This window comes from Triturus cristatus, chromosome 2_2 (genome assembly GCF_964204655.1).
Source record: "Triturus cristatus chromosome 2_2, aTriCri1.1, whole genome shotgun sequence".
NCBI lineage: Eukaryota > Metazoa > Chordata > Amphibia > Caudata > Salamandridae > Triturus > Triturus cristatus.
Genome location: NC_140582.1, coordinates 221,860,225 through 221,932,313, shown reverse-complemented (window position 1 = coordinate 221,932,313; position 72,089 = coordinate 221,860,225).

Here is a 72,089-nt window from a genome sequence, read left to right as displayed (position 1 = left end):
GTGTATTATATTTGTGGAAAGAAGGCTTTTTATAAATTACCTAGAGGATGATACGAAGGTTGTAATATAAGAATAGTTTTTCCAACAATTTATCATGTTAAAGATTTTGAAAGAGAGAATAAATTTGAGAATGGGAGAATGAGGAGAGGTGCGAGTGCAAGTGAAATAGAAGGTGATATTTTCGGAGTTTTGAATACCTTCTGTAGGAGTAGCATTAAACTCACATAAAATTAGACAACTTTCTACTATAGTTGATAAATTAGCCACCAGTACAGCTGGGGGATTTTCTGCCATAGATGTAGAAATTACTTCAATAAGATCAATGGTGATTCAAAATCGACTTACCCTAGATACCGTCTCGCAGAGGAGGGTGAAGTCTGTCGATTATTAAAGGTCTGACACTGTTGCCCCTACATACCAGATAAGAGCAGAGACTAAGAGAGTTACATTAAAAACATTACTGACTTAAATGAGGACTTAAGAGATTTAAAAGCAGATGGTGCATGGGAAACAATAGGTAAGGGATTGTCAACTGCTAGCAACTGGTTAGGTAACCTCGGATATGGATTGATAATTTTCATCTTGAGAGCTTTAGTGGTGATCTCTTTGTGAATAATGTTGATGAGATTATCTATCAAATTTTGCAAATATCGGAAAGACGAACAAGGAGTTAAATGGACGAGATCTGATCATGAAATAGAAGATGAACAATGTAAATACTATGATGTAATAAAAATCTTAGAAGAGAGCAGAAGAAAGAGGTTAAAGACAACGAACCCGTAATCTGTGATGAGATCTAATGAGTAGATATTGTGATAGCTTGATTCACCATTACAGGGGGGCCTTGATAGCACAAATATTCCAAAACCACATTACATGACACTTTATTGATTTAGACCCAAAACCCAGAATGTGCACATTGCACAAAATAGACAAAGTGATACAATAGAGACAAGTGAATTAACAGCACCATAAAAGCGTGCTTGAAAGAGTTAGTAATAGAGGAAATACATTGCTACATAGTTATTATGCTTATTAATAGATTTTCATATCAAGATTACTCATGAAATTATGTTTTATTATTCGAGTACTGAGGAAAATAAATGAATTTAATGATGAGGCCTCACAGTTCTATTGTCTTTTATTGCAAATGCATTATAATTAGATTGTAGTCCAATACCCCATAAAATTAGCTAGAAAGTTGAAACTTACCGGGGAGACCTTAATGATTTTAAAAATGTAGAAGCAATTTTGGTAAAATGTTTTTTAAGAACAGCTTATATGTATGGATGTTGAAAAAATGTGGCAGTAGACTGTAGCTAACGTTAGTCAATTTTGTGCTGTAGTATGCATTTTATGCTTTAAATGTGTTCTTTCTTGAGCTTCAATTTTCCCTTAGGAAGCATAATATTTAATTGACATTTTTCAAATGTTGCTTTATTTGTTCTGTGCAAGGTTTCAGTATACATACAAAGGACATTCTTTCGAAGTTCAATGTGGAATAGATCAGTGGGAAAATCAACTCTCACCCGATGCAATAGTCTGTTGCATTGTATATTTCATTGGCATACCTGTGAGGCCTGAAAAGCTAGGCTTTTCACATAAAGTGCTTGGGAAAGATTGTATGAGTAACTAAATGTACTTTGTGACTTAATACGTAAACTAATCTTATGATGGACTGACTAGTGAAGTGACACTTTGGACCTGATTCACAAAAGTAAACTAAGACCAAAAATCTAAGTTTAGACCTGAACTCTAACTTTACTACTAGTAAAGTTAGACTTTTGGTCTAAGTTTAGACCAAAAGTCTAACTTAGACCAAAAGTCTAACTTTACTACTACTAAAGTCTTTACTACTACTAAAGGTAGACTTTTAGTCTAAGTGTAGACCAAAAGTCTAACTTAGACCAAAAGTCTAACTTTACTACTAATAAAGTTACACTTTTGGCCTAAGTTACACTTTTGGTCCTAACTTAGACCAAAAGTCTAACTTTACTAGTAGTAATGTTAGACTTTAGGTCTAAAATTAGACTTCAGGTCTAAACTTAGATTTCGGTCTAAGTTTACCTTTGTGAATCAGGCCATTAAGGTGTCATAAGGATTATAAAAGAAGAAACCCCAAAGGAGGAGCAATGCCATACCTTTTCCCTTCTGATAGGGCATATCTATTTATTATTTTTTCCTTTGGGACAATGCATTGTTTTATTTTCTTTCCTTGGGAGAGAACGGAACTCTTCTCCTATGATTTTATAATCATCCTTTAAATCATATCTTGGACTGCCTTTTTGCTAATGCTGTTGCGTTCAAGAAGTCGACTTGGAACCTTTCTTTGGTGAACTAATTGATTTGTGCTTCATATTTTCTTTTTGCCAAATGCTCATGGACTCGCACTTAGAGGATTTTAAAATTGATTCTGTTACCATTTTGCTTTAAATCTTTATATGTTCTTAAAAAGGACTGAACTATTCTTCTGCCTTTAATGGTGGTAGAAGCCTGTAATCTCCAATATCGACTGAATGTATGGTCAGGTAATACATGCTTTAATATTCTTGACTGAGATGCTAAAGACATTGCTTACTTGTATACATTCTGGGACATTAATAAAATAACTAATTATCTAAATTGCCGGAGTCCATTATTGTGTCCTGACGTTCTTTATTTAAAACTGTATTGAATTACACTTGTAATCTAAAAAATCTTTTCAGAATATCATGGTTTGCTTCTTCGCTTCTGTGTCGCAGTAGCAGAGCTTCTAGTTTGTATCATTCTGGTTAGACTTAATTTCTTTAGGAGACTGGGCCACTCCAATGTGACACTTTATTTTTACAGCATGGTCCTGAGAGCCTTATTTCAAACTTGTCAGTTAGTCACCAATTAATGGTCCTCATTGGGTGGCTAACATTGTTTTTGGACATCCTAATTCCCACCCCTCCTATGGGCGGAGAGGACCATTCGCCTCCGTGGTGAAGGTAATGTGGTAATCTATTTAGCTGTAGGGGGCCCAGCACAATTAGAGGGATAGATAAGTAAGTAGTGAGTTGAAAGTTAAACTTGAAATATTTATACCGCTTAAGCTAGATCAACAGTGAACACTAATGTCACCACAAATCCATTTGTCCACAACTCTAGAGATAAGACAATGGCCTGTAGGAATGGGTCCTGCTGGTCAGTCACCCTGCAGAGGTTATGAATCAAACAGAAAGAGAGTGTAAGTCAGTGGCAAATTACTGAAGGCCCAGAATGCCTGGAGATTGATCCTTTTGCAACAGATTGTACCACTGAATATTAACACTAACAATATTGTGGCATACCAATATCTAGGACAGAATATTGAGGGACAAAATATAAAAAGGTAAGTGCATATAGGGAAGTATAGATTTGCTATTCCTAACTCCACATCTACGTACCTCGAAGATATATGTACCATGTAGTTACATGCATGTGGAGTTAGGTATAGAAAATCTAGACTGACTTACCTGTCAATATTATATTTTCAATATTCTGTCCTTGATATTCTGTCCCATCAATATTGTTTATTTGATATTCAAGAGGCACACTTTTGCAACATATCTTAACAACTTCACCCCTTAGGTTGGCAGGCGTTGAGGGTTCATTGCTGATGGGCTCATGCTGGACTTAGTGGAAAGATTTCCCTAAGCCCTCTGGCCCACCCCTCCTGAAAGTCTTACAAATGTCAAGACTGTCCCAAGGGCTCTTTCCTTCTGGTGGCCCCAGCCTAGCCTTTCCACACTTTCTGCAAAAGGAGGCAATTCATGCTCTGCTAAGGCGAGACTTGCAGACCATGAATGGGGTCAGTTTCTAACCCCTTAGAACAGTAACTGAGTTCCTGGTCCCCGAAAAACTCATCTACTTCTCTCGTCTGTTAACTTGGAAATCCTGACGCATACCAACAAGTCCAGCTCCCAATACAAGAGCAAAGGTTTGCAGTTTTCTTACTGGGCCTTGCTAAGGATATTACCCTACTGTTTGAGGGAGATTTTACATCCCTTACCAAGCATTTGCCATAACCAGGGGTTCAGGTAGATACCTGCAAGTACTTTTGGCAGCACTCAGTGTTTACAGAAATGGGCAGTGGAGCTCATTTTCACCACCATTAAGGTTACAGACATATGAGTGGCCTGTTAGACTTCTTGCTGCTCTTGTTTGAAAGCCTATATTGAGATGAGGCCTCAGCATTGTCCTGAACTATCTCATGCGTAAGTCTTAGCAGCTTGTGGTCTCTGGTGTGATAAAGTTGACTTCATGGAAAGTGACCTTTGTGAAGACTATTACATTTCCAATAGGCAATGGCCAGCTTCAAGCCCTGCTTGCTTCTCGTCTTTTTTTCCCGGCGATAACTTAATACTCTAAACACACTGATCCTTTGTACAAAACGTTTTGATTGAATTGCACCTGAAAAAGGATTTCTTTTCTAGTTTTCTTTCCATGCCCTCTCTCCTCCTTAGTATAGATGTTACACACAGTAACAAATGTTATCCAGAGAGAACAAGTGGGCTGTATTTTAGGAAGCTGGTATCTAACACATACAGAGACATCAATCAATCAATAAATCAATCAATCAATCAATCAATATGCAGAAAGGTCTCTAATAAAGTGTCTCTAAAATGCATCTAAAACAACTATTGATTGAGGAATTACCTCCTGCATTTTCATAATCTGGGTTGACAGCGCAGCTATTGCCAATTATGTGAGCTTTGGTTCCACCCACATGTTGGGATGTTTTAATTGGGCAGAAGCTGTGTGTATCCACACAAAAACTGCTTGCCCTCCACACAATTGTGATCATTTTGTTTCTCTATCCAGCTACCTGAGCTTGAACTTTCAGGGGCACATACAAGACAATGTAAATCTATTAAATTGCCTTCGATAACTATATCATTTAAGGTGTTTTCTCTGGCAGCACCACAAATGGAAGAAGGGCATTCATTAACCTGCATGGATGTTTAGGTCTGGCTTGACAGTGCAACAGTCACCTGATCTTTTAACCTACACCAGTATTATTTTAAATTTCTTTGCTGCCACACAAATGCATAGCCATTCACACGCTATTTACTCGTAGTGCTTCACATTACCATACAGCACTCCTTTAAAGCCAAACTTTTTGACACTGCCAATGCTTGTTTATTGCTGTAGCTTGCAAGGGAAAGCTCTTTCATCCAGTGCTCGCACACCCCACCACAGCCAATGATGCATTTTTGGCAATCGCCAGACATATTAATGTCATGTAGATTTTCAGGACAACTATGTGGCTACCTCACACACATCTTCAAATATTACATTCTTGATGTTTCTCCCAGGGGCAAATCACATTTTGATCAAGAGTGTATGTGAAAACTGTTCAGTTAGACTCCCTTGTGTCCCTCACTCTTACATCAGGCTGGATATGACAAAGAATGTAGAAATAGTATACATTCAGTTTTATGACGTTTTTGTTACTCAGCAGAGTTTCTACTTTTCTTGACGACCACCTCCTTTCCCTCCTCCCATTGTTTATGATTCACATACCATTAAATTGCTTTTTAGAAGAGGAAACAAGCTAGTATGTGCACCTGCATGTGAAATAGGGGCACGTCTTCGTACTAGCCATAAAAAAAATCTGCATAAAACTCATTTGTGAAGCAGCTAAGGGTATGTAAAGGCTAGAAAGAGAAGACTATGAGTAACAAGGTGACTTTAACGGTACCTTTATTCTATTGAAGCAGTTACACTTAAGACCATGAAGCCAGGAAAAGGAGCTGTATGCCTAGCATCACTGATGTAGTTATGCCCTAAACTGTAACTCAGTTTATAAACTTACTTTTTGGGTTATGTCCAGTAGAACTTTAAAAAAATGTGACAGTCAGTTATTTTTCCCAGGGACATAATTTCTCTGGAACAAAGGCTAATAATCCATTGGCCACACTTTGTGGTCTCTGAGCTGATTTAACTTGGTCTCTCCTTAACAGAATGTGACGATTCATAGGCCCTTGGACCTCTGCATGGAAATAAACAAGACTAGGATCATTGGGGGTTCATTTGAAACAGGGGGTTCTTAGGAGTCTGTATTACAGCTCACTGGTGGCTCCCCTAGGAATGGACTGTGTGTGCCTCCTCTCCTAGGTTTATCACTGGGCCATGAGTCTCAGATGCCTCTGAAGCCTACCGGGTCCATGATACTGTGCCACTGAAGACTATTTGTGGGGCTACCATTCCACAGTTTAGGCTTTTCTATTACTCCAGTTGCTCTTTGTTTGTAAGTGTTAGGTGGCTGTATTAACATTGTTTACATCGGCGATGGCAAAGGGGTCCTCTATGAAAACTAGAAGTCAAGGTACAGAAGAGGATGCTTTGGTTAGAATGTTGTCAATTTTTCTGTCGGAGGATCGTGTCAACAGCAGACATGTAGCAACCAAGCCCAACAAAAGTAATTCCATCATTTGAGCAACCAATAACAACAAAACGCCTTCAAATTTCAGTTATTGTTGCCAGAAAGGAAGCACTGGTGGGAGAGACCACAAGCCCAAAGAAGGGATCGTGGGCAGAGTTCTGGATTGTTAGGTAGTGCACCAATCAACATCTTTACATGTATTTAAGTATTGATTTAAGGCTAATGTATTCTGCTACTCACACCATGGTTGTCCGCAAGCTAAGAGATGCATTTTGTGATGTGAAACAGCGAGTTAGCACCTTGAATATCAAATACACATTGTTGTTCCCAGCGAGACTAAGGGTTGTACCCGGCACTGAGACATTGTTTTTAGCAACGCCCGAAGAGGTGTGGTCCTGGCTGGAGTCCAGGGAGGACCCCCAGCACACATTTCCTTTAGAAAGTGAAAGGATTGAATGGGATGCATTCAAGGTAACGATAAGAGGGGAATGTATGTCCACACAATTTGGCATCAAGAGGTGTGCACCATGGGAAATTCTTGAGTTAGAGGGGCAATTGGGGGAGGCAGGATTGGCATGGGAGTTAAATTTGGAGGGGTTCGATAACCTACAGGACATAAGACTCACGCATAGGGAAGTGGTGCAATCACCGATCTGCCTTCGACTACAGGGAATACAGTACAGTACAATAGTTTATTGGCCTGGTTACTTAACTATGAGCGACCCAAAACCATTATAGGAGCAATCCGCGCATCTTCGGGGACTGTTGTGACTTGCCGACTTGCCACCAATAGGGAATTTGAAACTTTCTATGCAGCTCTCTTCCAAGCACCATCGATGGTACACCCAGAATAAATTACAGCGTACTTACTCCACCTTCACATGCCTTTTCTTGACCTACTACTGAAACAGGAATTGGATGAATCCCTGACACTGGAGGAAGTTCAATTGGCCATTAAGCAGATAGCTAGGGCCAAGATGCCTGGCACTGATGGGATACCAATAGAGTTTTACTCCATGTTACGGGCTTTTCTTGCCCCTCGCCTCTTGAAGGTATATGGTAAAGCCAGAGCATAGGGTAGATAGCCAGATAGTATGAGGGAAGCCTTAATAAACCTGGTAGAGACCCTCTGGAGGTAATATCTTATTGTTCCCTTCTTTGCTCAATCTTGATTATAAAGTGCTGAGTAAGCTATTAGCCAATAGACTGACACCGATGATACATTCGTATCAGAAAGGGTTCATCCCGGGCAGGAATGTGTTTTTAAATCTTCATTAGCTATTTGGGCTTATGGACTGGGCAAGTTAGACCAACATGCAGGGATGGGTGTCCTCTCTTGATATAGAAAAGGCGTTTGACACCCTGGGTTGAAATTACTTGCAGGTGGTCCTGGTGAAGCTAGGACTGGGCCAGGAGTTTTGTTCCTGGATACAAGTTTTATATGAGTTCCTATCGCTGGAGTATGTACAGGGATAATTATTTCAGATAGTTTCAGGATTGAAAAGGGCACCAGGCAGGGTTGTCCCATGTCCCCCCTGTTGTTCGCTTTGGCCATGGACCCATTGGCTTGTATGCTTCACAAACAGGTATAGGACTGGGATAATTCAGTTGGAGATTATCCAAATTTAGGGGCGATTATGATGGCAGACAGACTGGAGTTCGTCCGCCATCGTGGTGGTGATTGGGACCATTCGCAATACATGCGGCAGTTCCGCACACCAAATTAGGATGCGACCGCCACCATGGCAGTCTCATCTTGCATTTTAACATTGCGGCGGGTGCTGCAGACAGCAGCGCCTGCCGTGATGTTAAAAGTGCATGTTATGTATTTCACTGCACTACGTGGCAGGCACCACATGGTGCCTGCCACTTGGTGCAGTGAAATGTAGGGGGATACCATGGGTATCCCCCAGTGCATACACTTCTCCCCATAACACAAGGAGGGCTCGCAACGGGCCCCCAAAACCAATCTCCGCCAGCCTTTCAATGGCGGTTTACCCACCACGGAAAGGCTGGCCCAAGCCCACATTATAATTGCCTGTGGCGGTTCCGTGGCAGACGGTCTTTGCGACTGCCATGGTCACGGTTGGATTCCCCCCGCCATTCTTATTTGGCAGATGGAAAATCGTGGTCCGATGGCAGAAGGACCGCCACCGCATGGCTGGTAGTGGAGGCCCTTCATCCATCGTAATCGGCCCCATAGTTTCCATGTATGCGGAAGATATGCTGACATATTTACGAGCTGACCCTGCCACTCTGCCATGGGTATGTCGGTTTTGGATACTTTTGGCCTTATCAACTGGGGGAAATCATGTTTATTTCCCTTGTTACGGACACTTGATTTTCCGTACCACCCCTCTGGGGATGCCCCGCCGATATGGAAGTATGACACCTTCAAGTATTTGGGAGCGCAAATATATCACTTTGAACAAGACCTGGTAGAAGGGAACCTTGGGAGGGTAATATGTCTAATGGAAAGGGTTTGGGATATGTCAGGAAGTTTGGCGCCCTGCTATGTTTGCGTAAAAGGTATTTGTTCTGCTGTACGGCACGGTGCAGCCAGGATAGGGGAACACCCTAAACCCCTAATTGCGTGTGGGTGAGGACCCACACAATTAACAGAAAACCAAAGTCCCGGTCTCCCGGAACAGAGGTGAGTGAACCAGTGCCTGTCACCGTCCTGAAGCGCACCCGCGGCAGGAATGCATACGGCAAACTCACCGTACTTCTTATGACAGGCGCTCTAATTGGGATCGCCGATACCCTGGCGATCTGGCCATAGAAGCGGATTTCTCAGGTATGCTGTGCTTCATAACTCCTTAGGTCTCCGGCATTCCGGATTGGCCTTTCCTGACAACTCGCCACCCTGAGTTTCTTTTTACATTTATCTTTCGCCACCAGCTCAGCCGGGTTGGAATTATCACCGGCAAAGCGACACCACCCGATAAAGACGCTCCTAAGACAGCCCTGAAGAAGTCACAGGATACTTCCCATTTGTGACGAAACACGTGTTGGCTGGTTGTGTTCGTAAGGATTAACTACCTGAAAGAACTATTGCGTGGATATTAATTATCAGACATTGTGAAAATACGTGTGACCTTTTGTGACAATAAGTAATTTACCTAGCTTATGTGTTCCCGGGACTTTGGTTTTGCGAACCTTGGGAGGGCCTTGTCCTCGATCCTACAATTACTGTCCTTCTGGGCACAGCTACCTTTATCGCCTCTGGGGCGAGTGTCAATTTCTAACATGTTGGTCCATCCACGACTTCTGGATTTCTGTGCAGCACTCACGGTGATACTGAGGAGGCATTTTTTGTAGACCTTTAGTGACTGTTGGCCTCATTGATATGGGCAAATAAGAGGCATAGGGTGAAATTAGTGGCATTATATGCTACTCTGGAGGACGGAGGGTTGGGTAATTCCAATTACGAGCTTTATTATGTTGCAGCCCATCTTCAACGGCCTTTTCGTCGGCTTCTGGAGGAGACCAACCCAGACCGGTGTCTGGTGAGCACTGCCTTTGGAGATTATTTGCCACTAGAGTGGTTCCTAACTCTCCTTCACATGCTATTATTAACATGCTAGTGAAGGTGATGATGTGGAATTGGAAGAAATAAATATTACAGAGTACACATGATATACCCTATGCACCTAGTCTCCCACTCTGGGCACTCCCACAGAGCAGACGTCTAACAGGTATTTTTTCCGGTGGAATCCTGGACCGTGTCCAGGTATGAGACCTAGGGGGATATAATAGTAGATGGTAGTTTCTGCACCTATGCAGACTGGACCCGGTGCAATTTCTATTGTATTCCACGCTGAGGGGAGTAGCAGGGAAGCTGTGGAAGTTGAATGGGAACTCCGTACAGATGGCCGGCCCATTGGAACTGATGTTAACATTGAGGGGATCCTGGTGGGTCATCTAACACATATATGGAGCATTCCGGGAGGAGGGTACAGACAAGGGGTTCCCGGCACTTAAGGGCTGGTGAGAACAGAAATTGAATATGGAAATGCATGCCACATGGCGAAGATGTTTGCCCTCAGTTAGAACGACCACACATAATGCACAATTTCAATTCAGTTATATACATCACATGTACCTTTCCCCAGACAGAATAGAAATAATGTTCCCGGGAACGGGGGCGGTGTGCCCCAGGTGCCAACAGGTTAATGTTGACTTTCTCCATATGGTATGGTTGTGTCTAATAATAGTGGTCATTTGGCGGGTGGTGCTCTCTTGTGCATCAGATATCACTGCATCTATTCTGCTGTATGACCAAGCATCTACACTCGGGGTGGTGTCGAAATGAACTAAACATTTGGGGCGTTCCAGACACTGCCATTGGTATTAGCGAAACAACATATCACAATGACCTGGAGGAATGCACTCGCCCCTCCAGTGGTTGTGTAGGAGAATGATGTGATCCGATGGGCAAATGCGGAGCTGTCGGTTCGAATAGATGCCAGAGCTCGGGATGGGAGATGTAATCTCATGGAACGATGGAATGAGTCTTTAACCAAACTGAATGCAGTCCTTGCCCCTACCGACCACACTAATATACCTCAGACATGAGGCCTTTTGCTCAATCCATTCGCGGGGTACTGTTAATTACTATGTTGCTATGAGATATTGTTGCCTGATCTGATCCTGTAATGGGAGAGGGGAGCGGGTTGCGTTAATACGAGTTGGATTGATTCTTTTCTTTATTTGAGATATGTTTCTTTTCCATGATGATAGTTGGTTCAAAGCAGCAGTTGATGGCACAGCCTTAAGACTCCTGTGGTTATTATTCATTTATTTGTAAATGTGTTGCTGCATGGGCTGATTGAACTAGATTAACCCGCGCGAAGACACTGTAATACCGTTGAAGTGAAAAATGTATCCTGCAAGTGAACTATAGCAACATTTTCAATTAAGATATAAAAATGAAATGTATAGTGCTACTCTTACTCCAAGGGCTTGGAGTGTGCTTTATAATTGACAAAAACAAAAGGCTGTAGACTTAGATGTTCATAAAATATGTGGAAGCACAAATCGCAGCGCGTTTAACTTGCAAATTTAATACCACGAAGAAGCAAGTAGGGTAGACAGTACTGGTTGGACAATAAAGTAAGATCGTGAAGAAGAGTGCAGGGAAGACAGATGAGGAGGAGTAAAAGAGGGGTAAGAGAGTCTTTAAAAATAAATTGAACTGTCCTTCATCTATTTGAAGGAGAATGTTGTTAAACGTTCATACCAAATAGTAAAGTTGTCAATTTGATTTCAATTAAGTCAAAGCTTTTGATCTTCAAGGAGAAAGTTCACAATGTTGGATCAGCCTAAGAAAGAATTTGTCATAGCCCAGTGGAATTGTGATCTTTTTCCATTGAAATTATTTTTTTGCTTCTGAGCTTTTCAACATGTCTGAAAATGTTTAGAGTAGAATGGACATATGTTGGTTGTTGATGTCTGGAGGCTTTGTAGATGGAGCTGATCAACTTGAACTTGATTATCGTTTTCAGGCATAGCCATTGAAGATCCCTCGATACTGGAGTCAATTGGCCATACTTTTTGGAGATGTCTATCAAAATAGCAGCTGTTTCAGTGGTGCAAGTCAGTTATTGGGAGTTCAGGTAAGAAGATCGTTGACGCAATCAGTTTTGGAAATAAATTGCTTGAATTACAACGCAGACATTAAGATGTTTCAATAACAATTAGAGCCTTTTTAGGACTAACATGCCATTCTTGTGATTTCACAATGTACACAATGTGATCATGATAATGATAATAAATGTTTACTGTTTAGTTATTTAAAACCTTAACAATATTTAGCATAAATAAAAGTAAGCCGTGAAATTTCTTCATAGTTTTACAAATATTATAGGCTTTGCATTCTAAATTATTATGATTAATGACGTTCATGTGCCTCTTATGAAGTTCATAGCTTATACAATAAAATTCTTACTAAATCATAAAATTTCCAAATTTCTACAGTACAGTTGAGAGATCAGTTTTCAAGCCTGATTGTAAGGTTGAGAGAATTTATCTACTTACATATCCTGTACTAATAAAATTTCTTAATAATTCGTAATTTTCACATTCTATTTTATAGTTAGAATTTCAGTTTTCAAATGTACACAATGTGTGTTACCTCGGTGGCGTTTGAGCTGATTCAAAAACCAAGATATTTGCATTGTTGAGCCAGGATGTGAAAAAAGTAAACTTTTAGTTCCTCCATCTAATTTGTACTGCCTTTTGACTGGTGTTTTCAGGAAATTAAAATTAATTCATTTTTTTCTGGATTTAGTTTGAGGCAGTTTGGTAACATCCATTTTGGAATGTTTTAGACTGTTATTGAAAGTTTTGATATTGGTGAAGGTGGTGATTTTCATAATATTAGTGTACCACATAACATAATTTTTTAATTGAAACAACTGGCCCATCCACCAAGACTCTTAGCGGCTCCATTTGCAAGTTGAAAAATGTGATGTCTTATATGGAGCCTGGGGGAACTCCATATAAGCCACACATGGTCTGGGTTGCAGTCTTTCCCATTCTTAACAAATGTGTGCATTTTTTTTTATGGGAAATTAACCAAATCAGAACTGTGCCATTGAAACCCATTTGAGTCTCCTGGATCTCAATGAGCCTCCAATTGTGATATGGTGAGACCAAAATAATCGGATTTCATTCCAGGTAGAACCATGGCGCATAATAACTTTAGTACACACTTTACTCTCCACAAACCTGACCCTCACTTGGATTCCTCTGTGATTTTTATGAAGCCTACAAAGGTGTTTGGTTTTGTGGAATTAAACTACCTAATCACTTATTACAGGAATAGGAATACCCCAAGTGTTCATGGGATGGATGAAACTATTATTCTGTTCCCATGTGGTCTGAAGCAAATACCTTTATTACATGGTACTAGACAGGGCTGCCTCCTCTCGACTATCCTTTGCCCTTGTCCTGGAGCCCCTGGCCACGAACGTCCAGCAACATAACTCACACCACGCACTCTGCCACACAAGAAGACCCTTGCTCATATATATGTATGCTGTCAACATGACACTTTACAGTCATCACACAAGCAAATGTCTAAACACCATAATGCAGGAATACCTATATTTTGGAGGCTCTCTGGGATAACCATTAATAGGTAAATCTCAGATCTTTCAGTTAACAATACTCCCCCAATTTGTGACAGATTTCCCATCAGAATGGTGCCACAGCTCTTTCAAATATCTCGGAGTTTGGTGTAATGTGGTTATCAAGGAGAAATCAGGGGCTGCAATAGGGAAGATAACAGATCAGATTACTTGCTCGATCTCACTCCCACTATGTAAGAAAGTGCCCTCTTTTTGCATGGTTGACCCCACTTTTTTGCTAAACTGCTGATGTACTTTGACTGAGTGTGCCCTGGGCTCCTGCCAAACAGGTACCCAGGGTCCATGTTTTTTCCCTAAAACTGCACTCAAAACAAAACCCAATTGGCACTCTCTGGCCACAGGTCAGCCACTTGTAAATGGTACCACAGGTACCAAGGGCACTGTGGCCAGGGAAGGCCTCTAAGGGCTGCATCAGTTACTGTGCCACCCTTAGAGGACCTGTACCTTTACACACACACACACACACACACTGCCTTTGCAGGCTGCGCGTTTTGGTGCAGAACAAAGTGAAGAGTCGACATGGCACACATCCTTGTCTGCAAAAACAACAGTTGATGGACAGAATGCAGAACAATGTCATACATTCACCCCAGTACAGAGATCTGGGCCTAAATCCATCGTGTTTTTGCTCACCATGCCATACCAGATTGAACCCAGCCATATGCAAATCAGTCTTGACCCTGTGCCTCATGGGAACAGTCCAGCCCGAACTGCCAAGCCAGGTCCTCCCTGGACTGGAACCAAGCATCCTAGGACCGGTTTCGGAGTTTCACCCCTCTTCAGCCAAGATAGCTTGATTCCAGTGGCATGGAGTGCACGGGACTCATGTCTGAGCATACCCGTCCCACTCGGGGTGACAAATTCAAAAACAACAGTTGATGGACAGAATGCAGAACAATATCATACATTCACCCCAGTACAGAGATCTGGGCCTAAATCCATTGTTTTTTTGCTCACCATGCCATTCCAGTTTGAACTCAGCCATATGCAAATCAGTCTTGACCCTGTGCCTCATGGAACAGTCCAGCCCGAACTGCCAAGCCAGGTCCTCCCTGGACTGGAACCAAGCATCCTAGGACCGGTTTCGGGGTTTCACCCCTCTTCAGCAAAGATAGCTTTATTCCAGTGGCATGGAGTGCACGGGACTCACGTCTGAGCATACCCGTCCCACTCGGGGTGACAAATGCAAAAACAACAGTTGATGGACAGAATGCAGAACAATGTCATACATTCACCCCAGTACAGAGATCTGGGCCTAAATCCATCGTTTTTTTGCTCACCATGTCATTCCAGTTTGAACTCAGCCATATTCAAATCAGTCTTGACCCTGTGCCTCATGGAACAGTCCAGCCCGAACTGCCAAGCCAGGTCCTCCCTGGACTGCAACCAAGCATCCTAGGACCGGTTTCGGGGTTTCACCCCTCTTCAGCCAGGATAGCTTGATTCCAGTGGCATGGAGTGCACGGGACTCACGTCTGAGCATACCCGTCCCACTCGGGGTGACAAATGCAAAAACAACAGTTGATGGACAGAATGCAGAACAATGTCATACATTCACCCCAGTACAGAGATCTGGGCCTAAATCCATCGTTTTTTGCTCACCATGCACTTCCAGTTTGAACCCAGCCATATGCAAATCTGTCTTGACCCTGTGCCTCATGGGAACAGTCCAGACCAAACTGCTAAGCCAGGTCCTCCCTGGACTGGAACCAAGCATCCTAGGACCGGTTTCGGGGTTTCCGGTGTGTCCTCCAGCCAGCAGCCTCAAGAACCCCGAGGACCTGTCCTGACAGAAAAGACTCTGTCTCCCGTGAGCACCGGATTTGCTCACCCACAGAATCTGTGAGTGTGCACCACTCTGCACCCGACTCCCCCGTCCCAATTTCGAGTGGCCCAACATCACAAGGAGGTCTCCCCAGTGATCCTGACCTGAGATCTGGTGATCTCTGACCTGCCTCGACCCTCTCCACGACCCCTGCAGTCTCTTTCTGGAGGATCACTCCACCCGCGACCGGAGCTGGTAAGAAAACCGGATGCCTAAAGACACCCCTGCACCCGAAGTCCCACGGCCTTGGGTGGCCCAACTGATGGTGTCGCATGCATCCCAACTTACCTGTCCAACCGGTGGCCACTTTCTTTGTCCCCGAGCCTGCAGTCTTTGTCAAAACCGGAGAATCCCCATTGAAAACAACAGGAGGACCCCATCCCCCTTTGGATAACATTGGGCCTTAGCACTCTGCACCTGGCCGCCCTAGTGCCACTGACGGTGCTTTGAGAGTGAATCCTTGACCCTGGGGAACCCTTGTTCTAACCCCAGAAACACAACCCCAAAGACCGAGTACTTACCTGTTAAACGATAACTTAATTTCTCTCTAAATAGGAATACATTAACTGTTTTTCCTTGAAAAATGTTCTAAGTGTGGAGTTGATTTGTATGAAAACCTGAAAAACTACAACTGTGCAAAATTGATTTTGCTTACCTTTTCTCTAGGAAATGTCCCAGTGTGATATCTGGGCATATCACACTGAGGGGCCGATTCCGATCCGGGTCGGATGGGCACCGAACGCGATCTGGCCGGGAAAACTACGAGCCGTACGCGTGTTTTCCGGCCGACTCGTACAGCGAGCAAGTACGATGCGAGCTACGTGAAATTCACCGACCGAGTTGTTTCCGGGTCCAAACCGCTCCGTACGTCTCAGTTGTAAGCAAACCGTGGCGTGCAATGGATGCGATTTACAACCGAGCCAGTACAATGCACGCGTCGGACAGCCTGTACGAGCCGGAGTGTCCGGCTCGCAAAACGTCCAGGTGCTTGCCTTTAGGGGTCTGCGTCAGACCCCCTGACACCCGCAGCCCTACGACTCGGACACAGGGGGAGACCCAAGGGTCCCCACAAACAGGCATGTACGATGCGGATGGCACCGACGCGTACCCACTGTGGGGGGCGGCCTTGTGCGAGACGTACACATTCAGTCAATGGGAGCCCATGCACACGTCGTACGACCGGCTCCGATTGACTTCTATGGGAGTCCGACCGAACCGAGTCCGGCAGCATACGGCCGCATCGTACTCGCTCGGTCGGACTGTTTTTCTATTGGTGTGGTGTTATAGAGTAGAAAATAAAATAAATACATTTATGTTTTATATAATTTTTGTGTTTGTAAATATTTGCTCCTTTTAAATAATTATTGTTTATAAATGCATTTATGAATTTATTTTATATAATATTAGTAGCTTTTTGTTATATGTAATTTATAAAACGCGCGCTTCTTTCGTCTCTCTCTCTATTATGGAAGCTTCTAACAAATCGAAGACTATGTTTAATCTAGTTAAAGACCTTGCTGGAGCTCACACCTCAGCGTTTCCTCCCCCACTGGACGCGAAACAGTGTCAAGATCTTGGCTGTTTCTTTGTGGAAAAAATTGAGAAAATTATCAGGGACATCTCCGTCAACAATATTGTGTCACCCCTTTCCATCGACTGTGATCTTATCTCTCCGGGTGATAACATCTTAGCAGCATGGCCCCCTATCACGGTCGACTCAATGAAATCCATACTTAAAAATATTAAGTATGGCTTCCCTAGGGATCCTATCCCGACGAAAATCCTTAAACTACTAGATGACCAGTCTCTGGAGGTCATTGTTGACACGCTTAATACTTCATTAGAGTGTTCATCTGTCCCGACCCTCTGGAAACATGCCATGGTCACGCCGTTGCTGAAAAAACCCACTGCTGAGCCTGAGTGCCTGGCAAATTACAGACCCATTTCTCTGCTCCCCGCCTTTTCCAAATGTCTGGAGAGACATGTTCACTCGACCTTAGCCTCCTTTGTGGAAAAAAATTCTCTTTTGCACCCCTCACAATCGGGTTTTCGTGTTGGTTTCTCTACGGAAACCACTCTCCTTGGAGTTACTGAACACATCAGAAACCTACTTGATAAAAGTCAGACGGTCGCGCTTGTACTCCTTGACCTAAGCGCGGCCTTTGACACTATATCACATGAAATCCTTATTAAGGCACTGTGTAGGAATGGAGAACGTGGCAATGCACTGGACTGGATTCGGTCCTTTTTGAGCGGCAGGTCTTTTCAAATAAATTCCTCCACAGCCTGCTCTGACTCTTTTGAAATCTCCCACGGCGTACCTCAGGGCTCCATTTTGAGTCCGCTGTTTTTCAATATCTATCTTAGACCTTTAGCTGGCATTGCTGAAAAATCTGGACTCGCCCTGATGACCTACGCCGACGACTCCCAGATTATTTTCTCCCTCTCAGAGCCTTGTCCTTCTTCCTCTTCTCCCCTTAAGTTGGGGCTGCAAAACATCCTGAATTGGATGACCAGCAACCAACTAAAGTTAAACGGAGACAAGACGGAGGTTCTTCTTTTGGGTAAACAGCATGATCTGTGGAATTCCTCCCACTGGCCTGACCAGTTGGCCATAATTCCTTCCCCAGTGACCCATGTTCGTAACCTGGGATTTATTCTGGACAGTACTCTTTCTATGAGTAAACAAGCCAACAAAGTAGTGGGTCTTTGTCTTACCATTATCAAATGGTTACGGAAAATCATATGGATGTTACCCCTTTCTACTCAGAAGACCGTTGTCAATGCTTTGATTACTTCTCGGCTTGACTACGGTAACATATTGTATCTTGGCTCTAACAAAGTGGTAGTAAATCGACTGCAACTTGTTCAGAACGCTGCAGTCCGTCTACTCTGTAAAATGCCGAAAAATTCTGGGGTCTCAATTCATCGTAAGAAACTCCACTGGCTTAAGGTGGAAAACAGAATTTGCTTCAAAGCTCTGACCTTGATGTTTAAAATCAAGGCGGGCACGGCTCCTAACTATCTTTTATCTCTAGCCCAGCTCTACTATCCAAAGCGCAGTCTTCGTTCTCAATCACTTTCAAATTTTTGTATCCCTAGATTTAAATTGGCAAGAATGGGTGGCAGATCTTTTGCCTTCCTTGGCCCTTCCCACTGGAACGCCCTCCCCCTTTTCATCCGAAAGGAGGAAAACTATGACAGGTTCCGTAAACACGTTAAGACCTGGCTTTTCGACCTATAACTCGATCAGCATGTTTTGGTCCTAAATATTGTTTTCTTGCTGTATCGCGGCGCCGGGAAACCCTTTTTGGGTAGCTGTTGCGCCTTATAAGTTCTAATAAATAAATAAATAAATATTATAATATGTATTGTTTTTATATGTTTAATATATTTAATTGTATGTTTTTTAATATTGTTTATTTATTTTTATGATTTTTTAATTTTTTTCTATTGTTTAATTGTTAATAGCAATTTGTGTTTCTCTGCTATCCAACACTTTCCCTAATGTTGCACTCACTGGAGTGGGAATAGTAATTTTTACACCTCTGCTATCCAGCACTTTCCCTACTGTTGCACTCACTGGAGTGGGAATACTAGTTTTTACCCCTCCACTATCCAACCGCTTTCCCTACTGTTGCACTCACTGGAGTTGGAAGAGTAAATTTAATTATTTTGCTATCCAACATTTTCTCTACTGTTGTATTTATTGTATTGCGAAATGTAAGTTTTTTTTTTTTTTAAATAATTTAATGTTTTAATTTATTATAGATGTATTTATTTTACATTATTGATATATATATATTTAATTTTTATATAATAATTAATAGATAATAGTTACATATTTGTATATGTATAAATGATTATGCTTGTGTGTTTAGATTTTTTTAAATTAAGTTTATTTGTTATATTAAATTAAAATGTATATTAAATTTAATTATTTTTAAAACAATAATATGAATATTTATTACATTTTATTTTATATATATTTCCAAATCGATATTTTTTACATCTATATCTTTTACTTTGATAGTTTTTGATTCAATATTTTTGCACTTACCTGTTTAAGTATAGGGAGTCGATATTTGTGCATTCTATATTTTTTCATCAATATTTTAGTCATCGATATATTTAACATCGATATTATGTAAGTGAACCTTATGCGAGTTAAAAATACCAGTAAACAAATAAAAAATGATGGCAGCTGTTTTGATTCTTCAGCCTTTACAAAAAATGGATTTATAGGTAGTCAGAAGATTTTAATTTTTTATGAACAATATTTGAATGAATCAACATGTTTCCCAAGCCATGGACCGTTTATTGCATGTGTGTAGTTGGTAAGTAGCATTACATTATATTTCCTATTTTTCTTTAATTTGGAATGATTTGAGCAGTTTTTAAGAGTTGGAGAAATAGCTTCTCTGAAGGGAGGAGTTAACTAAATGGCACCACATTTTAGAGAACCAATTAAAGTTGGCTTTGATAAGAGAAGCAGTAAAGAATTTTTGAAGTAGAAAATGTGTTTCAATGAGCTGATAATATTCAATAACTGTTCTTCTGAGATTAGAGAGAAATATCACCAATTCCCCATGTGTTTTTCCAAATGGACTGAGGAGCAACTTTGAATCTTGGATGTGTACAGTATGTATGTGTGATTTAATTAATACCCCCTTCAAATAGGGTGGTAACTCTGTTTATTGACCTCTGAGTGTAGGACCCAGTATCTTCAAGAATATCGTGTCAGGGCACAGGCACAGAAAATGTGCCTCCTTTACATGACGTGGAGAAACCAAGGTGCTCTAAACACCACCTCCATCGAAACAGTCATTTTTTACCTTTTGTGTTTGTAGACTCTGCTTCTTTTTTATTTTTAAAATATTTCTGGGGCATTTTCAGTAACAAGAAAAAACAATACAGAGAGCAAATCAAGGAGGGAGATGAAAACAATAAAAAAAAAATAACTATCATGCCAAGACATGTACATCAATGTGATACTTATAATTGTCATCTGCAGGTTTCGCAAATTGCACTTTGCTTGAAACTATACCTAGGATTGCTATGTACAACTAGAAAGTTGATGTGTGGTAGAGGTATGGAGCGATAGGTAGTAGGGGATATGGGTGAGTCTTGAGAGGTGAGTGTCAGTGGTATATGTATATTGTACATATCATAAGGATGGTCTTGTTCAATATCTAAGGATAAGGAGGGTGGGTGGAGGAAAAGGGGTGAGAGGTGGTGTCATTTGAATCAATAGGAGAAGTGTTAAATTTAAGGTAGTGACGGTGATGAAAAAATCTGTGGCCAAGTGGCATGGGAGGATTTCCCATTAGGGGGATGGGTTACAAATAAAGGGGTCTAGCATCTTCCAAATAGGTTGGGAGGTTACAGAGGAACCTTTGTTACTAGATTGCGTTGTGTGTTTTCTTGTTATATAGGTGACCCAGGCCCACCAGGTATGATATGATACATTGTTGCTAGACTTCCAATCGATCAGTATCACTGTGATGACAATAGTGAGTAGGAGGTCAAGGAATAAGAGATCTGTGTCAGAACGATCAATTGGGGGATCTGCGAGATGTGGTCCTAGTAAAATAAGTGGGAAGGCTGCTGAGATGGTCATTCTGAATATTTTTTGTTGTTGTAGGGAGACATCTTTCAAGTAGGAGTGCAGATGGGGCAAGAGAAGAACATGTACTCCTTGTCCCCAGGCGACAAATCACATGGCCAGCATGTGTTATCTTCTTTGAGTTTTAGTCGGAACAGTTTTACAGGGTGCAGTATACGAAATGTGAAGTGAAGAATGTGGCCTGGATTAGTGATGGAATCAGTGTGTGCTTAAGTAAGTGTGATCCTATTTTTGCCCAGGTATCCTCTCTAGGAAGAGCAGGGCCTTTAGAGGAACAATAGGGATCCCACTTCTGTGCCAAAGGTTGGGGGCAAAGCATTTTAGTAGTGGTAAGTATTTTGTAGAATTTTGAAGCAGCATGGCCACTCAAGAGTTTCAGTTGGAGTTTTTGTAGTGCGGGGTAATTATGGATTGGGCCAAGCTTAGATATATTGGCCTTAATTTGAAGGAAATCATAAAAGTCCATGTTTGAGAGGTCGCACTTATGCTGTAGGAAGGCGAATGAGAGTGGTTTGGTATTAGTGTAGAGGTCTGATATTGTGAAGATCCCTTTGGCTGCACATATCGGGCCAATGGTTAGAGAGTTAGGAATGTGTTGTTTCTTATCATTCCATAATGACGTCAGAGCATATTTATGAACATTAGTTGCCAGCGCTGTATCTAAAGATAGTATGACAGATATAGGTTTCTGTTAGGATGGCGGTCGGAAAATCTCCCCGACCGCCATGGTAGCGGCAAAAGACCGCCCACTAGGACCGCAGCATAACCGCCGGTCCAATTAGGATGCTCCGCAGTCAAAATCCAACCGCGGCAGTCGCATTCTGGCGATTAACATTGCGGCGGTTGCTGCTGCCAGCAGCACCACCGCGGTGTGAAAAGGAGCATGTCATGCATGTCACTGCACTGTGTGGCAGGCACTGCACATTGCCTGCCACCTGGTACAGGGACATGTAGGTAGGGGGGTACCCCCCAGTGCACCCACACCCCCCCAACACATTGGTTACCCGCAATGGCCCCCCGGAGACATTCTCTGCATGCCTTTCCATGGCGGTTCCACCGCCGCGGAAAGGCTGGCTACCGCTGGCATCATAATCGTGCTGGTGGTGCTTGGCCCTGATCCGCAACAATTGTAGCAGTCCAGCTCTGCCCGCCAGGCAAGCGGGCAGACTGCAACCAGCGGAAAATTGTCAGGTGGAAAATCACACCGCGGCGGTCCCGACCACGATGCTAATCGGACCGGCGGTTTTCCGGTTTTCGATAGCGAGCAGATGGCCGCCGCCGGTCCGGCGGTAGCACCGCCAGACCGGCGGCGGCCACCTTGCCCGCCATCCTAATAGACCCCCATAGTGTCTTTAAAGATTGTCCGGGACTGGCTATATGGGTAGTGTGTCATTGTCAGGGTGGACTGGAGTGAAAAGGCGTGGCAGTTGGAGAATTCCACATCCAGCCAAACAGGTGTTTTAACGGATTATTTTCCAAACACCGTAGCCCTGGGTCAACAGGCTGGCAGTTCGGTAAGTAATCCAATCAGGAAAGTTTCAACCTCCTACTTTCGAGGGTGTCCTCAGTCTTTTAGGGCTAATTCTAGGTTTTTTGTTGTTCCATAGGAAGATTGAAACAGCCTATCAACCTTGAAAAAGAAGTCTGGAGAGAGTCGAGTTGGTAACATGCTGGATAAAAATCAGTTTTCAACCCTACCCTACCAGAATATATGTTTCGGTGACCATGCAGATAGTAGATCCTTTTTTTTCTTCAAGGATTTATTTTCATTGATGGAGACAGATTCAGCAAGGTCCTTACAAAACAATATTCCAAGGTATTTATAGTAGGCATCCATTGGAAGTTGGAGGAGACAATTATTGAGGAGTGGCAGTGGTAATTCAGATGAAGGATTTCAGTTTTTTCCCTGTTCAGAGAGTATCCCATGAAGTGGGAAAATCGATCAATACTGAATAGGATCACAATAATCGCAAGGTCAGGAGATTCTGTGAATATTAGAGTGATGTCAGCAAGTGCAGCTGTTTTGTATGATATGTTGGAGATGCCTGGGTTGTCCGGTGATTCATTGAACATCAGGAGCAAAGGGTCAATGGCAAATAGGAACAGCCGTGGTGATACGGGGAATCCTTGTCGGGTTCCCTTTTGTAGCGTAAAGGGTTAGGATAGGGCTCCATTAATTATAATTTTGGCTGAGGGGTTAGAGTATTAGCCCATGGTCATCATGATAACCTCTTTCCCTAAGGCGTGTCTCAAGAGAACAGCTTTGAGGTATGGCCATGAGACTTTATTGAAAGCCTTCTCTGTTTCCAGGGCTAGGGCCGCAGCCAGGGGAGAAAGCGGGTTGGAGGCTTTCTTGATGACATGGAAGAAGAGGCAGATTTTGTCACTTGCCAGGCATCCTTAGATAAAAGTTAGATTGAGTGGGGTGGACTAGATTGGGAATCAGGGTGGCGAGACGGTTTACACGGATTTTTGCATACATTTTAGCTTCCATGTTGAGGAAGGATATAAGTATAACGTTTCTAGGGTCAGAGTTTCCATCCTTGGGGATAACTGCGATGGTGGCTTCAAAGGTGGACCCCGATACTGACCAGAGGCAGCGAAGTGAGAGAGAGTCAGCTCTAGTGTGTCAGTAATTGATTAGGCAAAGCTTTGTAAAATTTCATCGAGAAACCAACCGATCCTTACCAAATGGGATACTTTTGATGTCGCGGGTGTTCTCCTTAAGAGTGATGCTCTATCAGAGTTGGAGATTTGCTTAATTGGTGGAACTTCAGGAATTTTGAGCAGGCATCAAGGAGAGTGTTGACTGAGGGTGTGTATAATTTGGTGTAGAAACATTGGAAGGCTTTAAGTATTGCATCAGTTGAAGTTTCTATTTTGTTTTATTAATCTTTAATCATTTGGATAAGGTTAGAGTTGTATTTAAATTTAGGTAGACCGCAAGGGACTTTCCAGTTTTATTTAAGTAGAATAGCCTTTTACCTTTTTGTGGTTGGACCCAAAGATGTGTGCTTTTGCTGCATATGGAATTTAAATCATATTTCGGTCGCTTTAGGGTTGTCAGGGTAGCCGGGTCATTATTTTGGCAGTAACTCACATCTTTAGCTTTTATTTATGATGTCGAATGGTCAAGGAATTATTAAATAAGTTTGGTTCTCCGGGAGACCAGGCTTATGAGTTGACCTCTACAGTAGCATTTCAGGGAGTCCCATGGAGTAATTGGGGAGGATACAGATTTTTTGTTTATCTGAATTAATTGTGATAGTTTATCTTGGAATTTCTTGACTGCATTTGAATTTTCCAGGATCTCTAGATTCATATGCCAGGCCTTCGATTTCGGAGGGGTGGGAGGGAGCTGGAGATGTAGCGAGATAGCTGCATGGCACGAGATAATGATCGGTTCTATAGAGGTAGAGGCGGCGTGTTAAAGAAGAGTGGAATCAACTAAGAGATAGTCAATTGTGGAGAAGGTGTTTTGTGGGGGCAAGAAGAAGGTAAAGTTGCTGGTAATGGGATTGTGGAGTCTCCAGACATCTGTTAGTTGGTGAGAAGAGCACAAGGCATGAAGAACCATATGTGATATAGGAATTCTGTATCTGAAAGCAGATCATCTATCTAGGAGGGCGTCCATTGAGAGGTGAAAGTCGCCACCAAGGATAATCTACATGGCTGGGGGGAAGAGTGCAAGTTTAGCAGATGGGTTATCCCAATATTTTGGGCCGTCTATGGTAGTGGCATATATATTTACAGTATAGATTTCAGAAGTGGGGTTTTGTAGTTGTGTAATTAGCCATCTGCCATAATTTTCTGGTTCTGATGAGATAATTGAGAGGCCAGATGTCTTGAAGATCAATGTCAGGAAGAAATAGCGTGGAAGCAGGCAACGTCTGATATCCATTCAGTGTGGAAGGAGAGAGCTTCCTTATAACCAATTTTGGTCTTTCATAAGAAGACCAGGTCGCACTTAAGAGAGAGACAGTGGTTAGAAAATGTTCTACCCTTTACAGGATAGTTGAGTCCTTTGGTGTTAAGGGAAATCACTTTCAGCAAAGTGGTGTTAGAGTCAGCAATTGGTGCACAATGGATACATAGAATGCGTGGTATTGTGGTTGGCCATGGGTTGTGAAGAGGCCAATGAGGTTTTATGGAGATCACATGACTCAGGGGAGGGGCAAAATGGGAGGAGACCGCTAGTGTTGGGGATAGAGTGGAGAGTCATGGGGAAAGCAGTCATTCTCCAGCAAGGGAGTAAATGTACAACCAGTAAAAACACAAAGGTGGGCATAATACCGATTGATAGGATATAAACAGTGAGGCCCTGAAGGAAAATAACTGCACACATACAGCACTTAAATCTTAATACAATTTATCGCAAGCAAATTGCCAAAACAAGTACCATTAGCGACAGTAAATGGGTACATAGATACATGTAGTCGCGAGGCAGTATGTGGAGACATTGTGAAGGGTCGTAGATTATTGGTGTGTGGAGTATGATATTGTTAGCAAGGCCATTGTGACATGAAGGGGCCGATTCCGATGGCCGGTCGGACAGCTGTCCGTAGCCTTACCATGCGACCGACACGTACCTGGAGCCGGTCCGTCCTGTATAGGGAGTACGATGCGCATAACTGCCAAAAACACGACCGACACGTAGGCTGTGAATCATGACCCATTCTCCGTCCGAGCCGTAACTCCCAAAGAGGAACCGTGTCGCCCGGAAGCAGTATCCACAGCAGTTTCCAGCATGACAAGTACGATGCGTACTTCCTATGCGCTGGACGGGTCGTCACGTACGGCACGTAACAGCATCCGGAAAACAAGCCTATTAGCTACGATTCGCGCCCAAATCAATACACGGCTAAGAGACGGAACAGCTTGCAGCGGGTACGAGACGGAGCAACAAGCAGCGTGTACGACACGAACACATCATGAATCCCATCGCGCGGGTCATACCAGTACTCTACATTTATGACCGGATCAGGGACCGACGCCGACGGCGCAGACGGTAAGTCAGACATCTACCACATAAACAAACGACACGTACCCGCAAAATGGCACACACACACAGGGGATACATATCCTGGCCACTAACAACAGCCCACCGTAAGGGTTGCATGGCCAGCACCACTAACACCCCCACCCATAGGGGGCCTGTTGCCCATCACCCCTGCCACCCCCACTCACAGGGCTTGTGTTGCCCATCACCCCTGCCACCCCCACTCACAGGGCTTATGTTGCCCATCACCCCTGCCACCCCCACTCACAGGGCTAATGTTGCCCATCACCCCTGCCACCCCCACCCATAGGGGACCTGTTGCCCATCACCCCCGCCACCCCCATTCATAGGGCTTATGTTTCTCATCACCCCTGCCACCCCCACTCACAGGGCTTATGTTGCCCATCACCCCTGCCACCCCCACTCACAGGGGACCTGTTGCCCATTACCCCTGCCACCCCCACTCACAGGGCTTATGTTGCCCATCACCCCTGCCACCCCCACTCACAGGGGACCTGTTGCCCATCACCCCTGCCACCCCCACTCACAGGGCTTATGTTTCCCATCACCCCTGCCCCCCACACACAGGGCTAATGTTGCCCATCACCCCTGCCACCCCCACCCATAGGGGACCTGTTGCCCATCACCCCTGCCACCCCCACTCACAGGGCTTATGTTTCCCATCACCCCTGCCACCCCCACTCACAGGGGACCTGTTGCCAGTGACGGCCCGTGTAGGGCGTTATAGCGGGGCGGTGCCGTGGCGCAGAGGAGGGGCAGGGTGGGGGGTTGCAAAATGCGGCATACGACCAAGTTCAGGTAAGTTACGAAAAAAATTAATAAAACGAATTTCGTTGCGCGCGCCGTTTGCCGCATTTTGCAACCCCTCACCCTGCCCCTCCTCTGCGCCACATCACCGCCCCGGTAAAACGCCCTACACGGGCCGTTACTGCCTGTTTCCCATCACCCCTGCCACCCCCACTCACAGGGCTTATGTTTCCCATCACCCCTGCCACCCCCACTCACAGGGGACCTGTTGGCCATTACCCCTGCCACCCCCAGCCATAGGATGGGTGATGCGCAACACATCCAGCATACGCAAACATCAGGTATGTCCACAAAATACATCCCCCACGACATCATGACAACAGTGTGTAGTCTGTGACAAATGCTCACAACAGTGAATATGGCTACGAGCATACAATGTAAGTAACAGCACATGTGTGACCAACACATGAGTGTGACATACACAAGGCAAGCATCACCATAGCACTGTGGCAATGTAAAAAGAACACCCCCTCACTGTGTAGAACAGAAGTCAAGTGGGGGTTCAGATGTGGAGCATTGTGGTGATGGGGACCAAACCCCCCTCAACACAGTGACCAAAAGGTAAGTGTCATCATGGTCAAAGCTGCAAATAACAAACAGCATGCTCCCAACACATCAAACACTTCTGGGGGAAAATAGTGGTTGTGTCCCATACACACAGAGATGTGTTGAGGCAAACAGTGCTGTGGTGCAGACAAGCACCACACATGGGGGCTGACAATGCGCACAGCGTACAATGACACAACAGCAAAAGTAACCATCACCAACCATGCACACATCTCGAAAATAGACACACCAACCAAAACAACATGTGTAGACTGTAGGTGTCAGCTCACTAACTAACATTCCATGCCAGCAATGGCACCCAAAAACCAGGATGAATGTGCACAATGATGTGAAATGACTCACAGGGATAGCATGCAAAATCACAGAAACAGCATCCAGACAAAGGCCCACAACAGCAATACCAATGCACTGGTGCAGATGCACAAACACAAACAGGCAAGCTCACACTGCACATCGGACACAACATGTGTGTGTGTGTGTGTCACAGTATCCACAGGCAAATACACAACACATGAGAGGGGCTTAACCACAGTGACACAGATGTGGACACAGTGCCATACAAAAGTAAACCATCATTGGGACACCCTCAGTGGGCAATCAGGCGTTGGGAGATGAGAGGAAGCACAACAGACACATGTGACACAAGCTGGAATGAACACCAACTAACACAGCAAGAGACTGACACACAACAGCACAATCCCCAGGGACAAGACATTGGGGTGACACAAGCATGCATGACACCTCCACTGTGATGACAAAGGCAGATGTCGAACAAACTGGGAAACCCAGACATGTGACCTGTGCCACAAACGTACATCACACATACACAAACACAAATCACTCCGCATGGCCCCTCATCCATGGACAAACGGGAGCTAGTGGACCATCCATGCAAACATTCACATCAGTCCACCATCAACACCACACACCTGAACTGCAACAATGTATATCTGTGAAGCCCACATGGACAGGTGACATTGCACATGCCCACATGACAAACACAGGAATGTTGGCAGGAACTAAGGTGCACACACACATCACACAAGGACTGTTTACAACCCTGGGGAATGACAGACACACTGCACAGTATGGGGTACATGGCCATGACCTCAAAGCTCATGTGACCTTCACAATCCCTGTCACAGTCCCAGGACTATGCAGATGCCAAGGAAGAACACAAGGCACCCATGCTGACACATGCCAGCATCGCTGCCGTGAACCCGACAAGTGGGAGCAGTCCCACACACATACAAATGTCTCAATCACTGAAAACTACCACCTAGGGACAACTACATGATATTGCGAACAAACAGGTGCTTTGAGGAACCCTCGCTGTGTCCCATCTATGTCTGACAACATCATCAACACTCAGAACTGACAAATCACAATGATGATACCCCAATTAACAGTAGTGAGTCATGCACCCACACATCTGGTAGCCCATTGGAAAAGTAGTAGGATTAACCCAGTACCACTCAGCAAGCATCAACAACAGGAACATATCAAGGGAACACTGTCTGTGTATGAACAGGGATGTGGACACACACACATGCACATACAACACACACCATGGGCCCAGGCCATGTCACTGGACAACACACTAACTTGAGGGGACACAACTCCTGTGGGAGCCCAGCTGTGCCAAACATATTCATCGCAAGTCCCACTCCTGTCTGCAGAACACTTGGTCAGTCAGCCATCAGTTACCGCACAATGAAGGCTCTTGTCACAACAGCCTGGGTACGGGAGTCACCCCTAAGTCAGCTGCACATACCCCAAACATATGTCTAAAAGTTGCACAGAGGACCCAGTTTCTCCTATTACAATGATGCCCACACCTATAGGGCCAGTAGTGATGAGCACGAAGTATGTGGAAGTGACAATTTGGACAATGGGAAGCACATCATATGTGCAGGGGTGCAAGCCACAGATGCGACCATGGCAATTAAATGATAGAAAAGAGAGATGTACACAAATAGTTGATCCAGACACACTCAGGTAGCTGCAAAGGATGACATGGATACCCACCAGAATATGATACATATCTCATGGACCACAGGGAGTACCTCACATCAACACATCAGTATGCAACATTGTAAACCAAGCATTACAGGTGCAAGGGCATCTATAACAACCTCAACATGATGTACAGCTAAATCAAGTTCACAGGGACAAAGTAAAAAGCTTTATTCAGCATATGAAAAGTGAAACATCTGTTCCAACAAAAGGCCAATGGCCAGTCCAGGTCCAAATGGCAAGGAGTGAACTAGAGTCACAAATTCAGTATATGAAATGCTAAACGTCTGTGCAACCAAAAGGCCAATGGCCAGTCCATGTCAAATTGCCAAGGAGTGAACTAGAGTGACAACTGTCACACCTTGCTTGCCTGCACTTCTACGGACCGGGGTCATCCCCTCGGAGGGGCATACATGGGGGAAGGCCAGGCACCGCAGGGACAGGATCAGGGCGCAGCAGAAGGAGGCAGTGAAGAGGTGGGGGATGCAGGCGAGACACTTGTAACTGTAGTGGAGATGACTGAAGTGGTGGGTGTCATCACAACTGTGGGGCACAAGTCAGATGGAGTGGGTGCCGGCACAACTCCAGTGGGCAGGTCAGATGGAGTGGATTGGGTCACCACTGCAGTGCCCAAGTCAGACGGGGTGGTGGACTCCAAAGCAGTGCCTACATCCATGGGAGCGGAATGGAGGACAGGTGAGGTCTGTAGGGCAGAGGGTGGTGACACGGTCCCCACATCAGTGTACGCATTGTCACCCGTGTCGGACATCATTGCATTCAATGACAAGGCGTACGCACGGCTCGGACATGACCCGTGCAATGCGTATGCATTGTCACCCGCATCGGACGTCATTGCTTTCAATGAAAAGGCGTACGCACGGCTCGGACATGACCCATGCAATGCGTACGCATTGGCACCCGCGTCGGACCGCATTAGTGTGACTTTTAGACGGATGCAACACACATATACTCGCCATGGACACCTGCACACACCTGCCACACTATAGCATTGGCCACACAGTGTCCCATGGCATGTGAGGCTGCATTCCCTGGGTGTTTGAGGGGGCCAGAGCATTTTTTTTGCCTGGCACTTAGTGCAGCCACTCCCAGGCTGTTATCTTGTACATGGGGGCAGAGTCCTTTGTGTGTTGTGCACATTAGCACTGCGATGTGCAATTGTACAGTAAAGGGCATGAGTGAAGGGCACAGTGTCAGGTTGGATATGTTTGGGGCATGTCACATACACCCTGAGTCCTGGGAGTGATGGCATGTACGTCACAGTGAGACCTGTAGCCCCAATACTGATGTGCACCCACAGTCTGTGTGCATGTTGTGTCCCAGATGTGTCTGATCACATGTTACCAATGGGTGACAGTCTCCACATCCATGTGGTATATGCATCAACCTTGATGGGGTGTGTGTCTAAGAGATGTACATGTAGGGACGGCATGAAAAACAGTGGCCACTACCTGTGGGACTTACGCTTGCCTTGTGGTGTGTACATGCTACGCCATGTCCATTGCTGTGTTGATGTGGCAATACAGGGAGCCTGGGTTTCTGCATGGCAAAGATCTGTGATGCCTGGGAGACATGACTCCTCATTAGTCACTGGGGTGTTTTTTTTTTAATGTTGCAGCAGCATATAGGTTGGGTGACACAGCCAGATGATTAGCCCATTGCACTACATGGGACTCATGTGGACATGTGGAATTGAGATGTGAGGTGGTGGTCTTTTAGGTGACATATGTGTCCATGACCAACAGCACACACCTCAGTACATTGTGTAATGTCATGAACTAGCATGTGAGAGTGATCGTGGTCATGGCCACATGGGGGGATGTACTGACAATCTTCCTTTGTGCATCTCTGGACTGCAGGGCACCAGTTGTGCATCATCCTGTAGTAATCTAAATAGTAATCCCAAGGGCCACACTTACCAGTGGCCCGCAATACAAAGTCAATAATAAGCAGTTGGCAACGTAGAAGGTTGAAGCGTTTATTGGCCACAGCAGAACTCTACATAGAGGAGCCTCATCGACCCTCACCCATCAGGTGCGCCGAGGAAGACTGTTGGCCCCTTGACAAGATCACACTTATATACATAACAGACTCAGCATACAAAGCATTGTAAGTGGAAAAACACCAGTTAGCCCTAGAGCGCCTAAATGAGCTCATACCATCTGCCCGTATAAGGTTATTATCTCCTTCAGAGAAGGTCGGCCGGGTGACTCCCTTTCGTCTCGGGCACAGAGGAATTTCGCTTAGTACTCCCTACTGCAGATGTGACCTTGGGCGTCGGCCGTAAATTCAATTCACCCTGTCTCTAGGCTGGTACGAGCTAAATCATACAGACGGTGGAGAGAGAGAGACACGTGATCTGAGGCACGACTGTTCATGATCCAAGATGGCCACAGTATGGCTTTTCGGCCCTTTCTATCATGCAGGACACGGAGACCAAATGGGTTACTTTATAAAGCAGTTCTCGATGCATATGGAGTAGAGATACAGCCCAAGATACATTATGCTAACTTCACATATTTGACTCGAATCCCACAGAACGGCCCTTTTTAGCATAATGTAGCAATCCATCAAGCTATTCTTCGAAATACCCTCGTCTATCTGCATTATGTCATGTATTTCTTTCTGCGCTAGCTGAGCGCTCACCCTAGCGGAGTTTGCTTCAGGCTTAGGGAGAGCAAGACGAACTTGGGCGGCACAATAGGAGCAGCAGGAAACCCCCTATACCTAGGAGGACCATGAATATTTTCCAACCCCAGGTGGTAAGGAGACCCCAGAACCACCCCGAAAGGGACCAGGTACCTGTCTCCGTATGGATTTCAGATGCTAATCGATGCAACTTCTGAATGGCCAAATGCACCGGGGGGGCGGAGTCAGGTACATACACACAGCAGGAGCTGCCGATCACTCTGCATGCTCCTCCGCGATCAGCTAGGATAACGTCCAAAACAAGACGGTTTTGGAGCGTCACGAGTCTGGTCGCTTGAAGCTCAACTGTGATATTAGTTAATATCCCAGCAGTGGTGTTCACCACTCCCTCTACTACCCTAGACAATCTTCTAACTTCTTTACTGGTCAAAATGGGTCCCCACATAGGCAGGACTCCTTTTATCATATCAACAAAATGTTGGGCGGGGGTATCAGTCTGATCGGTAGCGTCTCCATCAGGGTTTCCTGAGTCTAAACTCCGTCTATTTAATGAGTGGGACCTGTGATAGTCCGAAGGTGCTATATAAACAGGAGGGTATAGGAAGGATAAGTAACATTTACCTGACCACCCTCTGGGGAGCCAGGTATAAGCATTTTCTCCACACACAAAATATACATTCGAAGGAGTGAGTATAGGCGGGCTGCTAGAGGTTTGTAAACTATAGGTATAGTTACATTTACTAACTCCGACAGATAGATGGCCAGTACCATGTATGCAAAAGGAGGACGAGGTGTTCAGCACAGGGACCGGAATGATCCTATCATTCGATACATTTCTCTCCTGGAAATATCTGAAATATTCAGTAAAATTGAAGGACACAAAATCTAATACTTCGTCCCTCAACCAGGTGTCATTTTCATGTTCCGTATACACATTCATGCAGGCGGTAGGATCCAGGGTACCATCCGTACCTTCAGCATTCGGGGTGAATCCCTGATGCTTTTCTATATAGGCCAGGATTAGTTCGTAATCCTTCTCGGAGAATCGGTGTTCATCCACAGTATAATGTTCATACATCATTGACAATAATTTAAACCAAGCTTCACAACTGCCTAAATATGACAAAGGCATTGAAATAAATAGATCATGCTTGTGCATTACAGAAGGAAGGAGGCCACATACCCAGCAATTCGTGACATTCATTGACTTATGAGTTTGATGTAACATTTTAATAAAAGCATTGTTCACATATGTCTGACGATGCCTTTCTTTATGTGGCGCGAAAGTCTGAAAGTGGTGCTCCCCAGGAGCGTGTGTGGTAGCTATCAGAGTGTGTACAGGATGGCGGAATTCTAGATAGATGAATATTCCTAAACATAACATTAATGCAACAACTATTATGGCAAAAAAAACAATCTTGACACGCAAACTCCAAGTCGAAAACATTGGCAGATGTGAATACAAAGGGCGGTGCACTATGGGACGCTCCTCTTCAGGGACAAAACGGGCAAAAGGGTACATTCTCACTAAAAGTCCAGATATAACCTCGGGAAAGGGGGGTTTCTACAAACAGTCCAACCTGCCGGAGGGTGCTTCTTTCCTGTGTCCGTATTTGAGCCTCACAGGCAGACTCCTATTGTTCCATAAAACACAAAAAAGGTTTAGGCGCACAAAAACTTCTCGCGTCGGAGTTGCACTTGACACAACTCTTGCTGGAAAGAAACTCCACCTGGGCCCCTACCAACTGATCAGTGTCTCTATCTTCTTTCTGAACAGAGCGTTATCAAAAGTTCCGAGCTCTCAACTAGTTCAGTCCAGTGTTTTTTTCCCTTTTCCCAGGGTTTTACTCAGACCCTCAATCTCATTCTCTAGACTGAACCTGGGATCTTTGCTTTCTGTCGGGGCCGCAGGTTGTGCCGAACATGACCCGGTATTTCGGGATTAATGAAAAGAACAGGCACAGTGGGGTCAGGTAAAGGACTGGGTGTGTGACTTTCTCTGTCACATATTGCATTCCCAGGCGTCAAATTACCTGTCGCAGATATCGCCGAACTCACGACACCCTCCGCTCGCCCATCCGTTTCTCCTTGGGCTTCTGGGGAGGGTGACTTTTCGGTGGGTTTATCACTTCCGTGCCTTAACGCCTCACCTTGGTCTTGCTGGTCATCTGGCAAGGGAAGTGGAACTCTTTTCAGGTGGGAGACGTGGATCCAATGCCGCTTCCCTTCAACTTTTACCGCCGTCCTTGTAGCCAGGAGCACTTGAAAGGGCTTGGTCCAGCGTGGATCTAGACTCGATTTCCGTTGGTAGTTCCGAACCAAGACCCACTGTCCAGGCTCCAGGCTGTGTCCAGGACCCTCCGGCAGGGGCTGCAGTACTGCTGATATCTGTTGATGAATGGAACGGAGATCTTTAGTTAGTGCATAAAGGTAATCCGCCAACATAGGATATTCAATATCCCTAAAAGATTTTGGTCGCGGTACGCCCCATACATTAGCGGGTCTACCAAATATCACCTCATACGGTGATATCCCGCTCCGTGAATGGGGAGTAGTTCTTACAGACAGTAAGGCCAGGGGTAAGAGGTCAGGCCATTTTAGTCCCGTTGTTTCCTGCAGCTTAGCTAATTTTAGTTTTAAGATGCCATTATATTTTTCCACCAACCCCGCTGATTGGGGATGACGGGCAGCATGGAACTTCTGCTGTATTGACAGGCCCTTGCAAACATGTTCAACAAGGTCAGCATTGAAATGTTTCCCATTGTCACTCCAGATCACCCGCGGTAACCCATAGCGGGGAAAGAATTCCTTTACTAGGGCCTTCGCGGTGGCTAGAGCAGTATTTTCCTTGGTAGGGTACGCCTCTACCCACTTGCTAAACGTGCAAACCACTACCAAGACATATTTTAGATTGTTAACCCGCTCAAACTGAATAAAATGCATTTGTAATACCTCGAAAGGTAGGGTGGGGGGCGCGAAGCTACCAGTCAGAACAGGGATACTCCCTCCTGGATTATGCTGTAGACAAATCATGCAATTCTGGACTAGTTGCTTTGCAGACCTATGGATGTTGGTATTATACCACACAGGACCTAATATTGCGCAAATACCCTGAATCCCCACGTGTGCGGGACAGTGTGCCATGGACACGACAGCATTCACAAATGCATTCGGTTGCAGCCATCTACATCTTTCTGATAGATCAATCCAACATCCATTGTCATCCAGCTTCCCTATCTGTTCTTGCCAGTACTTTAGTTCTTCAGGGGTTGCTTCTAATTGCAATTCTCTCACACTGTCTATAGTGTTGTTGAATGTCTCTGTTTCTATCATCCCTTTATACAGACTTGTTACAAACATGGAGGTGGTATTGGATTGGGCAGTTTCTTTAGCGATCCTGTCCGCAAAGGAGTTTCCCTTACCTACATCATCAACTACTGCTTTATGGGCACTACATTTAACGACAGCTATGGCTTGGGGCAAGGTCAGGGCGGCTAACAACCTCAAAACCAGCTGTCCGTTCTTTATTTTCTGACCATGGGATGTAAGGAAACCTCTCTCAGCCCACAATCTCCCAAAGCTATGTGCTACACCAAAAGCATACTGGCTATCGGTGTAGACATTTATCCTTAACCCTTCGCCCAATTCACAAGCCCTTAGTAGTGCAACTAACTCAGCAGCCTGGGCCGATCGATAAGGTACCTTGGCCGTCTCAACTACTGTTTGCAATGTGGTGATCGCATAAGCAGCAGTCGTGGTGCCTTTGGGTAACCTAAAACATGAGCCATCGACATACAATTCCCCTTGAGGGTCAGATAAAGGAATGTCTGTTAAATCTATCCGCCCCTTTGTTTCTTCTTCTGTCCGGAAGATGCAATCATGTATATCTTGACTATGGTCTTCCAAAGGGAGAGGTAGTAACGTAGCAGGATTCAAGGTGACACATCTTTTGATAGTGATATGTGGTGCAAACAGGGTCAATTCGTACCCTGTAAGACACGCACTAGTTAAGTGTTGCGTCTGCGTCCTGTTCAGTAATACGTCCACAGCGTGAGGCACCATCACTGTCAGGTCCGTATTCAGGACGAGCCCTTCCGATTGTCGGATCGCCACAGCAACTGCAGCTGTGGCTCTCAGACAACTGGGAAGTGCCCTGGCGACATTATCCAATACCGCTGAAAAGTATGCACAAGGTCTTTGCTTACCACCAAATCCTTGTGTTAACACTGAAAGCGAGCAACCGTCCACCTCATGCACATAGAGTACAAAAGGCTTCCGGTAATCAGGGGTGCCAAGCACGGGAGCAGAGCAAAGAGCAGATTTCAAAGAAACAAAAGCATTCTGACATTCAGCTGTCCAAGGTAAAGGCTCATGCACATCTTTAGTCGTTAAATGCAAGAAAGGTTTGGTTAATAGGGAATAGTTAGGGATCCATTGGCGACAGTAAGAAGTTATGCCAAGTAGAGCGCGGACATCACGTTGCGTGCAAGGTACAGGCATGTTAGATATGGTTATGATACGATCAGGAGTCAGTCGTCTTCCCTCCTTCGACAGGAGATGACCAAGATAGGTCACCTCCGGTCGACAATATTGAAATTTGGACAACGAGACTTTGTTACCGTGGTCTGCCAAGTGCTGTAACAATGCAGTCGTCGCTGCTCGGCAACCCTGCTCAGTATCCGAGGCCATAAGGAGATCATCTACGTATTGCACCAGAACGTTAACGGGTGGCAAGGTTAATGTATCCAGTAACGTTTTGAGCGCTTGACTGTAAATACTCGGGCTTTCTGTATAGCCCTGGGGGGCGCGACAAAATCTGAAGCTGCGGCCTCCTAATGAGAAGCCGAAAAAATAGCGGCTATCTTGATGAATGGGAATGCTAAAGAAAGCATTTTTCAAATCAATGACAGAGAAAAATCTGGCAGTCGGGGGGATCATCGTCAAGATAGTAGTGATATCAGCCACCACGGGATATTGGGGTACCACAATCTTGTTGATTTCACGCAGGTCAATCACAAAACGATAGGTGTCAGCATAATCAGGGCTTTGATCAATCGGGGCTCGTTAAGAATAGGAAGAATAGGGCTGTTGCACGTGTTAGAAGCCGTCTCTTCCACCACCCCGGTGCGGATCAAATCATGAACGATGGACAGTAATGCCCGTTCCCCAGCAGGAGCAATCTTATACTGCGGGACTCTGGGTAACCGGGCATTTTGTTTCAAGGTGATCGAAATGGGTGATATGTTCAACAAACCCACGTCAGTATCTCCGGTAGCCCAAAGACTCTGGGGAATCTGTGCGAGCTCAGGGGGCAGAGTGTCCGTTTTGGCGAAACACTGTGCCGATGGAGGGAGGGGTTTCTTAATCGTCAAATAAACACCGTCTGGAGTGCAATAGATGCAGGCATACAGCCTCTTCAGTATATCCATCCCCAAGAGATTCTCACCACACTGTAAGGTCAGAAGGAAGGGTGAATCAATTGAAATCGGCCCCAAGGTAAGAGAAAGAGGTTGGGAGATGGGGCTTACCACTGGAGTTCCAGAGAAACCTACAGACACATTTTTCTGGCCAGACAGAGCTGCCCCAGGGACAAGGGCATGTGAAATAGAACTATTCATAGCCCCTGTGTCAACTAGAAACTTACCTGATGTATCCATCAAACGAGCATGTACATAAGGTCCGTTCTGATCTATCGGAATTGACACACGTTCCCCACTCTGTCCTTGGCTCTCCTATGCCTCACAATATCCAGCCGAGTCGTTACTCACACATCCTTCATTGTAATATTGTTTCCCCTGACCATTTTCAAAATAATTCTGACTATTCTCACCTTGCCCGACACCTTCCTGTCTCGTAAGTCCACCTCGATAACCACCAGCACGACCTCTCCCTCGGCCTCTCGGAACGCCGTTCTGCGCCTGCAACAACGGACACTGAGCGCGCCAGTGCCCCTCCTGCTTACAGAATGCACACTGATTTATTCCTAAATCCGTTCGTCCTCCACCCTGTCCGGACCCCGCCCCTCGCGGGGCGAAGTTCTGCGTTCCTCGACCCCTACCTCGACCTCTTTCAACTTGCTGTAACAGGACCCGAGTCTTCAGCTCCTTCGATCTCTTTTCCGTTTTTTCCTTACTCTCGTCTCCCTATGCTCATAGTATTGAGCCATACTTAGGATAGTCGAAGGGGTAGATGTAGTCAAGGTACTCTCCGCAGCCTGAAGTCGGGCTGATATCTCGGGTAATAGGTTAGTTACAAACCTATTAACAAACAAGCGTATGCCACCCTCCTTAGACAGATCTTGCCCACTAAAATCAATAAAAAAAACCTCGAACCTCGTAAAGAAATCAGACACATTCTCATCCTTCTTCTGTTTGCACGCCGTCAGTTTGTCCCAATCTACTTTCCTGGGAGGGATTAGGGAATGCATGTAAGTTATTATCTTCTCCGGCAAAGTCAATATTTCCGTTCGGGGCTTATCTCCTGGCTTACGATCCCTATCCCAGTCTGTCAATTGCTCCCATGTTCCCCCAAACTCCGTCACGTGGTCCTGGTCATGTACCTGCCGCCATATGTCCACAGGCACTAATAGAGCAAAAAATAGCTCAATATCGGCCAGTGTCATCACCGTCGAGGAGGCGGCTTCAGTTAGTTCCTTATAGTATGCTGTAGGATTCTTCCTGGGGTCTGGCAACTGAGTTTTCAATGAAAGGACCTCACTACGTTTCCATGGGGTGTACACCCATTGCTCCTGGAAACGAGCGTCTGCTCTTGGGCGGGTGACCGCTCCCTGTGCGTCTACTATCTCAGTTACTTCTGGGTGGTAAATGGGGTGCACCTCACGCATGGGGAACTGCTGTACCCCTGCAGGACTAGCAGCGTGTAAGCGCATTCTGTAACTAACCAGAGTTTTCACATTCCCATATACCGCTTCTGGGCTTAGCTGAGATTTGTCTGCCTGAGTATGAATATCATATAGTATAGTCGGAGCCTTTTCCCCTTTATAAGCTTGCTCCCACAATGAGATGAGGCGGTCAGCCATATGAGCTAACGCGTGCTGTTGCATCACTGGTTCATAATCTTGCATGGTATTCCATATGTCAGACAGAGTATAAGTAGATTGCCGCATCCACTGGGACGCCTGTACTGCAATGGCCCCCTTTTCCTCTGTTCCTAAAGCTGATCGAGTGAACAGTTTTCTGCCATCTAACGGACCGGACGGATGTACTGGAGTTGAAACAGCTGCAAAAGGAGTTGCACTCGTAGAAGAGGAGGTCAAGGCAGAGGGAGAATGCATGACCCCTGGCGACAACTGGGGAGCCCCAGCTGTCGTGGCTGACAATAAATTGGGCAATAAGGCCATAATTTCAGAAACAGAGGAAGACAACCGAGAACGATCAGTGACAGGTGCGAGGGAGGGAGGCTGAGGCGCCGATGCAACCGGGGTTGCTGCAAGGCGTCTAGAACCGGCGCAGGGGCAACTGGCCCTGTCCCAGCCGATACACTAGCTGCCACTACCTCCGGATGTAACCGTTGTGGGACATAAGGAGGCGGTGGCCGCATGTCCAGCAAGTCTTCTATTTCATCCTCTGCATTAGGTCGAGCCACATAACTTTTATCAACCTTTAGTCTAAAGTCCCGATTCATACAATCTATTCCTTTCTCTACCCTAGCTCTTTCATAGGCTACAGCCTTCTGGGTTATGGTCTGCCCAGCCTTAGCCCTCGCTAGCTTCTCCCCCTCCATCCGTCTTTGTTTGGCTTCTTTCTGCCAGGAGTTTAAGGCATCAAACATAGATTGCCTACTGCGTCTAGAAAATAGTTGTTCTTGTAGAAAGGCAATTTTCTTTTCATCAAATGAACCAGTCTTTGGCCACTGCAACTCGTCATTACCTTTGGTATACTTATGCCACAAGGTGTTAAACAATATGGGGGCAATTCCATGCTTCACATACATGAAATGGCTAGGGCTGCCCTCTGGAGGAGCGGGTTGACTCTCAGCCAAACGAGAGTCACTAGTCCGGCAACAACAACCAAAACAATTCAGTTTACTGAAACACGACATGTTGGTTAGTGAACAGACACATATAACATATAACACACTTTATATCACAGATAACATATATGTCGACATTATTCTCTGCAGTTCAACCTATACAAACTTGATGCATCCAAACAAACGAACCGAGCCCGTCGACTCCCGTTCGTGGATAATTATTTAAAAGGATCAACAGAATCACAACAGGCCGTTTTCCAACAGACCGGCAAGAGGCCGTCAGACAGGGGTAACCACGGACTGGACTACGGACCATCCCATGACCTCCCTGGTTCACCACTGAGACTGTTCTGATGTAGTCCAAGCCGTACTTCAGATATGTCTCCTGGCTACCCAGTTATAGCCACAGGCTTTTCCGAGTGCAATCCGGCTGTGTATTACTCACAGGTAACAACTAGGCATCTGATCAGTATCTCAAAATATCACAAAAGATCCGCGGAGTCTCTACAGTCAGTCCCTACCGGACCACCCTGCAAGACCTCCGTAATTCTCCTAGGGTACTCACGACCCCTCAAATCAAATACAGTCAACTGTTCCAAATGCACCGCTTAACAGCGCGTGCTTCAAACAAAGGCACCGCTCAACAGCGCATGTTTCAAACAAAAAAATGCTTCAAACAAACAAATAACTCACCGGGTGCACCCAGGTACGAATGTCCGTTCTCCGCTGCCAACCTCCTACAATCAACACGGTCAGCTTCTGGGTTAAGCCCGCAGGACCCCGGTGAAGGGTCACTAGCAGCAGAGGGTACCCCGGTCGGAAGCACGGAGCGGAATCGAATTTCCCCTCTGCCCAACCGGCCAAGATGCCCCCAATCCTCTCACCCGAATAGATGCCCCCAATCCTCTCACCCGAATACAGGGAAGGAAAGACCCTATCACGGTGTCCCTTCGTGGTCGCCAACTGTAGTAATCTAAATAGTAATCCCAAGGGCCACACTTACCAGTGGCCCGCAATACCAAGTCAATAATAAGCAGTTGGCAACGTAGAAGGTTCAAGCGTTTATTGGCCACAGCAGAACTCTACATAGAGGAGCCTCATCGACCCTCACCCATCAGGTGCGCCGAGGAAGACTGTTGGCCCCTTGACAAGATCACACTTATATACATAACAGACTCAGAATACAAAGCATTGTAAGTGGAAAAACACCAGTTAGCCCTAGAGCGCCTAAATGAGCTCATACCATCTGCCCGTATAAGGTTATTATCTCCTTCAGAGAAGGTCGGCCGGGTGACTCCCTTTCGTCTCGGGCACAGAGGAATTTCGCTTAGTACTCCCTACTGCAGATGTGACCTTGGGCCTCGGCCGTAAATACAATTCACCCTGTCTCTAGGCTGGTACGAGCTAAATCATACAGACGGTGGAGAGAGAGAGACACGTGATCTGAGGCACGACTGTTCATGATCCAGGATGGCCACAGTATGGCTTTTCGGCCCTTTCTATCATGCAGGACACGGAGACCAAATGGGTTACTTTATAAAGCAGTTCTCGATGCATATGGAGTAGAGATACAGCCCAAGATACATTATGCTAACTTCACATATTTGAATCGAATCCCACAGTCCGTTCCCAGACCTTGCAACCATGCAGGAACACCACAGCATCAGACGGTACCGCTTCACCAGGCCACTGATTGAGGAGTTGGCAGAGCTGTTGGCGCCACATCTGCTACCTGGCCGGACATACCCTACAGCACTGACCCCAGAGGTGAAGGTGATGGCAGCCCTGCACTTCTTTGCTACTGGTACCTTCCAGTACACTGTGGCTACTGCTGGTGGGATGTCGCAAATGATGTTTAGTCGGGTGCTACGTGATGTATTGGAGGGGATGTTGCAATTCCTCGACCTGTATATCAAGTTCCAGAGCCAAGATGAACTCCCTGAAATTAAGGATGCCTTTTATACACTGGGGAGGATGCCAAACGTCATTGGACCCATTGACGGGACACATGTTGACCTGATACCACCACAGGCACATGAGCAGGCATACCGTAACAGGAAGCACTACCATTCGATCAATGCTCTGGTGGTCTGTCTTGCTGACATGTTGATCACACATCTGTATGCACGGTTCCCTGGTTCGGCGCACGATGCCTACATAATGAGGAGTAGTCACATTGCAACGCTGATGTCACAGATGCCAGCTCAGCGTGCCTGGCTTGTCGGTGTGTACTGACTGTTTCTCATTGTGTGTATTTGTCAGTGTTGTATTCCGCACTCCTACCAAACTCATCTACTTGTTCATTTTTGTGTGTGTAGGTGACTCCGGATACCCCAACATGCCGTGGTTGCTGACACCCCTCAGGAACCCTGTGACACCAGCCGAGCTGCGCTACAATGAGGCACATGGTCGGAGCAGGAGGGTGATTGAGCGGACATTCGGCCTCCTGAAAAGCCGCTTTCGCTGCCTGGACAAGACCGGAGGGGCCCTCCCATATGAGCCTGCAAAGGTGTGCAAAATAATCCTTGTCTGCTGCATGCTACACAACATGGCGGTGCGGAAGGAGGTGCCCCTCATCCTGGATGAGGATGACGACGACCAACTTCCGGCACCTGTGGAGGATCCTGGCCTGGGCCAAGATGCCAGTGATGATGAAGATGATGGTGACGTCCGCTCCCAGCACATCAACAACTTCTTCACCTGAAAGTGAGTTTGCAGGGTTGTTATGTGAATGTATGGAGATAGCCAGGAATGTGTTGAGCCAGCTCTGTTGTTGTCTGAGTGTGTCTGTGTGCCATTTGACTGGATGCGTACTGTGATGTGTCCATTCAGGTGGTGTGTACTTCACAATAGGGTAGTACTGCTAACTAGTGTTTGTGTAGGTGTTTTGCAACATGTTTTGTGCATGTGTATTTCATTTATCTCCTGTTCGTCTGTGCTTTTGACTATATCTTGTCTGTCCTTCCCAGGGTCCTTTGCCTGTTGTGTGGTCAACACTGACCCCCAACACCCAGAAGCCAACACCAGTGTGGAAGTTGACAATTCCCATCAACTGATGTACCACACATCCCTGGACTTCCATTCTCCAAAACATTGTAAGCGTGTGTCCACTGTTACGTAGAATTACTGTGCAACTATTGGGGAATAAACGCGTTGCTGATGTGTAATGAACCTGTGCTACGCTTTGTTATGTGCGTTGTCTGTCTTCCCACATCTGAGTGATATCTGCTTACCTCACCTGTGAACTTGTTACCACTGACTGTGCTTGGTGTTGTGTCTGTGCATGCCAATGTGTTTCAGGTCGACATCATTGTGTGTGATGAGTCACATGGCCATGGTGAGTATGTTTTGTGTTGCCATAGTGGTGTGTCACCCTCACATGTGTCACATCCCCATGACTGACATAACATTGGTCACATTGTTGCAGTATTTGGCATGCACTGTGTTGTGTAGCAGATCGACTTCGCCCTGAACATGACAAGTTTGAATGACAACAGAGGCAAGTATGGTGTACTGGAGAGTTTATTTACCAACATGTGTAAGTGAGGTGCACAGGATGGTGGGTGCTGTACAGTGGTTCGGGAATCCAAAGTTCACATTTGAGTTGGAAGTGCTGTTAGATGAAATGTCCAGAGTAAAGTCCACAGTCATCTGATACATTGGCCCAACATGAACCCTCCATGTCATGTGGGCGAGTTTTGTGCGATTGGACAAGGTGAACGGGTTGCGCACAAAGAACATTGTCCAGAACAGGTTTAGAGGTCCTGGGGGATGTGCTGGGACATCTGCCTCTCACATGTCCTTCTTCGGGCGACCCCTCTTCTTCCGGGGGGGTGGATCCTCATGTGCAGGCCTCTGCGGTGCAGGGGACTCTCCGCCAGAGTCCTCCTCCCTCCCTGCGGTGCTGGCAGATGGTGTTGTGACAGATGTTGTGGGCACACAGGGGGGTGGGGACAAGTTGATGTTGATCTGGCGGAGGCATTGTAGTATGTCCCGATGCACCGCAGTAAGGGCATCCCACTTTGCCTCCATGCGGGCATGGTGGGCGACCTGCTCCTGTTTTATGTCCTTGGGGATCCCCACTACCTGGCCAAATCCTCCGGTGCTATCCTGGTACACATCTATGATGCGTGCCAGTTGGGGGTCCTCATGCAGTCCAGACCCCTCTGCAAGGCGTGCCCTGTGCCTCCCACCCCTCCCAGCACCCCTCTCCACACGGGCAGGACCAGCGGCGGTATGCACAGGTGACCCTGGGACCCCTTGGGTGGTGTTGCTGGTGGTGTTGGCTGTAGCTTCCGGGGGGTCCTGTGTCCCTGTGCTGTGGGTGTTGATTGTCCTTGGTCTGTCCGTGTTGGCGGGGGTGCCCTGTCGGTGTCCAGATGGTGGCGGCGTGGGTACAGGGGGGGCAGATGTTGCTGCTGCTAGTGCTGCATGATGGCTCACACCGGAGGGGCCAGGTTGGTCATCGTCATCCGAAGAGGACAGTGAGAGAGTCAGACCAGAGAGCTCAGTGTCCAACAGAGTCTGGGACTGGGTATCCTCGTCATTTGTCAGTGGGTGCCCAGCACGACCTGTGTTTGGAAGAGACACACAATATGATTTATGTTTCTACATTCATCGTTGGTTCACAAACATGACATTTTCTACTTTTATAACAGATGCCTGCCTGTACACTGCTTTTTTCCAGCTTGGCACAGACAGAGTTTGATCTTGTTGTTGGCCATTTGCCAGCATGGCCTTGTGCTCCCCACAACAGAGAACAGTGTCAGACATCTGGTTGGTCCCTTCCCACTCCCTGTGAGGCAAGTATGGTTCAGGTTTATCTTGCTGGGCCATGTGGGTGGGTGTAGGTTGTCTGTGCCTGCGAGTCCCATCATACTCTTGGCTACACCCCCCTTCCCAGCATGCCCATGCTTCCTCCCTCTTGACTCTGCTTCCCTGTGAGGGGGTGTGACATCAATGGCAAGATGGCTGACTGTGGAATCCTGGTGTTTGTTTGGCTAGCAGTCCCAGCATGGCCTTGTGCTCCCCACAACAGAGCCCAGTGTCAGACATCTTGTCGGTCCCTTCCCACTCCCTGTGAGGCGAGTATGATTCAGGTTGATCTTGCTGGGCCATGTGGATGGGTGTAGGTTGTCTGTGCCTGTGAGTCCCATCATACTCTTGGCTACACCCCCCTTCCCAGCATGCCCATGTTTCCTCCCTCTTGACTCTGCTTCCCTGTGAGGGGGTGTGACAGCAATGGCAAGATGGCTGACTGTGAAATCCTGGTGTTTGTTTGGCTACAAGTCCCAAGTGAGCCCCTGTGCTTCACACAGCAGCACCCAGTACGGGGGATCTTTTGCTGATATTTCAATGAGGTGTGTGTCAATGCATTGTACCCGGTGAGTTGTGTGGAGTTTGTGTTGGGGGGGTGTCTCCCCATGCTGATTAGTATGGTCAGGTCTGTCAGTCCTCCTTCCCACCATGAAACGTGCTTCCATTGGATGGCGTGCAAGTTGTCTTTCAGGATGTCAGTCAGTGGTGTCCTGCTTCTGATTTGCGCACATGCCCTAGCAGGGCCTTGTGCTCCCCACAGCAGGACCCAGCGTCAGCCATCTTGTCAGTCATTTTCCACTCCCTGTGATGTGGGCATGTTTCAGGGAGATCTTGATGGGCCAATCAGGAGGGGGAGCATTATCTGTGACTACAGGCCCCATCATGCTTTTGGCTACACTCACTTCACCTGCATCCCCACTATTCCTTCCTGACTGTCAGCTGCCCTGTGAGGTGGTGTGTTTGTGGTGGCAAACTGTCTTGCTGGCTGTATTTGGCTTAGTGCCAGTGGCTTGCTCTATTTGTTTGTAGGTTGGTGCATGTCATGACACAGTCTCCAGTCACTATGAGATAGCAGGTATTTTGTTTGTGTGACTGGCATACACATCTTGGGTTGATTATCTATTGGTTAGTGTAGGTTTGCGTGGGGTGCATGGTTTCACTGTCCCCTTGCCACACAATCTTGGGTTTGTTGTTTGTGTACTCACCAGTCTCTGGGATGTCTGTTAGGCCATGGACGCTCTCGGGTGGTAGGATGTCCCGCACCTTCTCCTCCCAGGTCCTGAAGTAGACTGGTTTGGCAGGAGAGCCACCGCCGGTGCGCTGACTCAAGGCGTGATCTTTCTCGGTGAGTTTCTTGACCCTCCTGCGCACGTCATACCACCTGTTCTGGATATCGTCCTTTGTGCGCAACGTTGGCGCTTGTGCGTTCACCTTGTCCACAATCCTCGCCCACATCTTGGTTTTCTGTGAGATGGGGGTCCTTTGAACCAATGTACCAAACAAATGTGGCTCTACTCTGATGATCTTGTCTACCAGCACTTCCAACTCACTATCTGTGAACTTTGGATTCTTTGTAGGCATGGTGATGGGTGGTGGTGGTGAGGGATGTCTGTGTGAGGGTGCAAGGGATGTTGGTTTGGTGTGGGTTTTGCTGTGTGTATGTGTGTGTGCTTTTGTATGAGGTGCTGATGGTGTGTGAGTTCTGTGATATGTGAGTTGTGAGTGTGTCTGTGGTTGCTGTGTACTGGTGTTTGCAGCTGGCTGTGTCTCCTGTTTGAGATGGATGATGGTAGTGATTGTAGTCCTTTATATAGTTGTAGTTCTATGTGTTTCTTTGTCCAATTAATTTGTGTTGGGTATTTATTGGCTTAGTCATTGCTTGTTTGGTCCTTTTTCTGTGTTTTTTCCTTTGTGTTTTGTAGGCATGTAGGAGACGTTCATGTGACGGAAACGGACGCTGCTGTTGTCTCGTGCGGGCTTCTCCGCCTCGTTCACGCTGTCTGTCTTCTGTGTTTGGTTGGCGTCATTCACGGTGGTCTTTATTGCTTGTGTGCTGGGTTGTCTGTGCGTGTCGGTCGTGCGGCTTGGTCTCCGTGCGAGTCGGTCTGGTTTTACACGCATTGCATCGTACTGCGCTAATCGTACATCGCGGGTACGGGTCGGTCGGGTTGATTCCTGGTTTGTGTCGGTCGGTGAAAATCGCGTCGGTTTTCCGACCGGATCACTATTTTCCCTCCGGCTCGGTAGTACGGCTTGTATTCCGTACGTGTCGGTTGTAATTCACTCGCGTTGCATCGTACTGCACGGGTTGTACGGCGCTGGTACGTGTCGGTCGGTATGCGGTCCGGGGCCGTGTCGGTCGGTTCGTTTTGCGGCCGGAATCGGAATCGACCCCGAAGTAGTATACGTTACCATGGGTGAACGCACTAACCGCATTAGGGTATGTCAGAGTGTAGAATGCAATTATGTGGAACTTTGTAGCTTGCCTGATAGGGTTGGAGAAGTGAGGAGATAAGACCTAGAGATATTCCAGAGACAGGGCATTGGACGAGACAGGGGGACAGAAAGTGTAGGCCCATTGTAAGGGGTTACACGAAACTAGAGTGCATGTGCCTAATGGTGGATCATTCATATGGCAATGTGCCAGGGGAGTTGGATCAGGCTGTAGAGTGCAGGGTGTAGTAGTGGGGTAATAGGATGTCTTGAATAGGGGTTTTATGAGACAAGGCTGTATAGTTTGCATGGGCAGTAACCAGGTAAAATGTATATATGCACACCGGGTGCTATGTGAGGTTTAAAGAAGAGGTGGGTTTGTCTATCATCTAATGGGCCATATGATTGTGGCACAGTGCGCATGCAGGTTATGCTGTGTGGGTCCTTCGTAGCATGTGTGAACATCTGGAAACATGTGGCACCTGAACAGTAAAACATTAGAAGCATTAAAAACATTACAGTACTCTGGGGCGATATTGCACATTATGCAAACATATATGGCATTATGTGAGTTTATAAGACATTGTGAAGTACTATACAGAATATTGTTGAGCTGAACTGGATAAATGTGGATTGGATTGTCTATTTTCTTCAGCAGGGACCATGTGAATCTCTACAGAGTTGTCTAGGAACACTCGTAAGTCATTGGGGTCAGAGAACACGTGGGTCTTGCCATGACAATTCATCTTAAATTTGGCTGGGCAATTAAAAGAGTGTTAGATTGCTCTGTCCATCAGTGTTCATTTGAGGGCTAGGAACCTTGCCAGAAAAGTGACTTGGTTTCCTTCATATGTGATAGGATGAGTTCTGTGTGCTGGTAGCGGAAGGGTCAAAAGGCGATCCCAGAGGAAGCTTCGTCTTCCTTTCCTTTCCTTCTGGCAGACCAAAGATCCTGAGGTTCCCCCTCCTACTGTGGTCTTCCAACTCAGTTATTTCACATTTGAGAGCAGAGAGGGAGTTATCGTTCTTGAGGAGGTATTTGCATTGCGCTGCCAGACGGTCCTCAGTCATACATATTCAACTTTCGGCGTTCGCTACTCTCAGGTTTGGTTTCTTGAGGTCTCCTCTGATCACAGTGAGTTACATTTCCAACATGTCTGTGTTGGTGTTGGTCTTTGTGCTTTGGGCAATGTCATGGACGTTGTTTAGTTTTCTGATTATCATTTCTCTTTGATAGGAGAGTCAGAGTTCAGAGCTTCATGTTTCGACCTTTTAAGTTCAATTTTGTTTTCTTTGTCCTTGAGTGACTTGTGATCCCCTAAAACTGCCATGTTTGCAGAGTATCCGGTGACTTCTGGTGGAGCAATAAACAGGAAATAGGGCACTGAGGTAGTGTAATTTGCACCAGGCCAGTTGGGATTGCAAGTATTAAACAGTGGGGATACAAGGATTCAGTTGTGAGATCTTTATAGAGTCACAGACCTACTGTAACTGCCCTGCCTCTGCGTAATCCTTGTAGTGCTCTGCAGGAGAAAACCCTACTCACAGTGTGCAGTATAACAACTCGCCAGGCTCACTGGGGGGGTAACTTAGACAAATGGATCGCATCACATCAGGAATGCATCAAGAACACATCAGGAACATCAGGAGCACATCAGGCTGTTAGAGTACACCTTTGATTATCTCAGTTTACTTGGTTCGCACTGCAGCGCTAATAACAGAAAATGACAGATGCAATGGCATTTCGCACATCCTGCAGAACCTGGATCAGGTGACAGGTGAAATCCGGAAGTTTTAAGAATTTAGCAGGATGAGGGGCCAGATGATAACAAGAGGGGATCACAATGCCAGTTTATCTGCTATGGCGGTTCCTAGTGGTTGTTGCAGCTACTGGACGGTTGATATGCTCTAGCTGCAATTGTGGATGCACTATGAGGCCTGAGTGCCATGAGGCTCGCGAATAAATCTAAACAGTACATGCAATGAGGCCAAATATTGAATGTGCCGATAGCGGTATTGGAAGATAGTAAAAACGGAGATTAGTCATCCTGTCTGGGATGGGGGCATTTATGATAGCAGGAGTGCTAGGGTCCTGGAGGTGTTCAAATAAATGGGCGCATCAGGGTTGAGCAGTGTGGGCTGCGAGAGCCATTCCACAGACCATGCTGCAGAGTTCACAGGAGCAGTTCAAAGGGTGTGCTTGTTCATTATTGGGCAGAAATTAGGTCTCACTGAGTGGGCACAACATTGTCATCGGTGACTGTATGCTTTCAGTATCCATTGGAGTTCTTGTAAGGGAGGACGTGTTCGGGTGCTTCACGCTCATTCCTCCAATTGAGGAGCCGGCGCTGCCATCTTAGTGGTCGCACTGTTCTGTGGGAATGAATCGAGGAATCGGTCCTCGTGGAGTCTAGGAGCCTCAAGGACCATCACAACAGTTGCTCCTCCATAGCGAGGTGCCACTCCTTGCAGCAGGTCTTCAGGAATGTGCTAAGGGCCAGGGAATCAGTTTATGACGCAGCAAGCTCAGCAGAGAAGGGGATCCGCCATCTTGCATGGACACTTAGCCACTACCCCAGTAGACTCAGCTTCTTAAAAGTGATTTCAGTCTCTGACATTTACTTGCTCAGACGTGTGCATGTTGCACATGCATTTCTGTACAAATAGCTCTTCTGCACTGTTCCTTGCCCTGAGGTTTAGTACCAATCTCAAGACATATGCAATTCTGCCTTTTGCTAGGGTTGCCCACATCACATCTATTTATCTTTTAAATCCAAATGTAGCATCAGCTCAAGGACCATAGCCTCTCACAGTGAGGGAAGGGTGAGATGACTTTTCTAGCTAAAGTGACTTGAAAAGATAGAGCCAAAGGTACTTTGGCTTTATATGCATCGTTATTCAATCTGAGCTCTAAAAAAAGTTGAATCGGAGGTATACCAACAGAAAAATGGAAGACCAAAGGGAGTTTGAACCTTCTTGGACTCAACAGACCTCCTACTTAAATCACAATCAAGCATAAAAATGAATAACATACAATATCTAAGTGAGACTTGGTCACTCGACATTTTTAATATTTGGAATTTCCCAGAGAATACAAACACCAGGGTCCTGATTACAGATAGGGCTCACTTTCCATATTTCCATGTTTGCACCACAGCTTACCTTAAAGCAGATGCCCTGCGTGCAAACATGGAAAGTGTGCCCTATCAGGAAGAAAGCGCTGCCCTCGGGGCAGCCAGAAACTTGCACTGACCGCAGGGCAGCGCATTGAAGAGAAATACGGAGCAGTTGTTTTAAAGCTGCTCTGTGTTTCTCTGTGGAGGCGGCAACCCGCCTGCACTGAAAAAGGAGTAGAGATCCCCTCGCAGGCAGGTGCAGTGACTGCACCTGCCTGCAAGGGGATGTCTGGAGGGTCCTTGGAACCCCCTTTCATCCCTTTAGAGGGCTGCATTTAGAAGGTGCACTGAAAGTGCACCACCTTTCTGTGGCACCCTTTCCGTGGGCCTTCTAAAGGCATGTTTTCCTCTGCACCCACGTTGGTAATATAGCGCGGCACAGAGGCAAAGTGACTTGCTCATTTTTATGGGGCCATGCCCCCATGCAAATGAGGAAACAGACGTGCCCCAGTGGTGCAACGGGTGGAAATACGTTTCCAGCCCCTTCTATAATACAGAGAGTGCTGGCACTCATATACTGTCAGCGCTATCATTAGAGGGCAGTCCCTTATTTGAATGGGGGCGTGCCCCCATGCAAATTAAGGAATCACTTTGCCTGTGCGCCTGTGCCGTATTACCGATGTGGGGGCAAAGGCAAACATGCAGTGCGCCTTCTATATACAGCCCTCTGAAAGGATGAAAGGGAGTCCCATGGACCCCACACATACCTTTGCAGGCGGGTAAAGTCACTCACTGCACTCGCCTGCAAGGGGATCTCTAATCCCTTTTAAAAGTGCAGCGGGCTTTCCGCTTGCACTGAGATACGCAGAGCAGCTTCAATACAGCTACTCCGTATTTCTCTTGAATGCGCTGCCCTGGGGGCACTACATTCTCCATAATAGGTTGCACTTTCCATGTATGCATTTGGCGCATTTGTTTTAAGGTGTGCCGTGGCGCAAACATGCGTCCTGTCTGTAATATGGGCCCAAGGGCCGTTTTACATATAGGGCGCACTTTCCCTGTTTGCGCCATGGGCCACCTTAAAACAGGTGCGCTGGGCGCACACAGGGAAAGTCGGCCCTATCACATTGAATGGCTGCCCCTAGGGCAGCTGCAAACTTGTGGTGCCCTGGGGGCAGCACATTCAGGTGAAAAACAGAGCAGCTTTGAAGCAGCTGCTCCGTGTTTCACTGTGAAAACCTGCCTGCACTTTTAGGAGGGGAGAGAGACTCCCTAGCAGGCGGGTGCAGTGAGTGACTTTACCTGCCTGCAAGGGGATGTCTGGGGGTGTCCATAGGACCCCCATTCCCTTCTCCAGAGCGCTCGCCATCAGGGAGCGCACTGTCAGTGCGCCACCTTTTAAGTGGCACATGGTCAGTGCATCTCCTGACAGCTTCTTTACCTCTGTTCCCTTGTCTACAGAACAGCACGGATGCAGAGGCAAAGAGACTCCCTCATTTGCATAGGGCCACGCCCCCATGCACATGAGGGAACACCCTCTAGAGATAGCTCTGACATTATATGTGCCCCAGAGCTACCTGTATTACAGAATAGGCCACACAAGCGCCTGCAATACCAAAGTGCCCCGGGCTAGGTGCACCCCCAGGGCTCTTTCCATAACACAGCCCCAGGTATGCACTCTTTAGGGTGGGGAGAGGTTAACAGATTTGCACAGAATCACAAGCTGTTGGTAAGAAGCCAGGATTCGAACCGGGTTCCTTAGTCCCACAATCTGCAGCTCCAGCTGCAAGACCCCAGAGCACCAATTGCTCCTTGTTGCACCTCGTTGATTATAGGTCCCTAAATATCCGCACGTGCTGTAAAACTGGAAGCCACTTAGCCATTACCACTTTGTGTTTCATAAGCCTGAGAGAGCATTGGAAGCCCGTAACGTTTTAATATTTCTTGTAATTTAATAAGGGCAGTGAATGGTAAAGTCACAAATGGATTGTAATTGCATTTTGACTGTAGTATTTATGCTTCCACCTGCCAGCTGAGCGTCGCAGATCGTAATGTATCCATTTTCTGCAGAAGTTTAGCTTTCACTACCATCCATTGTTATGGCGGCGTTTGGTTCCTAGAGGTTAATTAAAGGCGTCGAGCAGATTCGGCGCGCGATAAACCCGCCACGTCACCGGAAGGCATCTGTAATGTCATGCAATGGCGCCTCCGCTGCAGAAACATTCCCACCTCGACAGGGAAACCCAAACAACCTTTGTCCGTGAAAAGCTTTTCAGCTCCCTAATAACAGAAGCATAATGCAATTAAAGCCAGGAACCATTTAAGGGACTCGGAATTTCTGGGAAATCGCCCGGGAAAATTCCCCACCATTGTAACTAATTTTTGTGGGCGTTGTTGGGTTGTGACGTTAAGGAAGCGATACATTTTCCGATATCACATATCTCTAATCTTCAACTGCTTTAATTCAGGACTTTGACAACTACTTTGAGATGGCTATTTAAAGAGCTGGGACAGAGCTATTATGGGCTGCTTTTGGCTGGAAGGGTAGCAGCATTTGTTGACACGTAAAAAGCATAACATACTAAATATATATAGTGTATACATATATATATATATATATATATATATATATATATATATATATATATATTCACTTAAAAAACCATAGGTTTCACACATGTTATAGTTAGCTGGGCATTTCCCTCGTAAAAAAACAATGAAATTCCCCGTTATAGTTAGTGCAGGCAACTATAACTCACGCGACCGCAATCCGCTGCTGATGACGTCAGATATTACATCACTGTATTTAGACACTTATTTACCCATGTCTTCTTCCATTCATCTTTAGCTATACATATATTTCATTTTTTTTTTTCTTCAGAAAGACACATATGTCATCAGTGATGTAATATCTGACGTCATCAGCAGCGGATTGCGGTCGCGTGAGTTATAGTTGCCTGCACTAACTATAACGGGGTATTTCATTGGTTTTTTACGAGGGAAATGCCCAGCTAACTATAACATGTGTGAAACCTATGGTTTTTTAAGTGAATTTGCAAGGTTTTTTAAATGCTAATTCCTAACTATAACGTGTGTGAAACCTATGGTTTTTTCAGTGAATTTGTACGGTTTTTTAAATGCTAAGTTATGTATTTATTAATATATTTTTTTAAACAAAACTTTTTCTCGGCGCGCCCTCCTGCTGTAACTTAAAAACTATGGGGCATATTATCAAGCCAGGCGATAAAATTATCGCCGCTTTAGTGGCAGAATACTGCCACTAAAACGGCGATGATGGGCTTGATAATATGCTCTATGGAATTCCAATTGAAGCCCATGTTAGATGTGAAGGACGTCTAACATGGGCTTCAATTGGAATTCCATAGAGCATATTATCAAGCCCATTATCGCCGTTTTAGCGGCAGTTTTCTGCCGCTAAAGCGGCGATAATTTTATCGCCTGGCTTGATAATATGCCCCTTAGTACCACAGTCGATGACGTCAATTTGCATGCATGTGTGTACTGAGGCCTCGATTTTGGTGACTGCGTTGTCACCTTTCCTGTGCATAAGTTGTATTTGCACACATGTATTTTGCGTGAGCATAAGTAACACGCCGGTTTTGCGATCATGGGGTCGCAGGCGAAGTGTCCCCATGGCCCAGGGATTTAAGAGCCTGATGAACCCCATATATGGTTATCTTTAACTACAAACTGGAATGCAGGAGATTCATCTTTTTTCTTCCTTGTAATAGGAACTTTCTCAACTTAATGCACCACTGAAGTAACCAGAGCATCTGCTCTAGCACTATGTGCACTGAAGTATACGTACACCCACTATAGGCAAAAATATATGTGTCCGGAGCAGAGGTTAGCAACTAAACGAAACAACTGCTAATTATAGAGGTGCCAAATCTGGACAGAAAGACACTACTGGGAAAAAGGTAACAGTATGGGATATTCATTGGTCCTAAACTTACACACAAATGTGTTGTGCATGTCAGGCCGAGATAGGCTACGAGTATGTGCCGGAAATGCCTGGCAATGTTCTTAACAGATGGTGTGGCCAGAAAATACTGTGCTGGGGTGTCAAGAACAGCATCACAATATGCTAATCAAACCCCCCCACAGTGTAGATGAAGCGCTGTGACGGTGCCACATTGTTCTCTGCACAGGTTAAGCTATTAACACTATTCTGGGCCTGAGTAGATGTCAAAGAGCACAGAAAACTGCTTCTTCCCCATCCTCGCATTCCTTTTACTGCTAGTGAGGGACAACACACTGCTGGCCCCCCTTGCCAATACAACCCCAGGGGACTGACCAGCAAATCCATGGATTTTATAATCGCAGTGTTGAGTTTACAAACCAAGAATTCCATGGGGTCTATTTGTTGGTTGAACCATTTGTATACCTGCTAACTTACAAATTAATGCCACCGTATGAGGAGGAAGCGGGGCCTTGGAGTGGGCGGGGACGCTTGCTGAGAGCTACCTAAGAGGCACTCTGTCCCTCACCAAGCCCCCCCACACCCCTCCCCCAAAAAATAAAAACAAAGGGTCATTGAGGCTGTTGCGGATGTCCTGGGGTGTTTTCACACCTTTTCATGGACATCAGCTGGTTACTGCCTCTAAAACAAGGTGAAAATCCACAGTTTACAGTGGTTTCTAGCTTGTTTTCCCTGCCACCATGTGATTTGGCCCCTCATCAGTTGATCGTGTGAAGGGAGCCGAAATCGTGTGACACACGGTGGCAGTGCGTGAGTTGGTAGGTCTGCATTTGCCTGTGCTTCCTCGCTGATCATCACTTTACAAATTGCACTTAAAGCCCCCCATTGATTGTAGAGGGTTAATCACTTATGACTTCTCCTTAATGTTTGCACTTTATTGAATACAGAGTGCACGGATTTACAGTGAATTTCACCTGTATCAGGGTGGTATAATTTACTTTGGCAATAAATGTATATTGCTAAAAAAATCTGATGTTACGTATATGAAATGTTAACCTACTTCACAGGTCATTTTATCTTCTGTTTATTCAGTAATTGGTGGAGCGTCTGTCAGGCATTGTAGGCCACCTCTCGCCCTAAGTGGGAAGGGTATGCCCAGACATGGGTTCCGTGCTCATTCCACCACTGGATTCAAGCTAGCCTAGCTGATGAGGGGTGCTGCCCCAAAACCAGTCCCAGAATGCTTGTTTCCTGTCCAGGGAGGATCTGGCTTGGCAGTTCAGGCTGGACTGCTCCCATGAGGAACAGGTTCAAGACTGATTTGCATATGGCTGGGTCCAAACTGGGGAGGCGTGGTGAGAAAAAGAATGATGGATTAAACCCAGAATCTTGTGACTGGGGGTGAATGTTTGCATTGTTCAGCATTTCGTCCATCATTTGTTCCTTTTGCTATGAATAAAGGTAATGACAACTTTACACGGTATGAACACAGTCACTCTCCAGATGAAATAGATCACTTCAGCTGACAAACCCAAACCTTTTTCTCACAGCAGTGGCAAAGGGACTGGGCTCCCCGGTAGGTGAGAAAGCAGATTCAGGTGACAAAGGGGACTTCATCCCTTTATACATTGTTCACCAGAGGTCTTTGGACTGAATACCATCTCAGAAAGTAGCCCTGTATCACTGTTAGAGGCTCAGGAAACGTCCAGAAAGAGAGGTCTAGAATAAATTCAGGGTAGAGTGCCTTGGCCGGGTTATTGCAGACAAGATGGTGGCCTTGCTAGAAACGAATGGAGAACATGTCCACATATGCTAGAGACTCTAGCTGAAAGATCAACAGAGCAGGCAGAGGCAGACACTGCTACATCTCCACCTTGGCCAAACTCCACTGACGGCTCCACCGTCGGAGGTTTGGTTATATGTCTGTCCACCTAATTTAGATGGGCGGACATGTAGCCATTTTTCAATGCCCATCACCCCTAGGAACAACCTGGCAGTAAGGGGCATTGAAAAGGGCTGAATGCCCCCCTCGCCAATGGAGAAAACTCCCATGGCGAAGGGGATGTCATTGTTTTTTTCAAAAAGCTTTTTCTTTTTCAAAATAAAAAAAACGTTGTGAGTTTGCAGTACGGGTCCATCATGTTGACAGAGTCATACGGCAAAATTATAACTCATTGACATGAATCACTATGACGGCAGTTCTTGCCAATGCCAGAAAGTTCCACTTGGGGGGTGTGGCTTTTTGCTTCACATAAAATGGCCGACTAGCGGAGGAGGTCCACCGCACTTCAGGTGAGTCGCTGCATTTTGGCGCTTTTCGGCGCTGCCCTGACGGACCACAGTTGAGGCACAGAGGGAGGGGACCACAGACATGAAGTGGAGCTGTTGTTTTTGGTGAGGTGTGGCGCATTTGTTACCTTTTACTCGGCATCGCGCCGCTTCTTCAGGAGCAGCCTCCATTTTGGATTTGTGATTTTGGTTCTCGCGCCTCAAGAACTAAGAGCTTTTGAATGAAGCAGGTTACTAAATACAGAGTTTGGAGGCACACTCCGCATTTTGAAAGAATAATAATGGTCCTTGCAATATGCTATAATATGACTCAAATATTGTTTTAATGCTGGCTTTTGATGCCTCATTTTTGGAATCTATGTACATCTATAGTTCTTTGGTGCTCTGAAGTGGCAATTCCTTGGTGGAAGCTCAGCTAGAGGAAAACTGTGTCATCATTATCCTGTCATATGGTTCCCTTTTTATGGGTAAATTAAGGAAACCGCAATTTGTCTTTACCCCTAAAGGGCGTCCCTTGGCAGGTTTGACTAACGACCCTGCACCACACTCATCAATAGGAGTTAATTCCCTTGCTGCTGGAGAGATGGCTAACTCGACCCCAACTCGTAGTTCCGCACTACAATCTGTCGTCAACATTGCCTCATCACCCTCTTCTTCATCTAAGTGGTTGAAACAGGACCTACCCTCACCTGACAAACCAGGATCCCCTATTTCCTTAGAGTTGTTGCTGGAGGACATTTGGGCACTACGTCCCTTCGTGGAAGAAACTAACAATAGAATACAACATCTAGATGACAAATGGTCATCGACGGAAAATCGCGTATCTGTGATGGAGCAGAAACTTCTGGTTCTCCAGGATGAAACTCATAGAATTCACTATTTGGTAAAGGAGGCGCGCAAGCTTCAGTAACATACAGAGGATTTGGAAAACAGGAATAGGAGGAACAATCTGCGCATTTATGGCCTGCCTGAAGCTATGGAGGGTGATGACCCTGTCTCCTTTTTCACCTCTTTTCTGCCAAAAGAGCTGTATATGCCCTTTTCAACCTTAATAAATATTCAGAGAGCCCATAGACTTGGTCCACGTCCTCTGCTGTCTGTGTCTCCTGTTAAACCCAGAGGTGTTATCATTCTCCTTTTGAAGTTTACTGCCTTGTTGTCGGTTGTTTCTGCAGCCAAGGTTAAATGTCAAGTCTCTTGGCTAGGTCAAAGGGTGTTCCACTCTCAAGATGTTTCTAATGCCACTGCACCTAGAAGAAAAGAGTTTCTTAAACTTCGAGTGCCCCTTCATTCTCTTGGGGCTGGATATTACACCCCTGGATTTTTAAAGTAACTTACCAAATAACACTGCGGTGTTTGAAGACCCAGCGGAGCTTAGGAAGTTCATACAATCCCATACTTTGAGTAGTATGGACACTGCTGACCCTTCTAACGGTTGATCTATTTGTCTTTTCATGTTATTGCTCTCATTGTTGGGTTCTTCAAAGAGTTTGAATTAACATTTTTGACTCCTTAATATATCTCAAAATGTAATTCTTTGAATGTTTTAATGTATATGATATGTCTTATGCTGTTCTTTTGATCTCCTTGCAGATTCATCGGATGTAATTCCGTCTGTTCGGTCCTTTTTAGGTCTCGCCTGAGCCAGCGCATGCGCTGCTCTGGCGAGAATTTTAGTTAGTGGGCTTCAAAAAGCTGACCACGTGCTTTTTGTGTGGCCTACAGCGTGCGTTTATGCGCACGGTTACGCACACAGGCGCCATCTGGCTTTCCGCCGTAATGGCTCATTAAGCGCATCGCTCTTTCACGGCCGCGCTTGCTTTCTGCATGATCACTCGTGTTTTCAGTCGCTCGGAGCTCCGATGGCCCTGTAAATCTGGCTCGCCACTCTTTAATCAGCATGGTGCCCGCTTGGGTAATATCTTGCTGTAGATTGTGAGGGTTTGTTTGATCCCCCAAACGTCCCAATAACTAGCTACTGCTTTAAACCCTTGAAACAGCATTCCAAAGTCCGCAGACGTATTTGCTGTCCTGGAGTATCCAAGGGTCGGTTTATCATCTGTCAGACACTAGCAGGTAGAAGTGAAAATGCCAAATACAAAACACAGCTAACATAACTAGATACTACGTCACGTGTGAAGCAATTATGGTTTGTTATGGTTTGTTTCCATATACATAAGAGTTGTTTCAGATGCAACCCTACATTGATAGCTCCCGTTCTTGATTGGTGCTTAGTTGTGAATATAATCAGAGCCACATCAGACATCACCCCTCGCTGTGACCTTTCGCAAACAAAATCACACAGGCCCTGAAACCTTTCCCAAGCAACAGGTGTTAGCTGCAGTCCATCTTCGAATCAGCACTGAGTACTAAACCAGCATTGATGTTCACTGTACGAAAGGGAGTGCGGTGCGACACAGTGCATGAATTCCCTCTAGCGTGTGGGAACAAATTGACTCAGTAGGTTTTTTTCTGTACAATACCTGATTGATCTTCAGTTCAGACATAGCTTCTGAGTCAGCATTCTTTGCTGAAGGCATGGGACCTGTCGTAGGATTGACACCTGAACAGTTTTCTACCGGCAGAACCTCCTCTGGTATTTTCATGTCCAGGCTGGTATATAAATAAGTAAAGTCACCTAAAGCTGTCTTTTTTAACCTTTACCTGTACATACTTCTAACAGCAAATATAAATAGAAAACATTTTAAATGTGTTCTAGATCTTCATTAACGATCCATGACTAATCATTAATGTAAACACCAACAGAAAAGTAATTTTACAAATAAATGAAGACAATTTTCTTTGCAGCCCTATTTAGTATCACATCCAAGCCTGTGCAGACTCTTAAAACAACAAACAAATGGCCGGTATTTTTCTCTGGAAAAAGTGGCAACCCCACCAGGCGCTAAAGTACCACTTGCGAATAAAGAAGTATGTCTTCAGTTGAGATTCAAAAACTATGTTCAGGTGTTTTCTTTTTCTCAACACTCATGGAAAGTAGATTCATAGGCAATGTAGCGACACCTCACGGGTTCTACAGGGCTACGGGAGGCATTGGGGGCGGCAGAGGGCGGAAGGGTGGTTGGTAGACGTTTATTGTTTTAGCCAAACAAAAAAGAAATCTGTTGACTCTGCGGTATTCATGAGAATTGTCGCGCTTCATTTGCATTCACAGTTTATCGTCATTCCCCTTGTCACCCATCACTTCATTTCCTCAAGAAAAAGAGCAGGCCCAGTTTTGACTAAATAAAAATGCTGCAGATTTATACATTTATCTCGGTTACAAAGGTAACTTCATAACCTTTGGTCTGGTCACAAGAACATATGTAGAAAATCAGCAGATGTAAGGTTGCTGCATCAGACGAGGCCCGGGCACATTCATGCTTACCGGGAGGGCTCCAGACTTTTTTCATCCAGAGGTTAGTGCAGGCCAGGAGGAGGGGTGCTTGGAGTAGCACTCTAGAGCGCTGCTATGCTGCATGTGTACGTGGCTAGCAAATACACAAACCAGCCCCCCTCTTTGCCTTCATGCCAGATACCCCATCTTTGCTCTTTTATGATAGGTGAGGGCCCAAACTACTATGGGTCGCCCTCGCCCTGCCTCCTTGTACTCTGATGACATGTATGTGTATGTAATGTCTGTGATGCAGCAAGAGAACAGCGGGCCCAATGCATGCAAGGAAGGGCCTCTCACACCCTCTTTACTTGATAGTAAAACAACAAAGTCTGCTGGAAACGCAGAGAGCCCCTTAAGCTTCTGGGCCCGTGTGCCTCTGAAGCTAGCCGATATCCCCATGTAATGGTAGTTGTAATGTGGCCCTACCTGGAAAGTGGCAAACATCTGATAAACGGGGTAGCTTCTGAGCATTAATTCAGCCGATTAAATACAGAAATTAATTGAATAGAGGTTAAAAGGCATTGTTGTCCGTTCCCTCCTAAATAGTCCAGTGGATGGCGTTCAGAAATGTTTACAAGAACCATGTCAAAATTTAGAACTCCCCTGCTGCTTTCTTCACCCCACCGTTTAGAGTCTCTGATTGGCCCATGTAAAGATAGCTTAGGGCCTGATGGAGAATACATTTGCCGTAAATTGTAATGATGGTCCCCAGATCTTTCGATGTTTGAGGAGACATCCCTGAAAACACACAATTGAGAGCAAAGGTACTAATGAACACACATTCACACAGTTAGTAATACAGAGTAAAGGTGAAATTCTAGTTTATTACTGCAGTGCAGCGAAATTGGCTCAAGAAAAACACTATTTACTGCTTCAAAGATTGCATATTATAATGACTATCATATGAGTAAACAACTCTGTTTTAGGATTCTGATACAGTGAACTCATTTTGATTGGAAGTTTAGTGCAGGTACCACACACATTTTATTCACTCATAATTGAATTACCTCTTCAAGAGGAATACGGTTTAATTCTAAAATAAAATATAAATTATATTTTTCTATTTTTTAATTAATTTATGTTTACCTTTCTGTATTTTGATTGTAATTTAGGTCTAAACATTTAATATACACAAAAAAGAAGTTGTTGACTATGTAACATGTGTGTGCACGTGCATGCACGCATGTTATTGCACGATTTGTCGACAATATTTCCATTTTCATTGTAAAAGGCCATTGCAGACCAAAACGTTCACTGGACTTTAAGTACTTTTATGAAGTAACAATTTTCTACAACTTTCAAGTTGAGGACGTTGGCAACCGTTTGAATTTAAGGATAGTAGTCACTCCCTGCCTCTTGCTTGCCCTTTTTTCTTCAAGATTTTCTTTGTGATATATACTTTATTCGATTTAAAAAAAAAAAATCATAAAAGTTGAACACAATGTAATACATTACATACATGACGACATCAACACAAATTACAGTATTACTTGCTTTAAAACACCAGGGAGACAGCTTGATAAAAAATAAGATACTGAAGGGGTAGTTAAAAACTGTGAAAACAGTAACGTTGGTGTCACTTGATTAAAATTCCTAAGCATCAAAGGTGGACGTATGAATTTATAGTGCAAATTGCCATATCTCGGGCAAATCATAACTATGTGCAAAGTATCACTAATAGAGACATCGGCGAACAAGAACTTTATTAATACTGCATCCAGGCACTCATTCAACTTCATCCAGTGCACTGTAAAGTGGCAGCTTATGCCTTCATGTAGATACAGTGTGTGGTCGAGGTATCCGTACTTGCTGATGTCAGCTGCACATGGTTAAGACTAGGGGTGGGTGGAATTTGCAAATTCACTTTCGCAAATTATCGCGAAAATGTTAAAAATCTCCGCAAACACGCGGAAATATTGCGAAGATTCGGAAGTTCTTTCCCGCCCGCTCGCGGTATTTTCTGCGTGGTCGCGGCTCGCCAACTTGCCCATGCGGTTGCTCGCGTGCGTGGCCATCTTGTTTTCACTTGTCTCGCGGTGCATGATCGCGAGAAGAAAGACATGATCGCGCGACGAATGAGGTTACTGCGGGCATGAACTGTCACGAGAAAGCGCAAATGGCTACCAACAATCCAGCATCTCGTGGAGAACGCGACCGGATCGGGAAAACTTGTCGGCGACCGCGGGGATTCAGGTAAGGCGTTCGCGTGCACGCGAGAATGTATTATTTTACAGCGCGAGCAAGCAAAACATTTCTGGTAAAATGCGGATTGCTCAAATTTTGACATTTTCGCGCTCTCCGCGGAACGCGAAAATGTCAAATTATCGCAATTTCCGAGAGCGGAACGGATTTTTAGCCCAGGCCTAGTTAAGACCAATGTAGGCAGCTGCATTAAGTAGGCTCATTGCAATTATGAGGCAGAGAAGGACCAAATTATGTCACTGACTAAATCATGCGGCAAGAAAATGTGGCGTAACGTGGCACATTTAGTAGCAGTATTACTCGATGATTTTGTAATTTTTACTCATGTTAACACCAACTTGGCAACGGTTTCACCCCATTAGTTTTCGTTTAGAAACGAAATACCTGAAAGGTGGCCAGCTAATCTTTGCAAAGGGCCTTCCGCAGCATTGCAACACGTGTTTTGTGTTTCCAGCTTTATTGACCACACAAGAGTTGATTTTCGCCTTTTGTTAAGCGACCTTCCCGAGTGACCACAGCTGTGTCTGGTGTCCATAACTTCTGCTTTTCAATTCACAAGCGGTATTTATAGACAGTGCACTTCATATTACGTAATGCTTAAAAATAAAAATGTTAGCACTAATTGGGCTTTATTGAATGGACTAGTAGTGGTCATTATTACTTCTTAATCGATTGTCACACATTATGCCCAAATTTTATTGTAAGTGTGCCTTAATATGGAAGAGACAGGCCAGCAGCTCTCTGCATTGTATCTGCTTCATGGATACTTTTGCTTTAGAGAGCAATGTGGTGTGCGTTTTAGCTTTTAGTGTCAGAGCAGAGCACCAGCTTTCATATCAAAGCTATTGTTCTGACATTAAACGCTGCAAGCCGAATAGTGTTTGATAATGCCATAATGTGCTTTTTAAAACTAAAAAAAATTACAAGGAAGGAGTTTCACACCTTTGCCCAGAATCTCCTAAACACCTTGAGCCAATGATACCTCTTCATATAACAATCATTTCATGTCAGGGACCACCAGAGGGAAAAGTTAACGGACTCTCCATTAGAAAATTGAAAGCACAAGGCTTAGCGGGGCATAGCAAATAGGTTTCGCCTTTGGGACCTTATAAGTGTTTAACCATGCAACAGTTAATGTTAGTGCACCAAGGATATTGTGCTGCATAACTAAATACTTATAAGGTCCCAAAAACGAGCCCTATTGGCTATGCCAATGCTTGTTTCTAAGTGTTCTTGGTCCTGGTGTGGCTTGACCTCCCTTCCCTTTGGGGGTGTCATCATTCTGCGTCATCATGACCCCTTTTCTACTTTGTTCTTGTTTTTTTCAGGTATGTTATCTCAGTCGTCCTTTATGGATATGTAGTGTCTCTTCTCTTGGCCTTTTTTACTTCCTTTCTACCTTTCCTTTCTGCCTTCCCCCTTTTTCCTCATTCTATTTTTACTATTCCTCTCCTTTTTTGACTCCTTTACTATTCTTTCTATCGCTCTTGTTTTTCTCCGGTTTTTTCTCTTCCGTGTCAAGGATCTTAAGCAATTAACACATCTTTTTTTTCTTTAAAGTTCTGTGTAATATCATGGAATATTAATAGATCTAACAATCCAGTTAAAAGACAGAAGGTATTATCCCATTTGCGCAAATCTAATCCTGATCTTGTTCTTTTGCAAGCGACCCACCTCAATGAATTTGAAGCTTTAAAATGTAAGCGTAAATTGGGTGGTGAATGTATTTGTTTACCCGCCGTTGAATAAAAAGAATGGTGTTGTCGTATTGTGTAGGAAGTCACTTAATTTTACTGTTGTCTCACTGGAAATGGATGATGCAGGTAGATGGATTATTATTAAGTGTCTTATTGATAATATACCTCTTATAGTGTTGATTCTTATTTTATTTTGGAAGGTGACTGTAACCAAGTTATGGACCCTTTTTTGGATAGATGTTCTTCGTCCCAGTTTTGAACCCACAAAATGCATAAACAGTTTCATTCGACCATTGCTTAAGGTGCTTTGGTAGACTCTTGGAGGCTCTTTAATCCAACTGTGCGGGACTATTCCTTTTACTCACCCTCTCATGGTACATTTTCACGTTTAGACCACATTATTCTCTCTAAATCTCTTTCGCACCATATTACACAATCACATATCTCCCCAATTGTACTATCTGATCACGCTATGGTTATTACTGACTTGGATTTGGCTCCTCCTTATTGTCCTTCGCATAGATGGAGAATTAATAACTCTCTTTTAAGAGATGCTCAGTTCTCTCATACCTTTGTATCCTTCACTTCTGATTTCTTTTCGTTTAATGGTAATATCTGTTTCTCCTTCTTTGTTATGAGATAAGTTTAAAGCGTCTGCACAACATTTTATTTTAAGGTATTTTTCTGGAACTAAAAGATGTTGTACTAAAGAGCATTCTGTCTTACTTTCTTCAATTAAATCCTTGGAACAAAAGTTCTAATCTTCTAAATTGTCCTCAGATCTTCATAATTTAATTCAGGCAAAGCTAAAGTTTAATACCATCTCTACGAATGAAGCAAACTGTATTCTTAGGTAGAATGCTCGCTATTATGTTAGAAGAAACAGAGCTGGTAGACTGTTGGCAAACTATTTAAAAGTTAGGAAAGAGCAACATGTGATGGAGTCAATTACTTACCCTCATGGCTATGCTATTACTAAGCATAAGATATTTTAGAGGAGTTTGTTAAATTCTATAAATCCCTGTATACTCCAGAATTACCGGCTCAGTCCTCCACTATTGTAGATTATTTGGATCAAATTTCCCATAATATTTCCCCAGATTTAGACTTTCAATCTCTTGAAAAAAATATTACCTTGAAGGAAATCTCAAGTTCATTACAAAAGTTAACAAGCATTTACAATGCAATGGTCTCGGCATTGTTAAAGTTAGAGCTATTGGCATTGCTCATGACATTATTTTTGTTTATGGTTTTGTTTTTAAAACATTTAAAGAAACGGCATTGTTACTTACAATGTCAATAGCTTAATCACTCTCAAATGCGAGACCTATTGCATTTGCACCCACACACAGAGCCACACACACAAATAGAGCCACCCACACACACAGAGCCACCCACAGAGAGCCACTCACATAGAGCAACCCACACACAAATAGAGCCACCCACAGAGCCACCTACACACACAAACACAGTTATTAAAAGGTGTTTATGATGGCGTGACAATCGTCTGCTCTAAATAAACAAACACAACCGGTATAGCCATTCTCCGCAAAGCACGCATATACACACATCCTTACGGACACACTAATATGCATAGATGAGGGCCCACACAAACACAATGCCCACACTCTGGAAACTCATACGAATGAAGAGGCACACACAAACACGCACCCGCGAGTGAATAGGCACACACACGCACACAGACATGAATAGGCATGAACACATGCACACACATCCGTACAAACACACTAATCTGTATAGATGAGTGCCCACACAGACACAATGCAAACACACACGAAGAGGCGCACACACACACGAATGAAGAGGCACACACAAACACGGATACGCGAGTAAATAGGCACACACACCAACACAGACATGAATAGGCACGAACACATACACACACAACAAACACAATGCACACTCTGGCAAACACACACAAAGAGGCGCACAAACACGTACAGGCGAGTGAATAGGCGCGCACACCACACAAACACACAGCCCACAGACATGAAGAGGCCCAAACACACGCTTACAGACATCTAGCAGTTTTTTGACACGCTCCTACAGAGTATACAGAGTAGGAAAGTGGACGCACAAATTGATCAATAAAAATGCACACCATATAAAGGCTAGCTGGGAAGACATTTATGGGCAACTGTGTTATCAACACACAGATCTGTTCTATGAAAGGCAAAGCCCATTCATAACGTCTATTTGTATTACGACTATTAATTCTTCAAGCGCCTTCCTCCCTCCCCTTTTAATATTTAATTTGGCTGCACCCCCATTAAGCCAGACGTGTCTTTAACATGCAGTGCTTACTCAGAGATTAAGGAAGCGCTGCCTTTAAAAGTCTACTCACTTCATTTATATGAAGCAGAGGTCGGGGAAGCGGTCCACAAATCTGAGGCTAGTGCATTCACAAGGGTCGGGCCCTTCCTGGCCCTGCGCCCTGGATTCTTTCCGTTGTCTTTCATTCAAAAATGTGCCTGCTGTCTCGGGTGTCACCAGAGCTCTGTTTCAGCGACCCTGCAAGCCCCTTCAAACACTGCACCTTTACCTGGCAAATCCCGGTCAGGGAGACTTTTTTCCACAAAACAGATGACGCGGCTAGGAGTGTGAAGAGAAACTTGGCGCTCTTTGCAGGGCTAGCGCTTACAGAGTAGGGCTGGCGGTGACGTGTGATGATAACGTGTCATAGCTTTAAATGCCCTCGCGCTGCCCCGTGAGAGGCAGCTGGGGAGGTGCAGACTGAGGGCCTACCACCGCAGAACGGCGACAGTCGGCATGACGCAGATAGTGCGCGACAATGTCCACCAGTCACAGGTTGGCACTGGGGGGGTGCCAGACAGGGCGCGGCACTGGGGAAAGAAGTGGACACAGGACTTGGTGTTACCCATCCAATGACAGGGGTAAATAAATGCAGCAAGAGCCTAGCACCGCCCACCCAGTGACCGGGGAAAGAGGCGCAGAGAGGTCAGGCAGGGCCTTTCACTGCTCTTCCAGTGACAGCGAAAAAAGAAGCATAAATATGACTTGGCGCTGCCCGGGTGAAATGAAGTGCAGACAGGGTATTGCACTGTCATGCAGTGCATAATGCATATATGTCTTTGCTTCGTTGTGTCCATTGTGCACCTCTGGCCAGATTAATACTTATGGAAGTACACACCTTTTCATTTTTATGTTATTGTGTAAAACGAGTATGTTCTGTGTACTAGTCTGCACTGTGTACAGCAGATACGGTGTGTGTGTGTAATATATATATATATATATATATATATATATATATATATATATGTATATATGTTCGGAATGTGTACAACAGTCTGTTTGCTGCTCTGTCTGTGGGTGTTTGTTTATGCACCCACACACAAATAGGCTCTATACACAATCGTGAATTGGGTGAATATATATGTAACGTGTAGAACTATACCGGTGATCATTCTCACTGTACAAATCTATATATTTATTTAAATAGATCCTGCAAAGCGTGCATGTAATGTACGTAATGTGTGAAAGATACCACCATGCTCACTATACACAGTTGTATGTTTCTATATCCATGATTCTGCTATGCATGTTCGTACCGTGTGCAACATAGCATGCTCATTGTACACATCCCTATGTTGATATATACAGTAATCTGCTTTGTACATGTGAGTAAGTGACACAGAGGACACTTATTTGTCACACTTTCTTTGTATTCACTTTATAGAGACAACAGTCACTGGATTGTTGTGAACGGGACATCCGCATTTTGCAGAGGTGGCATCTTGAGGTGCTAGGCGCGGTCACGGGGTCACAAAGGAAGGGCGCATCCACACAGCGATGGGCGATCATAAAAACAGGAAGAAGGACCGGAAAGGGAATAAGGACTCGAGGGCGCGAGGGATATTTAGGCAAGGGAGGTGTGTGGAAGGGGGGGGTGCGAATGGGGGTAGAGAAGGAAACAAGTGCTGGAACTGACTAGCAAGCGGGGAGGGGAGGTGAGGGGAGGGGAGGCAGTGAAAGGACAGAGAGCCACTGAAAGCAAAGAGAGGGAGGACTGGCGTGTGCAGGAAGGAAAGGCTCGGAGAGCTCGGATTTTTATTTTATTCTTTGCAGTCTTTGATAGCGCGGATTTGATCCCAGGGCATTAGGGCGCTTTCGATGACCTCCAGATGACATTACACAAAGACAAATTATTATTTTTTAAGACACCTGGAGATTAAGTGATTTGCCCAGAATCACAGGATGTCGAGGATAGGGCAGCGAGAGCCATGAACACCACCGCCTTTCTTCGAGGTCAAGCAGAAATGCCTCGGAGAAACGCAGCGGCATTTTCAGATTCGGGGGCATGTTTTTCTTTCTCTCCTCTTGCCATTGGCTGGAATGTTTACATTCCAGAGGAGAGAAAGAAAGTAAAAAACACGCCCCCGAATCCAAAAAAGACGGGGCTTAAACGGACAGACGCCCCTCTCCTCCAATGGCTGGCCTCCGTTTAGGAAGCCAGCCAATGGAGAAGAGAGGCGGGTTCAAACCCCGTACTAAAAAACGTTAAATCTCGCAAGCGAGACTGCGCAAGAGAAGCCTTCGCTAGCCGAGACCTAAAAATGGGAAAAACTCAAGGCCCCGAAGAATTACAGGAGAGTTTTATCTTCACTTCTTAAATTTTCGTCTTCCATATTTATTTCGCCTGTTTACTGGTTTTGTGGATTTCTCTTCTATGTCCAGTACATTTCAGGAAGCTATTGTCTGTCTAATTCATAAGAAGGTAAAGATCCCCATGATTGTAAGAATTATAGACCCATTTCATCGTTAAGTGTGGACTATAAAATCGTTGCTAAATTGCTTTCTCTTCATTTGGAGTCCTTCCTTCCGTATCTTATTGGCAGAGAACAATCAGGATTTATTAAGGGCAGACTTATTTTTGATAATACTTGTTTATTATTCAATGCTCTCAGTAAGGCCCCCGTGTTTAGATCCTCGCTTGCGGCTATTACAATTGATGCGGGGAAGGCCTTTAATAGGATTAATTGGGAGTTTATGCTTAAATCCCTATCTTGCCATGGATTTGGACCTAAATCTATAGCTTTAGTATCACTTCTATATCATGCCCCTAAAGCTTCCATCCTAGTTAATGGTAAGGTTTCTTCGTATTTCTCTCTTCTCAGAGAAGTAAGACAGGGCTGTCCGCTCTCCCCCTTATTATTTGTGTTGGAAGTGGAACCTTTTCTTGCCCAAATTCGTCTTAACTCGTTGATTACTTCTTTTCTCTATGGAGATCATCATCTGAAGTTTGCAGCTTACGCAGATGGTATTCTATTGTTTATATCCTCTCCGGAGACTTCTTTGCCCTCTCTTTTGACAGAGATATCTCTTTTCTTTGAAGTGTCAGGCTATAAAGTAAATAAAGATAAAACGGAAATTCTCCCGCTTAATAAATACATATTCAGTCACCCTTATCTTATAACTGGTTTTCAATGGTCGACTACTGCAAAAATAAAGTATTTAGGGGAATAGATTGCAAACTCTTTTGCTGATACGATTAAAGTTATTTTCAATGATCTCAATACAAAGCCTTCTTTCTTCCTGGAATCCCTTATTTCTTTCTTGGGGGGACGTCTAGATGCGAGTAAAATTATGATATCCCCTATTTTTTGTATCTTAATAATAATAATATCCACATTTGTAAAGCGCGAACACTCACCCGTAAGGGTCTCTAGGCGCTGGGGGCCGTCGGGAAGATTAAGCAAGCTATTGCCCAGAGTCACATGGTGCTGGGCGAATCTGCTGCCGGCGCCGGGGATCGAACCGTGATCCCCAGATTCCGGAGTCAGTCGCCCTGGCCGCGGCGCCACACCTCTCTCTCTATGTTACTATTCCATATTCCTCAATCCTATTTACAAAAATGTAATTCGTTACTTATTTATTTTTTATGGCGTCAAAAGAAGGCACGTTTGGCCCTGTCGACTTTACAGAAACCCAAAGCTGTTGAGAGAGTGAACTTTCCTGATTTTTTGGGATCTCACAGAGCCCATACTTTAAGACAAGCTGCTCTTTGGACTTTTAATGTAAATTCACCACTCTCTCCTTTGTGGTTAGAGCTTGAGCGGGCTTCTGTGATGCCCTTCACTTTTAAGGAGGTCTTATCATTTTGCTCTACAACCTCACTCCTTCAATTTCCTGTTCTAAAGCATTCTGCTTCACTACTTCAATCCACCTTTCTTCAGACCCATTTGACTCCTTTCATATTCCTTGAGTTGCCGCTATGGTATAATTCTTTAATTCAGATTAATAACAGACCTACTTTTTGGCGCAAGTGGAAAGACAGGGGTCTTATGTTGGCCCATCAACTTTTTTCTAACAATGTTCCTATTTCCTTTTCCCAATTCTGTGAAACTTATCATTGCCCTAAGTCCTTTTATTCTCTTTTTTTATTATTGATGAATGTGGTACTTGATAGATATTTTGCTCTTATGGATGTTTCTTCTATAGTAGTCCCTCTCTCCTCAGGATTTACCTAGTTTCTAAAAACAGCTCCTAAAGCAGCGGCAATCTACAAATGTCTTTTGTTGCCGGATCCTACAAGGTTGAACTTTTATGGGAAACTGATTTGGGGGTAAGCTGGCCAGTTGAATTTTGGAATAAGATTTGGGCCTATATCTATAATGTCTTGAGATCAGCTAGTATTATTCAAGAGAGAGAGAGAGAATGCTTTATTCGACAAAATAATGTCATAAAAGTGAACATATCATACAACGGTACATTTCATTAGCACATTTTTAAAAATCAGAATTTAAAAAAAGCATTCCTAATATCAACCAGCAATACATACAAAACTAAAAAGTGCAAATGAGCAAATACAATCAAGTACAATAGTCCCCGCTTATGTTGTTTCTCATATTGACCAGAAGATCAAAACCTAGAATACATACAGCACAGAAGCAATATATAAAGTGCAGGGTGCAAAAAAGAGCAGACTCGGTCAGATACAATAGTCCCATTTTGTGACATTCCTGGTATCGACCAGAAGACCAAGACCCAAAATACATACAGTACAGAGGCATTGTATAAAGTGCAAAGTGCAATAGGGCAGACTCCATCAAATAAGATAGTCCCCGTTTGTGACACCTAGTGGGCCTAAAAGAACAAACATATAAAAACATACTGACAGTTAAAAAACCAATTTTTTTCTGCACCTGATGGCTCCTATTAAAAAACTTGCAACCCCAAAACAGACCATGGGGAAGATAACATTTGAAGGTACAGTAGGGCAGGCCTAACTTGGACAAAATGACAATCTCTGAGTAATGGTACTATAAATTTCTTATGTAAAGAAACACAACAATCGCAAAATAAAATAAAATGAAGGGTATCCTGTTCAGAGAAATTGTCATAAAGACAAGGTTTTAAAGTGCCAGGTTTTGAAAAGCCTGAGGAACCGACTAGATCCAAGGAACCATTAGCAGACGAAATCTCGTTAATACAAAACGAAGAAAGGGAGTGCCAACAATTAATAGGTAGGGTTGGACTTGATTATGCATAGATAATGTAACATAGCCTCTCACCATTGGTTTTAGCAACTCCTTTTCTTCCTTTAGTCCCTGGCGCTTAGTCATTAACTGATGTTTGATGTTTCTAATTTTAAGTTTGGGACTTAAGAATAAGTCAGGGCAACCTCACCAATTTGTCAGTTCCCTTAGGTACTTTAGCCAGGGGATATGTTCGGCTCTATGTAGCGCTAGACAGTCAGTAATTATTATTTGGTTTAGATTTATAGTAGGACTTGCCAGACTCTCAACCAGCACATTAAGGGAGCTGCTGCAATCTGTTCTGATATGTATCCCACCCCTAGTTCTTCATGTACTATATATGCAGGGGTGGAATGCGGGACTGCCAAAATCTTACGTAACTTAACTTATCTTCGTCATGCTGAATGTCCTTTCCTGCCTTATATCCCCAAATGTCACTGACATAGGTTACCATGGGGATACATTTTTCCTTATATATCTTCATTAGGGTCAAAAGGGGTTTTGACCCTAATCTCTTAGCAAAATGTAGTATTGCCCCTGTTGCTCTAGCGAGAGTGTTCTTTTTTTGCATAATTTGTGGGCACCATGATGCACGCTCGTTAAAAAGTACCCCCA